Source organism: Erpetoichthys calabaricus, chromosome 13, assembly GCF_900747795.2.
Source record: "Erpetoichthys calabaricus chromosome 13, fErpCal1.3, whole genome shotgun sequence".
Lineage (NCBI taxonomy): Eukaryota > Metazoa > Chordata > Cladistia > Polypteriformes > Polypteridae > Erpetoichthys > Erpetoichthys calabaricus.
Genome location: NC_041406.2, coordinates 16,374,753 through 16,446,841, shown reverse-complemented (window position 1 = coordinate 16,446,841; position 72,089 = coordinate 16,374,753).

Genomic DNA, 72,089 nt, shown 5'->3' with positions numbered 1-72,089 from the left:
ACAGAGAAAAACAAAGTCAAAAATCAATACGTGCCCTTTGAGCTTTTAAGTATGCGAAGCACCGTGCAGCATGTCGCTTCAGGAAGCAGCTGCACACAGAAGGTAGCAACGTGAAGATAATCTTTCAGCATTTTTAGACGAGCGTCCCTATCGTCTAGGTGTGCGAACAGCCCCCCTGCTCACACCCCCCTATGTCAGCGCAAGAGAGAGAGAGAGAAAGTAAGTTGGGTAGCTTCTCAGCCATTTGCTAATAGCTTTCCTTGTATGAAATCAACTGGGCAAACCAACTGAGGAAGCATGTACCAGAAATTAAAAGACCAATTGTCCTCAGAAATCCGCGAACCAGCAAAAAATCCGCGATATATATTTAAATATGCTTACATATAAAATCCGCGATGGAGTGAAGCCGCGAAAGGCGAAGCGCGATATAGCGAGGGATCACTGTATATACAGTATTAGCTTCATCATTATTATGTTTAATATTCATTTTATATTATTATTCCTTATTATTATGTGTATCATTATTTTACTTTTTACACTTCTTTGTGTGTTGCACGTTTTATAGTAGAAAGATGACATTTAGTAAAAATGTAATTTTTCAAGCCAAAAAATGAAATGCTTTTTACGTATATTTTGAGAAAAAACGCAATGCTAAGGATGTTAACTAACAATGTACACATTAATGTATTATTATTGTACATACCGAATACATCATTCAAACACTCACAATATTGGTTGGAAAAAGAATGTGAATCTCTAGGCTGATGACTTCAATAAAAGCTAAATGGAGTCAGGGGTTTGCAAACCTGGAGTCCAATCAATGAAACAAGATTAGAGATATGTTTTAGAGCTTCTTTAACGTATGATAAAAGTTCAAACATTTTGATTTTGCTGCCTACAGGAAGCATCTGCTGAAGTGAAGCCGGCCTTGAAGAAAATATATCTCAAAAAAGCTCTGATCAAGAAGTGTATATTTGAATAAAACTGGAAAGGGTTACAAAGTAATTTCAAAGAATTTAGATATTCACTAGTCCACAGTCAGAATGGAGGTGATTTAGTAAGGTGGCTACTCAACTTAGAAGTGGGCACCCAGCCAAGATGACTCAAAACACACAACTCAGAATTCTCAGTGAAGTAGAAAAGAACACACAAGCAACACCTAAAGGCCTTAAGGAATCATTGAAACAGGTGGACATCTACCGTATGTAAAACACTGAACAGGCATGGTGTCCATGGCAGGCCACCAAGGAGGAAGCTCTCCAAAAAAACATTGCTCCACACTTGAAGTTGGGCAAAGACACATCACAACCCAATTGGGAACATGTTTTGTGGACCCTTAAAGCTAAGGTCGAATTGTTCCATGAAGAATATGCAGAGGTGCATATGGTGTGAAAAGGACATTACATACCAACATGAAAAACCATCCCAATGAAAAAGTACAGTTGGACAACATGATTTGGGTCTGCTTTACTCACCAAGGAGCCTGTATAGTTGACAATCATCACGGGGCAAATGTGTTTTCAGGTTTTTCTAGGTATCCTACAGGATAAGGTCATGGTGGCTGTTCACAAACTGAAGCTCAGTAGAAGTATGGTGATGCAGAACGAAAATAACCCTAAACATTGAATTAATTTAATACAGGATGGCTTCTTAAAAAAAAATCCACCTTTTGGGATGAACTGCTCAGAGCCCAGACGTTAACCCAATAGACATGTTGTGGAATGGCCTTAAGGAACATCCTAAGAATATGGCTGAGTTCAAACAGTCCTGAAACAAAGAATGATCCAAAAGTCCTCCTGAATATAGCGCAGGTCTGATTCGCAGTTATTGAAAGCACTTGTCAGAGATTATTGTAGCCAAAGATGGTTCAACAATTTAGTAAATTCATGGTCTTACTTACTTTAACCGCACCACACTATGAATGTTTGATGGGTACGTTCAATAAAGACATTATAGTTTGGAATTGTTTGTGTGTTACTAGCTTAAGCATATTGTGTTTTCTGCACTTCTGATCATATTTTATGACCAGATAATACAAAAAACTATGTCATTTAAAGGGTTCACATACTTTTACCTGCCACAGTGGCATAGTATCTACCACCATTGATGCCCCGTTTTGTGCTGCTGCCCATCAAATTAGAATCGTTTGGTTCTTACAATCTATCACTATCTACGTATAGTTTGCATATTCTCCCAATGACTCTTTGCTCCTCGATTTAATTAAGTAGGCTCAGGAATGCTACAGACAATATGCTTAACTTACAATGCAGTGGAAGAAGAAAAAGAAAAAAAATGAAATCTCTCGGCCTGTACAGGGAGTCCTAGTGAATTGCTAGGTGCACACCACTAAACTAACTGCTGCTCTATCAGGGACAGGCGGCACATCTCCATGACAACCTTTGCTTGACAATGCTTTCATTTTTGATTTTGAAAGAAAGACCTTTTTTTTGCTACTTTCAACAACAGAAATAGAAGAGAATGCAAATAGTAAAGGTTAACCCACTGACTCCAAAATACTAATGATAGCCCAAAAATAACCTACAAATTAACATCCATTTTTTCTGTTAGTTACTTATTTGACATGCATTTTAAATTTATTTAGAATCTTACAAAATAAGGTGGCATGTCATAGTAAAACAAAAATCATTCATTTATTTGTTGGAATTTCTGATGTGTGCATCATTTCTTGCTGACACAACCCTGTCAATTTAAATAAAGAGATCACGCCTGTTGCATGAATATTTTTATTATGATACTTGAACAGCGGCCCACACATTCAAAATCATAAAAGATCCTAGCTTGCTTTTCATTGCTAAAGCAGATGAGATTTATTTATAACCAACATTTAACCTATGTATAGGCCTAGATATGGATAAATTTAAATATCCAGGATCAGAGGTAGCCCAAGATGGAAAATTCGGTTCAGAAATAATCCTGCACTCTGACCCCGAAAGATCATACAACAAGGCAATTTTCTCTTTGGGATTAATAAAGTATATCAAATCAAACAAAACAATGAAAAAGTATTGTGACCTGCATTTGCTTCCCAGATCCTACCTATATAGAGTTTGTATGTTCTCCTCGTGTCTGCATGGGTTTCCTCCCACAGTCCAAAGACATGCAGGTTAGATAAATTGGCAATGCTAAATTGACTCGTGTGTGTGTGTATGTGTGTATAGTATGTGTGCATGTGTGTGATGGACTGGTACCCTGTCCAGGGTTTGTTCAAGCTTTGTTCCCTATGATAGCTAGAAAATGACATGACTTTCCAGTAAGGTAATTTACTTACACTCAAGTAAATTGATGTCTCACACAATGAAAATTTTGAAAGAGTTACAGAGAAAAGGCTTAGAGAAGTGACCACTAGAAGGGAGGACCAGTTTGGTTTCATGTCTGAGAGATGAACGGCAGAGGCAGTCTTTGCATTGAGACAGCTCTTATAGAAGCATCGAGAAAGACATATGGTGTTTATTGATTTAGAAAAGGCTTAGGATAGAGTGCCATGTCAAGGGGTCTGGAGGTGCATGAGAAAGAAAGGAGAGGAAGTATGTGAAGATTGTCCAGGATATGTATGAGAGAGTGAGAGAGGTTAGGAGCACGTGCTGATACAGTGCATTGCCGCACCAACCACATGACAAACCAACTCAGGATCCCAGATTAGGACCTGAGTGCAGCCATGCAATGGGTGACACCTCAGCACCACACTAGTTCAGATGGAATGGAACCAATGTGAGTTTTTTTATGGTGGCTAGAGTACCAAATCTGCCACCAATCCCAAGGTTTTTCCCTGCAGGTTGGATGCAGATAAACGTTATACCCAGAATGGAGCAATTGCAGGTTAAGGGCCTTGCCCAGCGGCCCAATGAAGTAGAGTCACTTTTGGCGATTATGGGATTAGAACCGGCAACCTTCTGATTGCCAGTGCAGATCCCTAGCCTCAGAGCTACCACTCCGCCATATGTACGAGAGAGTGAGGTGTCAGGATAAAAGAGCAGTGATGGGATAACAGACAAGATCCCAGTTCAAGTAGGTCGGCACCAGGGGTCTTCTTGAAGTCCTTACCTCACTGATCTGGTTGTGGATGGGTTGGGTGATGGGCTAAAAGACCAATCCCCAGTGCAGACTTTTTGATGATGACATTGTGTTGTGTAACACCAGAAAGAAGGAACTGGAGAGGAAGTTGGAAGAATGGAGAAGGCCTTTGAAAGACAGAGGGTTGAAGAAAAAAAGGAAGAAGAAGACAGAATATATGAGGTTTAATGATGATCAGGATGCAGAAGTTAGCCTACAGGGAGAGCTATTGAAAAGAGTGGATAAATTCAAATATATGTGATTAGTGGTAGCCTGAGATGGAGAATTGGATGCAGAGAGTGCATTGTGGATGGAACAATTGGAAGAAGGTATTGGGAGAATTAAGGCAAAGGTTAAATGTAAGGTCTTTATATTAGTGATAAGAGCAACAATGAGGTATGACGCTGAGACATGGAGAATAAAGGGGACACAGGAGAAGACTTTAGATGTGGCCAAAATGAGAATGTTGAGATGAATGTGTAGGGTTACACAAAAGGAAAGAATAAGAAATGAGACAACCAAAAGTACAACAAAAGTGGGAGTGATATCGAAGAAAGTACAGGAATGTCGGTTGAAGTGGTAGGGTCACGTGATGAGGTGAGACAATGAATATGTGGGCAAAAGAGTGATAGGAATGGAAGTACAGGGGAACAGATAGTAAGGGAGGCCAAAGTGGATGTGGATGGATAAAGTAAAAGAAGATCTGAAGGAAAAGTGTCTGACTGAGGAGGAGGTAGAGGACCAATCTGTATGGGAGGAGGGTCAAGCACACCGACCCCATATAGAAGTGGAAAAAGGCGAAGAAAAAAGAAGACAGGCCCAGGATTCATCTCCTAGTATGTATTTTATATTGGCTGGGCAGTTTTTAACCATGTCTGTAAAAGCAGAGGCACCGATTAACCTCAGAACCTGGTTACTCGTTTCGTCATTTCCTCTTGTCCCTGTTTACTGCTCCCCTATGTAAATTTAAACTAATGTAATGTAACGGATGAAAAGTATCTAATGTGTTAGGCAAGAATTTCCTATAGAAAAAAAAATGTATGGATTAAATAATTGCATTATTTGTGCAGTTTAGATGGGTTGATGTGGCTAAACTAGCCCTGGTGTATATGTACTGTATGTGTCTGTGTGTTTATCGTGCAATGAACAGGCCCCCATTCAGGGAGTGCTCCTGCCTTGCACCCTATGCTTGCTGGGATAGACCTGAGCTTCCACCCAACCCTGCTTAGGATAATGCAGGTTTAGAAAATGAATGGATATATGGATGGATGGGACGTATAATTCTATTGCCTAGATAACTATTACTGGGACTACCCATACTTTAAGGCAATGTTTCAAAAATCTTTAAACCCTTCTGTTGTGTAGAGTATAAAAATAGTAACAAAGGATAATAAGAATCAGGAACAAAGATGTAGTCGAGAGGCAAGTAAGGATTATAATTGGAATGCTATAGAGTGAACCTTCGTTTATCACAGTTAACCCGTTCCAGACTCTACCGTGATAAATGAATTTTCGCGCAGTAGGATTCTTTATTTATAAATCGAATATTTTCACAGTTAGAGTATAGAAAACCTGTTTACGACCTTCTAAATACGTTTTTAACATTATTAGAGCCCTCTAGACATGAAATAACACCTTTTAGTCACCATTACACTCGTATTACCCAATATATTAGACAAAATAAGACATATTAGACATTACAAATATCATATTATTACTAGGCTCGCACGCCTTTTAAGGCAACCGACTTTTATCTTCAATTTGTGTGAACTCCATGTGTACATCAGGCATGTAAATGTAGGGAATGAGAACATCAAAGTGCCCATCTCCCGAACACCTAAGTTATTTTATCCCCTCAAGTGCCTGTCCAAAGTCGTACAATGTCAGCCCGAATCTGTACCGCTAAAGACGGAGTTTCATGCACTAAATAAGCTATAGATGAGAATAAGCAAGCACCATCTCCCCTGATATTTACTACGCGGTGAGGCAATTGTACTCCATCAACATTAATTATTTCCAGAGACATAATTTTGTCTATTTTTCCAGCGCATCACGCACAAAAGCAAGGGAACGATGGGAGCACCAGAACTCTGCTCACATCGCGTCGCTTTGTACCGCAAGCTGCAAGTAGTAAGTCTGTGATAAGCGGAATACCGCTACGCTTTGCACTCACGGGACAGAAGGACAATCCCGACCGCTTTTATATAGTAAATTATTGTACTGTACATTTAATTACACACACACACAGTTCTTACACACAACCACTAACCTATGAAGGCACGACCTCAGTAGGAGAGTCTTCAGGTGGTGCAGTATCTTCAGCAGGTGCGTCGTTGTCTTCTTCCGCTGAAGGAGTACTAGGAGTAGGCAGTGGCTGTCTGGGTGTGCGGCTGAAGAACATCTTGATAGGCAGTTGCTGGCGCTGTCTTTTCATATGCGTGAGGAGGCTTTTGTAGGGTATTGCCATCTTTGATCATATCCAAGAGTTTCACCTTCTCCTGGATGGTAAGCATCTTCCTCCGGCGCTTAGTTTTATTGTCAGAAGGCTTAGAAAAAGCAGCACGTTTAGGAGCCATTGTGGGGCTTAGATAAAAGTTCTCAGAAAGCACATGTGTAGTGACGTAAGCGTGCATGAAAAAAAATCGCGATAGAGTGAAGCCGCGAAAGTCGAAGCGTGATATAGCGAGGGATCACTGTAATACAAGCATGAAAACTCTTAAATGAGAACCAATAATCAGAGTCAGAAGGACATGCCAAAAATGAATTAACAAGAAGACCAAGAACAATACTAAAAAGAATCACCTGAGAAATGTTTTCATCCACAATATTAGATAAACGCGACACCAAAGCAGAGCCAGTAGTATGTCGTCAGTTTCTTTCATGTGAATCCTGAAAGCCATAACGACTGATTGAGATCATTTATGTCAGGTTCAATGCCCACTGTGGGCTGGGTGGTCTCTTGGCTTTGGAACCCCTGGAGATTTTTTTTTTTTTATTTGTTTCTTTCTGTCCTCCTGGCCATCTGACCTTCCTTTGTTCTTTGCTACTTCATATTGCCTAATCTTATTTTTGTTTCATATAAACGTTTCTTTCTCCATCTTCTAAAGCACTTTAAGCTACACCATTTGTAAGAACATGTGCTATAAAAATAAATGTTATTTTTGTTGTTGTAGTTGATGGGGACATGAGCTCTGCACACCGATGGGGAGGTTGTACAAGTATAATAATAATGTTCATGTTATGTACACAAATGGCCACGGCTTGCTTTTGTGGAGGTGTGTGCACTCCAGGCACGGATCCCCACCTGAGTTTTAGAATATGATAATAATAAGTGGGAGCCATTAATAAAAGTTAATCCCCAGTCATTGAACTTTGAAAATACTGAGTGAGTGCCATTTTTGAAAGTAAAAGTAAAAGGGGCACACACTCCTTAAAGTCTGTGATATATGCACAAAGGGGTGCCATTTGTGCGATTGTAGAGGTGCATGCTCTGGACACCGAGGGGGAACACCCCCCCCCCCCCCAAGTCTAATAATACCAACTACTCACTATGGACAACAAGGAATGACATACGTCAACCCCACCCAGGGTTTCAAATGGGCTTCTTGCTGGCACTGGAACAAAGTAACAACCTTCTTCCTCATTGCTCTAATGACATTGGGAACCACTCATATCTGGATCCTTATTAAGGTAACAGGAGGCTGCCAAAAAACAAGATGGAAAAATAAAGATATAAAATTGGTAAAGATAAGTGCAAATAACCAATAGTTGTAATTTTCAGAATTTGAAGAATCAAAAACGCTACAAGGGTGAGAAATCAGTAAGAAAACTGCACAGAGAAGGCTACTGTAAATTACATTTTGAACAATATCATTACAGCTTCTTGTGGAGTTTCGTCAGCAGCTACCTGAAGTGGTGCTACACCAGCGTGAAAAGCTGCATGTAAAGATTTATGCACTCGCAGGGCAAGATGAACGCAATTCACTCAATCGTCTTCACTGATGTTGTTTAATTTATTGTAATTTCAACATGCAAAGGACGACGTGGTCATCGGAGGTCCTGCTAATTCTCCTTTGTTGGCTAAATACTGAAATCTTACTCTGGTAGTACAGAATGCACAACTTAAATATAGTGAATGCCATTACTGTGCCTGAAGGCAACAAATCGGCACTCATCGCTAAAAGGACAAGTACGAATGGATTGGGAGATCAAAGGGAAAGACAAGATGGAGAATCAGACAACAAAGCTAATGTCAAAAAAAATAACAGATCAAATGTCTTGCCTAAATGAAAACAAAAATCAAGGTAAAAGCACAAATCAAAAGGTTCTAAAAGCCAAAAAAAATCAAAGTGTCAAAATAACCGTGACGAGTAAAAGTTGTTTTATTTTAACTCAATGCTAGGATACACCACCAATGTTTATAGCTGTGGGCCTCTCAGTGAAACACCAGAAAATGTCAATCATGTTATAGGAGTTATAGCACCAGCGATAAACAAAAACAGCAAGCAAACAAAATGGTGAAGGAGCAGGAGAGGAGAGGTTGGGAGTATGTACTTATAGCGCATTGTCACACCCACCACACCAACAAACTCCTGGACAGGGGCCCGAGTGCAGCTGGTGACACCTCAGTACCACACTGGAACAGTGTGAGATGTTTTATAATGGAGAGGTCGGGTCAGGTCAGGTTAGGGAGCATGCACTGGTACAGCGTGTTGCCGCACCCACCACATGACAAAACAGCTTGGGATCCCGGTTGGCAAACCCCCTGCTGTGATGTGAGATTTTGCATATAAGTTGATAAATATTTTCCATCCATCCATCCATTTTCCAACCCGCTGAATCCGAACACAGGGTCATGGGGGTCTGCTGGAGCCAATCCCAGGGCACAAGGCAGGAACCAATCCTGGGCAGGGTGCCAACCCACCGCAGGACACACACACAAACACACCCACACACCAAGCACACACTAGGGCCAATTTAGAATCGCCAATCCACCTAACCTGCATGTCTTTGGACTGTGGGAGGAAACCGGAGCGCCCGGAGGACACCCACGCAGACACGGGGAGAACATGCAAACTCCACGCAGGGAGGACCCGGGAATCGAACCCAGGTCCCCAGGTGTCCCAACTGCGAGGCAGCAGCGCTACCCACTGCGCCACCGTGCCGCCCCTGATAAATATTTTGTATATCTTTATTTGTAATTTAGGCAAAACTTAGTCAGGAAAGTGAATTTTACGACAGAGTTGCTGGGAAGTCCTTGAAACAAATGTTTCTCTGCTAAAGACTCTCAACTCCCTGTGACGATGCAGGTTCGACTCCATGCTCCCACCTTCTGTCCGGGAGCCCTTGAACCCAACACCGTCGGTAATGTCACCGATGAGCTCGCAGTGAGGCACAACAATGGATCAAGGGGATGGTGTACAAAAGTGCCAAGTGCTTTTATTTAAACAACAATCAAAAAGAAACAATGTCCAAATAAATAGTGCAGTGATTCAAAATGTCATTAAATAAATAATCCATAAAAACAGAAGTGAAAAGTGGAGGTTAAAATCAATAAATAGAAAAACAACCAATCCTTTAAAACGAGGTTAAAACACAATGCAGGAAGCAATCTTTTAAAACCAAAACACAAAGCCCGGTGTCTTCTTTTTACCTGGCGGCTCCCCTGCTTCTCCCGTCTGGGCTTCTCAACAGGGGAGTCGCCCTACATGCAGCTGACCTTCTCTCTACCTGCTTCAGCTGATCGGATCGCCTCACCGACCCCTGGTTCCGGTAGGCTCCTCCAGACAGCGACTTGGGTTCCACAGTGACCAGGGCGCCCACAGTGGGGAATACACACCCCAAGTCCCGACTCCCGTTGCCTTGCGCGGAGAGTCATTCGCCTTCCGGTCACTCCTGCTCTTCAAAATACGACCACTACGACTACTCCCCTGGTGTCGGCCCAACACCCAGGCTCCCTGTTCAGCTGCACGCGAGTCTACACTCGCTCCCTCGCTCTCCCACACCGGCTTTCTCTCTCTCTCCACTGCTTCCTGTTTTCTACCTTCTGCAGCCTCCATTTCTTTCTTTCCTTTTTTCTCCCCCTTTAGCCGACTTGCGTTTCTATTTATGAACCGAACGTGGTAGTCACGGCAATCAGCAGCTCCTGCGAACAATTACGGATGTGGACCGCTTCTCACCTGTGCACTTAGGTGAGAAACGCCCACACCACGAACTCCTCAGGAACCGCTTCGGCCACACACCACCACGCTCTCTCGCTAAGCCGCGAGTACGGTGCTTATTTATTAAAACTGGCCTTATTAATGGGAGCTGTGGACCCACTATACCACGCTTCCACACAAAGCCAGGCTGCCGAACTGCCAAGCTTTACCTTAACATATGGTTTTGGGGGAAGGAAGGTGTTAAGATGTTCTTTGCCCCATTGGTCTGAAATATGGCTGTTTGGGACTGGCTTGTATCAGAAGCCTTTAAGTACTATGATGCCCTATTGGCTCTAGGGGTTGGACAGAGAATCTATAAATTTGCTCACTCCCTCACTCTCTCTCTCTTACCAACTGATGAAGGAGCAGCTCACACACACCATGAACTGAAAAGGGCAACACAATGAAGAGCACAGCTCGGCAGCCATATTGAGACAGGCACGCGGCCTGTTCTGAAGAAAGCTGACCACCAATGATGCCTTAACTAGAGACATTTTAAGTAACTAACAAGTCTGTGTGCCGCCTGAAACTACACATCAGCATTTTATCAGGTTGTAGGGTTGCCAATATTCAAACGTACTTTGCTTATTGTTATTATTTAGAAATATTACCAATAATACATTGTTTAAATTGTAACTTAACTCCTGCTTGTCTTTTACTACACCTAATTGCCTGATGTTATAGATATAGAAGGGAAGGTGAGGAGAAGTTATAAAGTACAATACCTTATAAACAGTGGTAAGTCTGTGAGATTTGAAGCATTCTGACAAAGGCTATATATTAATAATAAAATAGGGGAAAGGAGAGCAATATATTACTCTACCAAAACAAAACACCCCCCCAGGCAGACACTTGGTCCAGTCCCACCATTCGGAAATGACCCTCTATTAATCTATTAAGATCTCAAGATGCCGGTCTGCTTATGATTCCAAGGATTAATAAAATAACAGTGGGAGGTCGAGCTTCTAGTTACAAGGCCCCTAAACTGTGGAGTGGTCTGCCTGCTACTATAAGAGATGCCCCCTCGGTCTCAGCTTTCATATCAGTTTAGCACTTCAGTTTAGCACACCCTGACTAGAGCTGCTGATTAACTGTACAGACTGCATCTCTTTTGCTAGTCATTAGCACTAAAACATAAGTAACATGAATGTTATAATTTGTTACTAACCCTCACCTATTCTGTTTCTCTTCTCGGTACTCAAATGTGGCACTTGGTGCCACGGCCCACCTGCCAAGTTGTTTTGCCTGACTAAGGTAAAGTCATCCCTGATGGAGGATCACAGAAATTGTGGGGTAGAGTGCTACTTTCATCAGATTGGCTGGCCCAGTGCTGTCTCAGCTGTGGAATGGCCAAATGGGGGAGGCAGCTTGATGGCCGAGGTCTTCAGGATTCTAAACAAATACGAATTGTATTCTGTGATATCATCTACTGTTAAATTATGCTCCATATGTCTAAAATTTTTATTTTTATGCTGTATTGAGGATTTGTTCTCTTCTGTGTATTGTGTTGTATTGACCCCCTTCTTTTGACACCCACTGCATGCCCAACCTACCTGGAAAGGGGTCTCTATTTGAACTGCCTTTCCTAAGGTTTCTTCCATTTTTTTCCCTACAAGGATTTTTTTGGGAGTTTTTCCTCGTCTTCTTAGAGAGTCAAAGTTGGGGGGCTGTCAAGAGGCAATGCCTGTTAAAGCCCATTGCGGCACTTCATATGTGATTTTGGGCTATACAAAAATAAATTGCATTGTATTGTATTGTATCTGCCTGAGCCAGGTGTTACGTGGGCAATCTCCTTGGCCTCGTCCAGCCACACGGGTCCCCAATAATGAGGATCTTACGAGCTGGAGAATCGCGTCACATGTCCGTAGTGCTGTAATTGACGCTTCCTCACAATGCAGGTAATGTGCCTCATATGGGACCAGCGGTACCCAAGGATTCTCCGGAGAGACACAATACTGAAGGAGTCCAGTCTTCATCTCAGGTGACTTGATAGCCTCCATGTCTCGCAACCATATTGCAAAACAGGAAGCACCAGGACTCTAAAGACTTGGACCCCCGTCCTTTTGCAGAGATATCGGGGGCGCCACACACCCCTTTTCCAGCAACCTCAAAACCTCACCATGCTCTCCCAATCCATCTACTGACTTCATAGGAAGACAGTGGAGAAATCATAATAAGTTCAAAATGGCATTGTGGTAATTTGAAAAAAACTGCAAACAAATACTACAGACATAGATCATGACAGCCATCACGTAGGAAATCCATCCATCCATTTTCCAACCCGCTGAATCCGAACACAGTTTCACGGGGGTTACCTTCTTCTGAATGTTTATTTCAGCATTTCTTGCAAACCAATTAATGCATACTGAGTGATTTATAAGAACATAACATGTTTTTCAAATTTATTTAAAGGAATCCCCTACAATTTTGATTTTGAGGTTTTCAAAGAGAATGAAGAGTTAGTAGGGCAGCATGGAGGCACAGTGGGTAGCACTGCTGCCTCGCAGTAAGGAGACCTGAGTTCGCTTCCCGGGTCCTCCATGCGTGGAGTTTGCGTGTTCTCCCTGTGTCTGCGTGGGTTTCCTCTGGGTGCTCGGGTTTCCACCCACAGTCCGATGACATGCAGCTTAGGTGCATTGGCGATTCTAAATTGTCCCCAGTAGGTGTGTGTGTGTGTGCGCGCCCTGCGGTGGGCTGGTACCCTGTCCGGGGTTTGTTTCCTGTCTTGCGCCCTGTGTTGGCTGGGATTGGCTCCAGCAGACCCCCGTGACCCTGTAGTTAGGATATAGTGGGATGGATAATGAATGGATGAAGAGTTAGTAGGAGGTCCTGAACACCCTCCAGGAACCCTTGTACTTTGTGTATAGCACCATATTAGAACATTAAAACAATCTAGAGGAGAACAGACCATTCAGCCCAACAAAGCTCACCAGTCCTATCCACTTAATTCTTCTAAAAAAACATCAAGTTCAGTTTTGAAAGTCCACAAAGTCCTCCTGTCTACCACACTACTTGGTCACTTATTGTATTCCATGTGTCTGTGGTTCTCTGTATGAAGAAAAACCTCCTAATTTTTATGAATTAAAATTTACCCTTCACAAGTTTTCAACTGTGTCCCTGTGTTCTTGATGAACTCATTTTAAAGTCACCATCTCAATCCACTGGACTAATTCCCTTCATAATTTTAAACACTTCAGTCAGGTCTCCTCTTGATCTCCTTTAAAGGCTCAGCTCTTTTAATCTTTCCTCATAACTCATCCCTTGTAGCCCTGGAATCAGCCTAGTTGCTCCTCTCCGGACTTTTTCTAGTGCTGTTATGTCCTTTTTGTTGCCAGGAGACCAAAACTGCACACAGGACTCCAGATGAGGCCTCACCAGTGTGTTAAAAAGCTTCAGCAGAACCTCCTGTGACTTGTACTCCACACATCAAGGCGCTATATAACCTGACATTCTGTTGGCCTTCTTAATGTCTTCTGAACACTGTCAGGAAGTTGATAGTGACAAGTCCACTACGACTCCTAAATCCTTCTCATAAGGCGTACTTTCGATTTTCAGACCCCCTATTATGTATTCAAACATAATATTTTTACTTCCTACATGTAATACTTTACATTTACAGACATTAATTTTAATCATTCACAAATCTGCCTGAGCCGGTCTGCTGTCCAAGTCCCTCTGTGATGATTCAACAGGTTCTCAATTATCTGCCAATCCACCTATCTTGGTATCATTGGCAAACTTAACCAGCTCTGAACGAACCCCTTCACATGTTTATTTTAACGCTAATGTTCTTCCTGGCGGCACGGTGGCGCAGTGGGTAGCGCTGCTGCCTCGCAGTTGGGTGATCTGGGGACCTGGGTTCGCTTCCCGGGTCCTCCCTGTGTGGAGTTTGCATGTTCTCCCATTGTCTGCATGGGTTTCCTCCGGGCGCTCCGGTTTCCTCCCACAGTCCAAAGACATACCGGTTAGGTGGATTGGCGATTTTAAATTGGCCCTAGTGTGTGCTTGGTGTGTGGGTGTGTTTGTGTGTGTCCTGCGGTGGGTTGGCACCCTGCCCAGGATTGTTTCCTGCCTTGTGCCCTGTGTTGGCTGGGATTGGCTCCAGCAGACCCCCGTGACCCTGTGTTCGGATTCAGCGGGTTAGAAAATGGATGGATGGATGTTCTTCCTCATATACACAATACATTTTTAGCTTGTATTTACAAAAAAAAAATATATATATATATATATATATATATATTGTGGTACCCGGATGGGGGTGGTACCCAGCCGGGACGCCCGAGAAGATTGGAGGAGGGCTTGTGCCTCCTCCAGACCTCGAGGGGGCGACCCTGTAGGGGCCTGTGGTCACCGCCAGGGGGACGCCAATACCTGGAGGAACCTGGACCGCAGCACTTCCGCCACACCAGGAAGTGCTGGGGGGAAGAGGAACAGGGACACCCGGGTGCTTCCGGGGAGAAAGCCGGCACTTCCGCCACACTGGGGCGTGTCGGTGAGAGATTGCCGGGAACACACCTGGAGCACATCAGGGTGCTTATTTAAAGGGGCCGCCTCCCTTCAGAGATGGACTTGAGTCGGGTGGAAGAGTGGACAAGGTTTCTGGAGGAGAGAAGGAGGTGGTCTGAAGGGAGAGAGAGAGAGAGAGAAGGCATTGTGTTGGCCTGGACTGAGGGGTATTGGGGCTTGTGTGAGTAGTGATGGATTGTATCATGGAAACCCTAAATAAACGTGTGTGGGGTAATATAAACGTGTCTGCCTGTCTGTGTCCGGGTCATATTCCACAATATATATATATATATATATATATATATATATATATATATATATATATATGTTCTTAAATGTATTTTATTGCAGGATTTTTCTTGCAGGGCGGTACGGTGGTGCAGTGGGTAGCGCTTCTGCCTCGCAGTTGGGAGACCTGGGGACCTGGGTTCGCTTCCCGGGTCCTCCCTGCATGGAGTTTGCATGTTCTCCCCGTGTCTGCGTGGGTTTCCTCCGGGCGCTCCAGTTTCCTCCCACAGTCCAAAAACATGCAGGTTAGGTGGATTGGCGATTCTAAATTGGCCCTAGTGTGTGCTTGGTGTGTTTGTGTGTGTCCTGCGGTGGGTTGGCACCCTGCCCAGGATTTTTTCCTGCCTTGTGCCCTGTGTTGGCTGGGATTGGCTCCAGCAGACCCCGTGACCCTGTGTTCGGATTCAGCGGGTTGGAAAATGGATGGATGGATTTTTCTTGCAAGGTTGGAGTTAACATCTGATAAAATAAAGATCAGAAGGAGAAAGGCAGCAGGATATAACGAAATGATGTATAAAACACAAAAAAAGATCATATTAGTGTTAAATTTTAGCAAAAGGCAGAAAAGTTAAATAAAAAGAGAGAAGCATCAGAATTAGAGATAACTCTTCTCATGCCTCATTCAAACACATAATACAGACATAGTATATACAACATACAAGATATTACAAAACAAAACCAGGAAATAGCATACAATAAGAAGCCACATTTACATGACTGAGTTGATTCAGCATTATGAGCCCAAATCCCCAGAGGTCTGCAGTCAGAAGTATCCAAAGCAGTCAGGCATGTCCATCACACAATGGCACACGGTGAAGCATCCTGCTTTCTTTTTTATGCTCTGTTGGCATGCCGGCCCCATGGTATCATTGTGATGCACTGGATTCAGACAGAATCTTTCACTAATTTCCTCTACAGGTGGGCTGAAGCTGTGTGATCAGATCCCACTGAGGAGAAAGTCAGAGCTGTTGCTGGGATTCAAATCAGAAGCTCCCACAATAAATGAAAACAGAAAGTGCTTACCCAGTCGAGCTAAATAGATATTAGTATGCATAGTGTGAAAAGATGAGCCTAAGGTTCTTATATTATCACAATGGATTGTGAATAACAGTCAGTCATTCTCCAACCCGCTATATCCTAACACAGGGTCACAGGGGTCTGCTGGAGCCAATCCCAGGCAACACAGGATGCAAGGCAGGAACAAACCCCAGGCAGGGCGCCAACCCACCGCAGGACACACACACACTCACACACTAGGGACAATTTAGGTTCTCCAATGCACCTAACCTGTATGTCTTTGGACTGTGGGAGGAAACCCACGCAGACACGGGGAGAACATGCAAACTCCACGCAAGGAGAACCCAGGAAGCGAACCTAGGTCTCCTAACTGCGAGGCAGCAGCAATACCACTGCACTACTGTGCCACCCATTCTGAATAACAGGTTTATTCAATTTAATATTACCTACTGCATATTGTTTTGGTACCCAGCATTGTTAAAACTGACAATCTTAAATTTTTTTTTATTTCCACTTAATAAGCCATCACTGTGAATTTGTGGAAAGTGCGGTTTCAAATTTCAGGTTTTGCAGTACAGTGTTTGTGACTTTTAATCCAAACGTGTATTAAATCTTAGAATTTTTTTCTCTGTAAACAGTTATTTCCTCTTAGTGAGAGATCACAGTGAAGTGGTGTAAACTGTGATTTAAAATTTCAATAACGTGAAAAGCAAAAAATAAAAATCATTACTCTACATTACAGATGCAGCTTCCGAGTGAGTCCTAAGCCAAACATATTTGTCATTTTTTCTGTGTCATTTCATTTATTATATGCACTGGGACATTTTGAAACAAGTCTTAAACCATACGTTTAAAAAAAAAAAAAAAAAAGCTAAAAGTTCGATTTATCTCCGGTGGCACTTGATTTATTTTGTCTTTCCTCTGCTACAGAATAAATAACTCTTCCACTCATAAACATGCCGAGATACAATTGGACAGAAGGGTATGCTGGGGTTCCATATTTTTGTATCATTTCAGTCATGGTCTGGGCCTAATTAGTTTAAAAGGCACATCCCCGAGGAATAAAGCTGAAAAGCCTAAGTAAATACACAAGCTTTTACAACCAGCACTTTGATTTAAAGTCGCATCTAACCTCTTTACTTTGTGTCAAAAAAAGGGAAACTCTACAGATTTATTTTTACTCAAATCCCTAGGGTCTGTCTAATCTATTCCTTTTAGTCATATATTTGTGAAACACTACAATAAGTAAGAGGATTGCATAGTCTGTTGACAGGTACAGTACAGTCTCGTGTCAATAAGTGAAAGGACAGACGCTAAGTTAATAAAACAAAAGAAAAGAAGAACCAATTAACAAATGCCTTGGTCCTTAGCCATGGTGCGAACACCATGTCTGATACATTTAAGGGTAAAATACACTCCAAACGAGAAAAATACATAATGTATTGTAGAAGAAGCCTGGAAACATCAAACATGCTTACTGTTTAACTAACAAGGGCTTTTGTGGTGCTATTTAAAAAAAAAATCCGTAGCATACAACCTCAAACCTCTAATCTGAATCTTTCTATTTTGTGAACCCACTATTTCTTTTACAGGGCCAGGAGAAAGCTGGAGGTTATCTTATAATTCAATGGAGGTCCCTGAAACCTGACAGAATGACAGTCCATTGCAGAGCACACGCTCAGTCTGACTGGTACTGGCACTGAATGTGGGATAAAACAGGAGTACCTGGAGAAAACCCCCACTGGTACTGGGAGAACATTGCAGCATCACACCAATGGAGACTAGAATGGGCCATGATGGCTATGTTAATCTACAGGCGGAGTGGTGGCTCTGAGGCTAGGGATCTGCACTGGCAATCGGAAGGTTGCTGGTTCGAATCCCATAAATGCCAATAGGGACTCTGCTCTGTTGGGCCCTTGAGCAAGACCCTTAACCTGCAATTGCTGAACGCTTTGAGTAGTGAGAAAAGCGCTATATAAATGCAAAGTATTATTATTAAATACTCTCTTTTTAATAACTCTAGGAATGTTACTATATAAATAGAGGCTGTACACATTTTTCCAAAATTGCTAATTAACTAATTTTGATCAGCTCCATGCATAGGACTAAAAACATTTTGTAATTGTCTGAATTGTTATAGACTTGGGGTTCCCACAGAAAATCTTTAACGATCCTAGGGAAGCACCGAAATGCCACACAATACAATGTAATACAATTTATTTTTGTATAGCCCAAAATTACACAAGAAGTGCCACTATGGGCTTTAACAGGCCCTGCCTTTTGACAGCCCCCCAGCCTTGACTCTCTAAGAAGATGAGGAATATTTCCCCTTTTAGGGAAAAATTAGTAAGAAACCTTGGGAAAGGCAGTTCAAAGAGAGACCCCTTTCCTGGTAGGTTGGGTATGCAGTGGGTGTCAAAAAAGGGGGTAAATACAATACAATACACAGAATAGAACACAAGTAATCCTCAATACAGTACAATAGTGCAATAGAAATATTACAAGTACAGAGCAAAATTCAACAGTAGATGATATCACATAATATAATTTAGATTTGTTCAGAGTCCTAGAGACCTTGGCCATCAGTCTGCCTCCCCCTATTGGCCACTCCACAGCTGAGTCAGTGCTGGGCCAGCCAATCTGATGAAATGTCCCCTCTACCTAATAATTCCTGTGATCCTCCATCGGAGATGACTTCACCTTCGACAGGCAAAACAACTTGGCAGATGGGCAGTGGCACCAAGTGCCACATCTGAGTACCGAGAAGAGAAACAGAATAGGTGAGGGTTAGTAATAAATTATAACTATCATGTTACTTATGTTTTAGTGCTAATGACTAACAACAGAGATGCAGTCTGTACAGTTAATCAGCAGCTCTAGTCAGGGTGTGCTAAACTGAAGTTGGGAGTCTTCAGCTGGGATTTAAAAGCTGAGACCGAAGGGGCATCTCTTATAGTAGCTGGCAGACCATTCCACAGTTTAGGGGCCCTGTAACTAAAAGCTCGACCTCCCACTGTTATTTAATTAATCCTTGGGATCATAAGCAGACCGGCATTTTAAGATCTTAATGTGCATTCTACTTTGTAAGTCATGATAAGTTCAGACATGTAATCCAGGCCTTGGCCATTTAAGGCTTTATATGTTAAAAGAAGAATTTTGAAATCTGCCCTAAACTTAACTGGAAGCCAGTGTAGGGATTTAAGAACTGGAGTTATGTGTTGATACCAGTTCCCTTGTGGGTCAGCAGTACGTAGCACAACACCATCATGGCACATGTGTTAGAAAAACAACTGTTTAAGTAACTCTAAGAGAATGTATGACTATTCATTATTTAGAGTAATAATTCACTAATATCCGTTAGCTCCATTCATGACACTGTCTCTGTGCATTCCTTTCTTGAATTTGTTCTTTCCAAAATGGGTAGAAGGAGAGAATCAATATGTTGTATCAATATGTTGAATAATAGTCTGCATGTTCAGACTATTCCTTTATTTTGCTCCAGAAGATGGAGGGGTAAGGATGATTTGCTTTAAATTTTGAAATCTACTTAGTTACATACAGACAATGTTGTGTTTGCAGTTAAAGTTCATCACTAAATGTTCTATTATAGCATCTGTCTTGATAGATAGATAGATAGATAGATAGATAGATAGATAGATAGATAGATAGATAGATAGATAGATAGATAGATAGATAGATAGATAGATAGATAGATAGATAGATAGATAGATAGATAGATAGATAGATAGATAGATAGATAGATAGATAGATAGATAGATAGATAGATAGGACTTTATTTGTCCACAGGGGAAATTTGCTTTTTAAGGGAGCTCTTTAAATACATAAATACATAAATATAATACATCTGCTGTACACATCAGAATGATTAAAAAGAAAGAAAAAATAAATAAATACAGATAAATTTCTGAATGGGCATCCCCATCCCAGTGAGTTATTGTACAGGCGTATTGATGTTGGTATAAAGGAGCCCCTTTCTTGTTTCTTGGCCCACTTCTGTTGAATGATTTGTTGGCTGAAAGTCCTCAGTGTTGTTGTGTCATATAGAGGACGTGCAGCATTTATAATTCTTTACATTTATATAGCGCTTTTCTCACTACTCAAAGCACTCTCCACACAGGGAGGACCCGGGAAGCGACCCCACAATCTCCTTACTGCAAAGCAGCAGCACTACCACTGCGCCACCTGTGAGCATTATTCATAACTCAGTTTTGATTTAATTCCCTGCTTTGCTACGACATCCAGGGGTTCCAGAGTGTGTCCTATAACTGAGCCTGCCCTTTTAATCAGCTGGTTCTTTTGGTGGTCCTCTCTTGAAATGATGTTACTGGTCCAGTACACCATAGAATAGAAAATCCCACTAACCATCACAGAATTGTATAAGATGTGAAGGATGTTACTTCTATAGTTTCTCTGTGTTCCTGAGACCAATCATTAATGTGGACTCCCAAGTACCTTTACATCCACTCCTTGACAAGTGGCCGGACATGGAGACTTTTTGGTGCGGTGAAACTCAATAAGCAGTTCTTTTGTGTTGCTGATGTTTAGTTGCTGACCATTCTCTTTGCACCAAGAAATAAAGTTCTCCACCTTGTTCCTCTCCTCTGTCTCATACCTCTTATCAGTACACCCCATAAGTGAAGAATCGTCTGACAGTTTCTGCAAGTGACATGACCTGGTGTTATCTGTACGGTCTATTTATAAAATACACAGGAAGGCACTGTATGACGGTAATACTAGTCAAATGTGTCTCTAAAAGAGTGAACCCTGCCTAGAGTTCAATACATCTATGAGACGAGACTCAGGTTCGCATCACCTATTTGAGAAGCTGGCTGGTGTAATACCTGGGGAACAACATTACTTTAGTGCAAGAGACAAGTGGGTGGGTTCTCACGTTGTAATGGACTCTCTTGATTTTTTCCTTACTATAGGAGAGACAATACCATCCATCAGATGTGAGACATTGCTACATTGCTACTGCATACTTAATTAATTATTGGGCCACTTAGGAGTTACACTGGCTGCCATTTTTCAACATAATCCTCAAAGATGACTTCATGTCAAGTAAAGTGGTTGCAGTACATAGTCAAGTTGACAACACTACAACCTTATAGTGTACATTGTCACACACGTGTGAATAGGAGGCAGCTGAAGGGCTTGGAGAAGAATGGCAATACATCTGCCCAGGGGGTGGCGGGGTGCACTGACGCTCTTTCTGAGTTCCCTGCAGACCTTTCCCACCAGGAGCCACTGCCTCAACACAAGACACGCCACTTCTGGCCCCGAGGACGACATCACTTCCCCCAGGACTTCCTATAAAGCCTCACTCCTTTCCCCTTGAATTCAGTTCTGTTTTGGACTCTGTCTTGTAAACTTGACTCAACCTCAACATTTACTTTTTGCAGCCAGGATACAGAATTATATGGGTGGCTGCCCCAAACCTTTGCCATGTCTCGTGACTTTTCTTATCACAACATGTTCTAAAAAGTGCTGGTGAACACTAATTTGATAAATAAATTAGGAATAAACTGCAGTATTGATTAGTCCAAATGGTCACACCAATCAGTTACATCACCTGGGTACAAAAATAATTCCTTGAGAACGTACGCACATTATTATTATTTTAAGCCATGACTTTTATTAGGTTTCTAGAGTACGTCTGTAAGTGATAATTAAATCAAACAGTCTGCCATTTGCAAAAATATGAACTTTTGATTTTAGAATACATCACTTCATTACATGATGAGAGACAGAACAAATACATATTTTCACTTTTACACTCAGAGTCTCATTAAACTGGATGTGAACCCTCTCTAATCAGCTAATGTACACCATTACTTTGTTATTAGCGATATCTTGGTTTATTTGTCTGCTGTTATTAAAAGACTTACACCACTGTTTTCCTAAGTGTTGTAAGGCTAGAAAGCCAAACATGGAGTATATTACTGACAGCTGTTTCACCAAGCTTTGCTGTGAAATATCTATAATATAAGCTGTATATTACAATTTAGCCGGCCTGTATTATCCAACCATATGACCTTTAGCCTAAGCAAACATTTTTCAAGAAATTAGTTACTCATATGACTAAGAGTCCAACAATGAGCCCCCCAATCCCACTGTTATTTCACCAACTGCCCCGTATACAGAGACAAATGACCTTTTGTTGAGTGAAGGAGGAGGAACGGATTGTGGTCTTGTATCACATACCATCATTTCTCACCTTCTTGAAGGCACTCTTTCCAACTTTTTGTGTCTGAGTCTTAGAAGTTAAGTCTTTGTTAAATTATGTACGATCCCTCTGGCTGCCATGCAGGACAGGATTAAAGTCTGCCAATGCATCACTTTTCACACAAAAAAGACACTACCCCTCAAAGAGGCACAAACACAGATAAGAAAGGAGAAACAAAATCAAACCTCATAGTAAACATCAATATAGTCTAGCAAACAAGATGACTCGAAAGTCACCTGGCCACTTCACTCAGAGAGAAAAGCAAAGCAAAAGCAGTCAAGCTGAGGATGTGCTGCCATTGCTTTCTTCCTTTGTGGATTTTGTATAAACAAGGGTGAGAATGAGCTGAAGGAGCTATGGAGTGAGAAATGTAAGAAATGTGAAGGAAGGAGCTGGCTAACGGATTGTTTCATTGTATAAAAACTGCAGTAAATCATTTCGGAAAAACTCCTTGTATTGCTTTTGTAAGATAAGAAAATGGGTTCTTGCAATATATTTTGTTTTTCTGTTATATTTAATAAATAAAATAAATATACAGTATATACAACATTTTCTATACCCCCCCCCCCCCAAGATGAAATAAACTGATTTGATAAAAATATCTGCGAGTTCACGGCTGTGAGGGAATGATGACATATGTATGTTATACAGTATGTTGGTAACAATATTTTATTGTGTTAGTTTAACCAAATCCAATTCCATGCACTTGACATTGCTTTGTAAATAATTTATATTGTCTTCCTCTTTTTTTCACAGTGGATCGTCTTCTTCCATATCCTCCTGTCCTCATCATCTTGCTCTGTTACACCCATCACCTTCATGTTCTCTTTCACCACATCCATAAACCTTCTCTTAGGCCTTCCTCTTCTCTTCTTGCCTGGCAGCTCTATCCTTAGCATCCTCCTCCCAATATACCTGAGCATCTCTCCTCTGCACATGTCCAAACCAGTGCAATCTCACCTCTCTGACTTTGTCGTGCAACCGTCCAACCTGAGCTGACCCTCTAATGTCCTCATTTCTAATCCTGTCCATCCTCGTCACACCCAATGCAAATCTTAGCATCTTTAACTCTGCCACCTCCAGATCTGTCTCCTGCTTTCTGGTCAGTGCCACTGTCTCCAGCCCATATAACATAGCTGGTCTCACTACTGTCCTGTAGACCTTCCCTTTCACTCTTGATACCCACCTGTCACAAATCACTTCTGTCATTCTTCTCCACCCACTCCACCCTGCCTGCACTCTCTTTTTCACTTCTCTTCCACAATCCCCATTACTCTGTACTGTTGATCCCAAGTATTTAAACTCATCCACCTTCGCCAACTCTACTCCCTGACTCCCCTCATTCCACTGACCTCCGTCTCATTTACACACATGTATTCTGTCTTGGTGTTCCTACTGACCTTCATTCCTCTCCTCTCTAGAGCAGATCTCCACCTCTCCAGGGTCTCCTCAACCTGCTCCCTACTATCGCTACAGATCACAATGTCATCAGCAAACAAAAAATAATTTATATTGTGATAACTGAATTTACCCCTCCTCGAACCGCCACCTTATCGTGGTGGAGGGGTTTGCGTGTCCAAATGATCCTAGGAGCTCTGTTGTCCGGGGCTTTATGCCCCTGATAGGGCCACCTAAGGCAAACTGGTCCTAGGTGAGGGATGAGACAAAGTGCAGTTCAATATAACCTCCTATGACGAATAAAAAATTTGGATGGCGTTTTCCCTCGCCAGGACGCGGGTCACCGGGGCCCCCCTCTGGAGCCAGGCCTGGAGGTGGGGCTCAATGGCGAGCGCCTGGTTGCCGGGCTTGCACCCATGGGGCTCGGCTGGGCACAGCCCGAAGAGGCAACGTGGGTCCCCCTTCCCATGGGCTCACCACCTATGGGAGGGGCCAAGGAGGTCGAGTGCAGTGTGAGTTGGGTGGTGGCCGAAGGCGGGGACCTTGGCGGTCCGATCCTCAGCTACAGAAGCTGGCTCTTGGGACGTGGAATGTCACCTCTCTGAAGGGGAAGGAGCCTGAGCTTGTGCGTGAGGTTGAGAGGTTCCGGCTAGATATAGTCGGGCTCACCTCGATGCACAGCTTGGACTCTGGAACCAATCTCCTTGAGAGGGGCTGGACTCTGTACCAGTCTGAAGTTGCCCCCAGTGAGAGGCGCCAAGCGGGTGTGGGTATACTCATTGCCCCCCGACTTGGAGTCTGTACATTGGGGTTTACCCCGGTAGACGAGAGGGTAGCCTCCCTTCGCCTACGGGTGGGGGGACAGGTCCTAACTGTTGTTTGTGCGTATGCCCCGAACAGCAGTTCGGAGTACCCACCCTTTTTGGAGTCTCTGGAGGGGGTGCTAGAGGGCATACCTTCTAGGGACTCCCTCGTACTGCTGGGAGACTTCAATGCTCACGTGGGCAATGACAGTGAGACCTGGAAGGGCATGATTGGGAGGAATGGCCCCCCCTATCTGAACCCGAGTGGTGTTTTGTTATTGGACTTCTGTGCTTGTCACGGATTGTCCATAACAAACACCATGTTCAAGCATAGAGGTGTTCATATGTGCACTTGGCACCAGGACACCCTAGGCCTCAATTCGATGATCGACTTTGTCCAAGACATGTGGCCACAAGTCCGATGACACGACCACATGTCTTGGACACTCGGGTGAAGAGAAGGGCGGAGCTGTCAACTGATCACCACCTGGTGGTGAGTTGGCTTCGATGGTGGGGAGGATGCCAGTCAGGCCTGGTAGGCCCAAACGTGTTGTGAGGGTCTGCTGGGAACGTCTGGCAGAGCCCCCTGTCAGAAGTAGCTTCAACTCCCACCTCCGGCAGAACTTCGACCACGCCCCAAGGTAGGTGGGGGACATTGAGTCCAAATGGGCCATGTTCCGTGCCTCTATTGTTGAGGCGGCTGACCTGAGCTGTGGCCGTAAGGTGGTCGATGCCTGTCGTGGCGGCAATCCCCAAACCCGTTGGTGGACACCGGCGGTCAGGGATGCTGTCAAGCTGAAGGAGTCCTACCGGTCCCTTTTGTCCTGTGGGACTCTGGAGGCAGCTAATAGGTACCAGCAGGCCAAGCGGAATGCAGCTTCGGTGGTTGCTGAGGCAAAAACTCGGGCATGGGAGGAGTTTGGGGAGGCCATGGAGAACGACTTTCGGACGGCTTCGAGGGGATTCTGGTCTACTGTCCGGCGTCTCAGGAGGGGGAAACAATGCAGTGTCAACACTGTATATGGAGGGGATGGTGCGCTGCTGACCTCGACTCGGGATGTTGTGGGTCGGTGGGGGGAATACTTCGAAGACCTTCTCAATCCCACTAACATGCCTTCCAATGAGGAAGCAGAGCCTGAGGACTCGGAGGTGGGCTCCCCCATCTCTGGGACTGAGGTCACCGAGGTGGTCAAAAAACTCCTTGGTGGCAGGGCCCCGGGGGTGGATGAGATACGCCCGGAGTTCCTCAAGGCTCTGGATGTTGTAGGGCTGTCTTGGTTGACACGTCTCTGCAACATCACATGGACATCAGGGACAGTGCTTCTGGATTGGCAGACCAGGGTGGTGGTCCCCCTCTTTAACAAGGGGGACCGGAGGGTGTGTTCCAACTACAGAGGGATCATACTCCTCAGCCTCCCTGGAAAAGTCTATTCGGGGGTTCTGGAGAGGAGGGTCTGTCGGATAGTCGAGCCTCGGATTCAGGAGGAACAATGTGGTTTTCATCCTGGTCGCGGAACAGTGGACCAGCTCTATACCCTTAGCAGGGTCCTGGAGGGTGCATGGGAGTTCGCCCAACCAGTCTACATGTGTTTTGTGGACTTGGAAAAGGCGTTCGACCGTGTCCCTCGGGGAATCCTGTGGGGGGTGCTCTGGGAGTATGGGGTACCAGACCCCCTGATAAGGGCTGTTCGGTCCCTGTACAACCGGTGTCAGAGCTTGGTCCGCATTGCCGGCAGTAAGTCAAACCCGTTTCCATTGAGAGTTGGACTCCGCCAGGGCTGCCCTTTGTCACCAATTCTGTTCATAACTTTTATGGACAGAATTTCTAGGCGCAGCCAGGGTGTTGAGGGGGTCCGATTTGGTGGACTCAGGATTGGGTCACTGCTTTTTGCAGATGATGTTGTCCTGTTTGCTTCATCAAGCTGTGATCTTCAGCTCTCTCTGGATTGGATTGGATTGGAGTGTGAAGCGGCTGGGATGGAATTCAGCACCTCCAAATCCGAGACCATGGTCCTCAGCCGGAAAAGGGTGTAGTGCCCTCTCAGGGTTGGGAGCGAGATCCTGCCTCAAGTGGAGGAGTTCAGGTATCTCAGGGTCTTGTTCACGAGTGAGGGAAGAATGGAGCGTGAGATCGACAGGCGGATCGGTGCGGCGTCCACAGTGATGCGGGCTCTGCATCGGTCTGTCGTGGTGAAAAAGAAGCTGAGCCGTAAGGCAAAGCTCTCAGTTTACCAGTCGATCTATGTTCCTGCCCTCACCTATGGTCATGAGCTATGGGTAGTGACCGAAAGAATGAGATCGCGAATACAAGCGGCTCAAATGAGTTTCCTCCGCAGGGTGTCTGGGCTCTCCCTTAAAGATAGGGTGAGAAGCTCAGTCATCGGGGAGGGGCTCAGAGTAGAGCCGCTGCTCCTCCGCATAGAGAGGAGTCAGATGAGGCGGCTCGGGTATCTGATCAGGATACCTCCTGGACGCCTCCCTGGTGAGGTGTTCCGGGCATGTCCAACTGGGAGGAGGCCCCGGGGAAGACCCAGGACACGATGGAGGGACTATGTCTCCCGGCTGGCCTGGGAACGCCTTGGGATTCTCCCGGAAGAGCTAGAAGAAGTGGCCGGGGAGAGGGAAGTCTGGGCATCTCTGCTCAAGCTGCTGCCCCCGCGACCCGACTTCGGATAAGTGGAAGAGGATGGATGGATGGATGGATGGATAACTGAATTTATATTGTGATGACTGGAGTCCCAAAGAAAAGGTGCCAACTGGGCCACCCTGTTTAATGCAATTGTCCAAAAAAACAGAAACAAGTGCTCGGTGGTGGCAGCAGAGAACAGGCTTCTAATATGCCATCCTAGCCAACTAGACTCTGTAGAAAAAGGGGCTCCTCAGAGGGGGGTCTGTCACAGGGAGTGAATTCAGACATGATGATGCTTCTCACTGAAGTGAAACATCCTCCACTGGGCTGCATGTTGGTTTTTTAGTGTTTCCCAGTCCATAGGGGCGGGACTTTTGAGATGCTGTGGGCGGAGTTCAGTTGCCCTCACGGGGTGGGTTCTCGGTGCTGCAGAAACAAAAAAGAGACAACACAGTTAGCAACCGCGCCCCCTCTTGTCCCATTGTGGTATTACAAATCTTAGTAGAGTCCGGAAGGTGATTCACAGATGCCAAATGCGTGACAAGATATAAAATTATAAAACCAATTAAAAAAAAATTTCTAAAATCCTAATGAAAACAAAAAGGAGCGATTTGTAAATTCTATTCACCTTGTACTATAATAAAAACTATACTCCTTTACAGATGCAACGATATTTGAATAAATGTGGCCTGAATATTTCCAATTACACCTTATTGTGTGAGGCAAAATATGTTCCAAACCTCAGCCGCATAAGACAAAGACTAATTGTGGGTCATGGCGTGTTGGCTGACGCGATTCTCTTTAAAGTGGGGATTTTAAAGTGTTGTAATTAAAGGAAAATCAAAATTATGGGTTAGGTGTATTTAGCTTTGAAGTGGTAAGCTATTTATCAGCCTCTCCTTCCCACTCGTTCATTAGACAAGTGATTGCACTCTCCACCCTACTATCAGTTTAGCTTGATTTTTTTCACCTTGTTTTTTCTCTTCTTTATTTCTTTGTCTTAAGGTATTATTCTTTTAATTCTGTTTAGATTCTTTGTTTAATTCTCATTTTCTGATCATTTGTCTCCTGGTTTGCTTTAGTGACTGTATTGTTTTGCTTCAGCAATTGGAATGGCGTTGACGTTATTAGTGTTTGATATTTCTGGGATGGGGTTGGGGCTTCATCCAGGAACAGTCATATTTTTTTGTTTCTTTATACACTTTTATAACTTTTGGTTTTAATATATTAGTCTTTGCAATATTTTTTCTGGAAAGTATTTTTAATGCTGCATCTTTCTGTATAACTTTTATTGTCATAACTTGTTGCATTCTTTATATGAAACTAGACATTAAACATTCTGTTTCTTTTCTTAATTTTTATTTTTTGTCAAAAATATTTTTGCAAGAAGTCTAAAGTAAAATAATAATAAAAATAAAATAGAAATGTATATGACAATACAGTAAGTATAATACATTTATCTTGTCCTGTGTGGCTGTTGATTGATGTATTGTTTCCGTTTGAAGATCTCCTATCCTGCCTCTCTTTATTTTAGCTTGCTGTGGCGTCTCTCCGGCAAGTACTGTGCAGTTCCCCAGCAAGTATTTTAATCTGTGCTGGCGTGCAGCTGATTATTGTATGTGTGGCGTCTCCCCAGCAAAGGATTTTATGTGGGCGAAAATAAATCTACTTTTAAAAGTCGTCCTATTGTAACATAATGAAAATTTGTATATTTAGGAAAACCCCTTCAATGACTGACACTTTACACTTTACCGGGCCAAGCTTCTTAATCGCAAATCTGACATACCTCAGAGTGAACACTTGCACAACAACACACACTAATCCCACCTCTTTGGGGAAGCTGGTCTCCGCGTCTCACTACCCGATTGGATTTTTCGTGTCTTATGTTTTAGGTGTTACCTCATTTAGCGAAATACGATTGGATCGGCTGCACGATATTTTATAGGTCCCGCTCTCTCTGTCTTGTGTGATGCGTCAGGCGGCCTTTGAGGGATCTGCTAGAGGCCGGTGACTCTGCCACTCATTCCGCCCTTCCCTGTACTTCCGCCTTGTCCGTAATATGCGTTTAATTTTCTGTCACAACAGTGGGCAATCAGCAGAGTTTCCCCAGGAACTGATGTAAAGTGTGGCTGTGGCATCTCTCCAGCAAGTACTGTGCAGTTCCCCAGCAAGTATTTTAATCTGTGCTGGCATGCAGCTGATTATTGTATGTGTGGCGTCTCCCCAGCAATGGATTTTATGTGCGTGGCCGCAAGTACTCAATCAGCACTCTCCCCAGCAATGATGTCCTTTATTAAAGAGTGCCCCGCGCATGCGCACTTCACCAGAAGACACGGACACATGGACACACAGGGATTTTATTAAAGAGGATGGGAAATTTTGGAACTAGGTGTTGGCGACTCTGGGGTATTGGCAGTTGTTTGGGACCAATGCAACCTTGTTTAGAACCCCTTGCCATTAGTTATAATGGAGCAGTGGAGTGGTGTGCAACGAAAGCCTTTTATAGGAATGACTGCTGCGCAAAGGGAATTTCGGCGTCATTACGATGTCATGATCGTGTCCCGTCTGCTCATGCGATTACAACATGGGTGCATAATTTCGAAGAAATGGGTTCAGCCTTAAAAAAGAAATCCCTAGGTGGAGCCACTTCACATACTGCCCAACAATCTCGATGGCAGCTATTCGACGATTGTTTGGAAGGCGCGTCATTTCACGCAATGGTGATTTCAGACCTCACTATGATTTTTTTCCATCTTAAAAGCCAAGTGTACTGCACACGTCCTGCAACCATTGCCAAACTAAAAAGGAGGATTGAAGAGGAAATCGCTGGCATTCCTCTTGACATGTTATGTCGCTCAATGCAGAATTTCCATAACAGGCTGTCAGAATGTGTACGGAGAAATGGACAACACCGTCACGATGTTTTCTTCAAAACATAAAATGAATATTGATTACCATCACTAATTGCATATCCTGTACAATACATTTCATAATTAAATGTATTTTGTAATGTGATTATTTGTGCATTGAACGTCAATTGAAAATTTCCCGTTTCCCTACACCACCTTGTATATCGAATTGTTTTTAGTGTTTGTAGATCCTCGTTGATTCCCTTTTGTTTGTTAATTTATCTCTATGTTTATACACTTTATTTTAATTACATTTTGTTGTGACTCAATAATCTGTGTGTTATTCCCAGTTTTGTATTTTACTCTTGTTTAAAATTATAGGTTAGGGGTAGGGTTTGAGTTAACTCTAATGGGAAGGTCTTAGCATTTAACAACAGTTAGGGATCTCAGGTTTAAGAGTAACTGGGACAGAATCTGATGCACATTTAGATCACTGGTAGAAAAATTACTCCGAGTAGACTTGTGGATCAAGGTGCAGAGCAATGGGATAGAAAAAAAAAACACGTTTTAAAGGGGTCTCGCTGTAAGTTTTACTAATAAAGGTAACAAGCTAACCATTCAAATTTACGAAAAGACTGATAGTGGAAGTAATGTGAAAAAACAGATCTGTAAAATACTGTCGCTAGGCACGTGGAGTAACTCAACGTCAAAATTAGCACAGGAACAACAAAGAGCGGTTCTTTTACAGTAGAATGTCAGCTTCTACCTTCGAATAGGACCTTTTTTAAATAAAAATAGTTTATTTTAATAGTTGTAATAGTTTTTTAAATAAATCTGAGTTATTTTCAAATAGCACCGTTTGATTTAACCACTCCAGAACACATTTGGAAACACAAGGGCATATGGCTCATCTCAAATTAAATTTACAACACACTAAAGTGTACAGAAAGTGAAGGGGTCTGAATGCTTTCCGAGTCCAGTGTATGCTAAATAGAACGGCCTGCTCTCGTCATTTCTGAAGTTCTAATGATACCAAATATAACTTTCTACTTCCTCCTTTCTTCTTTCCATGGCAGACAGTAAAAGACCATACGCCCGTTGCTTTAAAGAATCTCAGCCGCTTTATTTGCTCCGAAAACCCAAATCCACGCTGAGAGAGCAAAAAAAAGAAAGAAATTGTAACCTAAAGTGAGGCTCTTTCACAATTTCCTGGGGTGCTTCTATTCAAACGTTTCTCTAAAAGAGGCAGAGAACCGCACCTGGTCCCACAACACCAGCTCTTTAGCCAAGAATGCCCAGCAGCGGCTCTACTTCCAGCGTAGGCTGAGGAAAGCCCATCTTCCACCAGCTACTCTAACAACATTCTACAGAGGAACCATAGAGAGCATCCTGAGCAACTGCATCACTGCCTGGTTTGGAAATTGCACAGTCAGGGATCGTAAAGCCCTACAACAGATAGTGAAGACAGCTGAGAAGATCATCGGTGTCTCTCTTCCCTCCATCATGGACATTTACACCACACGCTGCATCCGCAAAGCCAACAGCATTGTGAATGATCCAACACACCCTTCACATTCACTGTTTATACTCCTACCATTGGGAAAAAGGTAACAAAGTGTTACCAGAATGTGTACCAATTTCTTCCCCCAAGCAGTCAGACACCTGAACACTCATGGACCGGTCTGATATCTAATATATGTGTTCTGTTCTACAGTGTTGAACATGGTTGCACATTTGACTCACATGCACCTTGTCATATACTATGTGTCTTTATATTATGTGTCGTGGATTCTTTGTTGTCCTGTGTTTTATGTAGTACCATGGTACTGGAGGAACGTTGTTTCGTTTCACTGTATGCTGTACTACTATATAAGGATGAAATGACAATAAATACTCTTGACTTGACAACACAAACAAAGGATCACTTCAAAGCTAAATAAAAAATAGTAATTTTTAATGGAGTTCCACAAAGCCCATCCTACCTCTAGGAAGGCGAATACACACCTGCTGAATTAAAAGGACTTGAGTACCCATAAATGCGCCCCAACTGAGAGCCTGCAACACAAGCCTTCCCAATGACTGGTTCCTACCTAACATTATGTACATAATATATAAAAGTGATGTAACAATTTTGGGGAGATACAAAAACAAAAATACAAATATAACACTGAAAACAGGGATTGCACAGTGGCGCAGTGGTAGCGCTGCTGTCTCGCAGTAAGGAGACCTGGGTTCGCTTCCCGGGTCCTCCCAGCGTGGAGTTTGCATGTTCTCCCCGTGTCTGTGTGGGTTTCCTCCCACAGTCCAAAGACATGCAGGTTAGGTGCATTGGCGATCCTACATTATCCCTAGTGTGTGCTTGGTGTGTGTTTGCCCTGCGGTGGGCTGGTGCCCTGCCTGGGATTTGCACCCTGTGCTGGCTGGGATTAGCTCTAGCAGACCCCCCGTGACCCTGTGTTAGGATAAAGCCGGTTGGAAAATGACTGACTGACACTGAAAACAGATTAACCCTGTTACACATACACTTCATCCATCCATCCTTTTTCCAACCCACTGAATCCGAACACAGGGTCACGGAGGTTTGCTGGAGCCAATCCCAGCCAACACAGGGCACAAGGCAAGAACCAATCCCGGGCAGGGTGCCAACCCACCGCAGGACACACACAAACACACCCACACACCAAGCACACACTAGGGCCAATTTAGAATTGCCAATCCACCTAACCGGCATGTCTTTGGACTGTGGGAGGAAACTGGAGTGCCCGGAGGAAACCCACGCAGACACGGGGAGAACATGCAAACTCCACACAGGGAGGACCCGGGAAGCAAACCCGGGTCCCCAGGTCTCCCAACTGCGAGGCAGCAGCGCTACCCACTGCGCCACCGTGCCGCCGACATACACTTCACTGTTATCAAAATAAGAGGATATTAATTGTCATTGTTTTCCTGTATGGTAGTTGCATAAACCCATTAGCCAGAGAGTTTACCAAAACAGTATACAAAGTGTTTGTATTTAAAGACTATTGTCATGCATGAACATCTGTGGACCACCTTCCAGACTCTGATAAGGTATACAATACCACCCTGGGGTGAAATGGGATGCAGTCGCTAACTTTATCATCTCTTTCTCTCCCTACAGCACCAAGAAGATGCCCCATGAGGGCATTTGAACTCCGCCCACAGCCCCCCAAAAGCCCCGCCCCTTCCACCTATAAAACATTATAAAACTGAGATGTCTCCCGAAGTGGATGTCTTATTTCACAGAGAAGCCTCCACATGTGGGAACCCACTGAGACTGACCCGCTCAAATCAGCTCCTTATAAAGGGGAGCTGAGAAGACGATTAAGAAGCTTCATTTCTGTTGTGCCACCAAGCGAGTATTTTTGTTCAGTTTTTTTGGGCTATTGTATTAAACAGGGTGGCCCAGTTGGCACCTCCAGTACTCTTTGGGAATATTCTATTCTTTCCTGGCTTACAATAGTAGCAGTTAAAATATTTTCAGTAAAATTTTCTAGATTCACTTATATACATTTCTAGTCTACTTTTCACAATCACACACTTTTACTTATTTAGTATTGCACACTATCTCATTAAGACAAAGTGCATGACAAGACAAAAGGACAACTGTGCTAGTGACAAGTTTAAAAAGCCTACAGGTTTAATTTAAATGTTTTAAAGACTTTACGAAGAATCTTTTCATGAAAATGTTTAAATCCCTTTTTGGCACATGAAGGACTCAACTTTAAAACGTATGCTCTTTTAAATGACAACCATGCAAATTGCTCGGAGGTAGAATGCCATCCCATTGACACAGTTTAAAAGAATAACACTCGAAAGGGGAAAGGTCTCGTCTGAAGCATTCCAGAGCAGGCCTTTCTTGTGTGAAATTAGTTAATGGTGTATTGCCTTTTTATACATTTAATTACTTTTATTATAAATTGCATTTCTAGCCATTTACAGGTATTTGTGTTTAGCCTTTATAGAGTTTCTATAAACACAATAGTTACATTTTACCTTTAGGACATACAAGAAACTTTACTTTATGGTTATTATTTCAAATAAGAGCAAAAAAGATTCTTTTCATATTTGCAGGAAAGATTAGTTTTATATAATTAAAACAATAATCTGTTTTTTACTATTGAAAAAACGGGTATTATACTTTTAATATTCAGATCTTCCACTTGTATCTAAAACAGTTGCAAAGCATTACATGCAACAAGTTATTTCAAATATAATGTAAAATTTCATTTCATGTTTGAAAGACAACTCAGATATTTTTATTTCATTACAGAAGTGTCTTTCTGAGGTATTGTGTGCTACTAAACTTAAGTTGCATTAGTTCTTAACCATAAATCAAATCAAAAGCTCTGTGTAGCTCCAACCCAGGGTATGATGTATGAAAAATGTAACACATTTCAAAAGGATTTAGATTACTTGCTACCCATCAAAGATGCGTTGAAATCTAAGTAATAAATGTAGACACCAGTGCTTTGTCTATCAGAATGCATTTTGTAATACATGTATTTTCATTTCAACAGGTGGTACATCACAAACATTTGTAGCAATAAAATGCATTACTACAAATGTTTGTGATGTGCCAACTATTGGAATGACAAATGCAATACATATGTCTCCATTACACAACATTTGGTATGGGATTCGTAAAAGCAGTTTTAATGTTTGTGATGCGTCATCTGTTGGAAAGTCAAATGCAATGCCTATGTCTCCATTATATGCCATGCAATGCATTTTATTACTGCAAATGTTGTTATGTACCACCTGTTGGAATGAAAGCTACATAGCAACCAGAAGGACCCATGGATAAACAGAAATACGGACATTATCCTTTAATTAAGGTGAATGATATATAATTGATCCCGAGTTGTTTCATTGTGTAGTGGGTGCAGCTAAGCACTGTACCAGTGCATGCTCCCCAACTTGACTTGATTTGATATATAATTAATCTTAAATAAACATTTTCAACTGTATGAAAGTAAACTGGATGAATGAGTGCATCAAGTACAAAAAATGCACTGCACTTAGTACAGTAAGTGATGGAAATGTTGCAAGTGGCCAAAAATTAAATATCTGACAAACTGCAAAAAGAGTTGAGTCCATGGGTTCCAGTGATAAATTAGACTTGAAGGAAAGAACAACAGGAGTAGTTGGTTACGGCTCTTGAATTTCAGCTCCACTGCATTTCACAGAACGATTAACTTGAATCAACAGAAAATTTTAAGTCGAAAGTCACACACAGATATATGAAGTGAAAGTGAAATGTGACAAAAAATGCAAAAGAAAAGCAAAAATAATATTTTGTTAATATATGATGTGAAAGAATGAGTCTCAACACACTGGACGGGTTTGGAGTAGCCACCTGTATATTGTCCCTGGCTGTAAAAGGTGTAAAGAAAACAAGAAGTTGTTGTTGTTGTTGTTGTTAGGATGAGTTTCAGGATTGAACTGACCTGGTTTGGAAAGATGGAGGTTTTATATGCCGTGACCCGGAAGTGATGTCATTTGACTGGAACAGGAAGTGATGTCAGTCTGGGTACCAGAACCAGAGGTGACGTTAAATTAGGCAGGATTTGGTCTGCAGAGATAACAGAAATAGGTTTAGAGCACCCCGCCACCCCCTGGCCTGGCATGCAATTACCTCCCCTTGGTCCACTCAGCTCACTCCTAGTCGCACGTGTGTGACAATGATTAGTGATGCGCAAAATGATTTGCACAAAAATCTAGAAGACAGAAGGATAGAAAGGAGTGAAAGGCACTACATACGACAGTGGTTCTCAATCTGTGGGGCGGGCCCCCCTAGGGGGGCACGAAGTAACAAAATGGGGGGCTCGAAGATGTGAAAAAAAGAAAACAAGAATCAAAAATATAAAAAATACATCTATTGAAACCAAAACAAATATAACTTAAACTACATTCTGATACTAGAAAAATAAATACAGAGTTAGATAAATGTCGATAAAAGTTAAGTAGGTATAATAAAATATGCATCTATGATATATCATTAATTAAAAAAGAACAAATTGGTCTTAGTGGGCTCCTTTCAAAAAATGTTAGGGGGGGGGCGCGATTAAAACTGTTATGAAAACTCAGGTCGCAAATACTTAAAGGTTGAGAAACGCTGAGATACGACAGATAGATAGATAGATAGATAGATAGATAGATAGATAGATAGATAGATAGATAGATAGATAGATAGATAGATAGATAGATAGATAGATAGATAGATAGATAGATAGATAGGAAAAACACTATATAATATATAGATTAGTTTTATATTATATTTATCTTAGTTTTATTATATGGATTAGACTCAGTTTTACCTTCATTCTCTCCTCCACTACTACCTCTAAGTGGTGCAGTGTGTGTCCCATAACTGAGCCTGCCATTATAAGTGGGCCACTCTTGAAATGATGTTACCAGCCCGGTAAACTGCAAAAATTCCAGTTAAATGACATTATCTCTACAGAAGTTATCGGTGGACGCAGGTCATGCTGTTTTTGAAGGATATGGAGACAAATATGGGTGAAGCTATATTCCAATTACTACCCATCTCTCAAAGTTTAGACTCCCAGTAATGCAATCTTGGCATGACACTCCAATTTTCAATTGTATGTACAGCGATAACTGTCCATCACACAAGATCACACACAAAGCAGCACACGGGAGCCTTTGTTATGCTGATATGCTCTGTTTTTCATAATACACGTGATTCAAATTCACATTGCTAAATCTTATTCAAATGCATATAACAGTCCCCCGTTTACCATATTAGATTTCTTTTTCTCATTTTTTAATCTTTTGTCTTTTTTTCTCATGTACCCTTGTTTGCCTATCTTAGTTCCCTTTTGTGTGTTGTCTTGTTTTGTTTTTTTTACTTCAACTTGGACTACCCCAGTCCTACACAGATCTTGGATATTTAGTTCATTAAATTTCAAATTACTAGAAACCCTGATTTCTGACAGCTGCTGCCACAGATAACTTGCAGTGGCATTTGTTTGCGTAGTCAGATTTTGTAGTTTGATTCCGCTTCTGTTTTTTACTATGTTACATGTTAGCTATAAAGCATGTATTGTTGCACACAAGTGCCTGAGGAACATCTAACCGACTATATTAATGTAGGATAGTCGATTGCAGGGCAGGGGCAAAAACAATCACTAATCACCTCTGCTCTTTTCCATACAGTTTTTGATAATTAAAGTTTTGGGTCTTTATGGTTTGTTGACTAGTTTTCAAAATTTTACATTTCAAGTTTGGCTCTGCAGTTTATTTTGGTTTCAGCATTTCGGTTGTTTTGTTTTGTTTGATTGTTCTGTCAAAGTCAGGGTTCCTCCCTGTCTTATATTTCAATTCCTTTCTTATGCTTTTTTTATAAAATTATGATTCTTTAATTACGATCATGTACGTAAACATTGTTATGTATTTGATGTCAGTTTTATTTATCTATTTTTGAGAGAATACGGTCTACGATATTCCTTGTATTTTGTGAGTGGATCTCCACGAGGCAGGACCAAGTGGTACTTTATCTTTTATTCATGCAGCTACAGAGTTGGATTTATTCAACATTACTTTTATAATAATTGTTCAATGTATTATTAATCTGAAGTGATTTATTGTTGATGGTTCTTTAGTGTACATGATATAAAAATATAATCATCGTCTTACAGTTTACTCCTCAAATATCCATCCCCATATCGGAGTATACGAGAAAGTTGAGGGGAGACCATTCCCAATTTTTTTTTCTAAAATGACAAGTGGGTTTAGCTTCTCTTAGAAATTTGGACCATTAAATATTACAGTTACAGTTGCTAAACCTTAGATAATTTAATCATGTTTTTGGCTTGATATTAGTTCGGCGCTGCTAGAACACAATTAATGATGACATTTGGACTTTGGTGATGTCACAATGTCACTGTTTTGTCGGTTTGTTTTCCTGTGGGTGCTGCCCATTTGTTGAGTCTATTAACGACAGGGGGTACTGATGCCCCATGATGCATGACATCTTTGGGTCACTGCTACACATGATGGTGACTTACATACCTGAAGCTCCTTAACTTTTCAACAAAAACGGAAGACTCAAATAATCCAAACAAACAAAATGTATAAATAGTTAATTACAGTTTTGATGTTTTCTTAATTGTAATTTCTGATTTTAGAATGCAGTCTGGCATCGTTTGGTTGATTCTCTGTGTTTTGATCCAGACTATGAATTCCCATTCTTTTGTCACGTCCTTTATATTTTTTTGTATTTCCATGATTTCTTTTTTGATTAATGAACATAATAATCAAAGATTGCTTTGTTTTTTTCTTAGCCAGCAGGGAATTGATAATTAAGTTCAAATAGCATGGTAGCTAAAAGTGAACCAGTCCCTTTTCAGGTGCAAAAATCTCCTCTTGAGGTTGCCATGTCTGTTTGTCTGCCTGTCCACGTGAAAGAACTCAGCTCCTAATGGACAGATTTGGTTGAAATTTGGCACACTTATTTCAAGGAAATTAATTGTGACAGTTCAGTTGCGATATGCGGTATAGATTCGTTGTGATTTGGAATGCAAAATAATAAAAAACGTAGTAAATGAGTGATTGATGAAGTACAAAATGCTGCAACTTTCAAATCTGTTAAATAAGTCCATGAATTTATAGGAATATGTGTTAAACCATACAAACTTTTTCAAGCTTTTTTACCACTTATACCTGGACATGTTAGCTATAAAGCATGTATTGTTGCACACAAGTGCCTGGGGAACATCTAACCCAGTGGTCCCCAACCTTTTTGACAGCAAGGACCACTTTACTAGAAGCAAATTTTTCCAGGGACCGGAGTTCTGGGGGTTGAGGATTCGGGGCGTTTGCACTGATTTGTGTTTTCTGTGTCTCACACCCTCATACACCTTTATCATAAGAGCATCCCTTATCTACGATGGAGCATTCGATCAGAAGAAGATATGAAGCTGGTTTTAATTTAAAAGTCGTTGAAGTGGCGAAAGAAATTGGTAACTGTGCTGCTGCAACAAAATTCGATGTGTCTGAGAAACTGGTTTGAGATTGGAGGAGGCAAAAAGATGTAAAAAAATATAAATAAGTGTCGTATTTTTGAACGGGCGTAAAAGTCAGGGTCTGATTTTATGATCTATTTTTCGGGTTTTGAGACCCAACTTATACGTGAGTATATACAGCAATTATTAAGGTTAAAATGAAGTAAATGAGTAATAAACACCCCTTAAAAAGTGAGGACAAACTAGTGAGAAAGCTTAAACACCCCTGTTATGAAGTGGTGATAAGATCAATGGGAAAACCCCTGGGACACCCCTATTAACAAAGTGATGTTTACAATAATAGAAGAATTGACATGTTTATGAAGTTACTGGTAGCTATAGTTGGTTAGCTAAGATGATAGAATTCTGCATATTAAGAATCAGATGATGTGATGTGTTAGATGAGGTAATGGTAACAGAAAAGTATAAAAGGGAATGAATTGTATTATTGATTGCTTACTCCATGGACCGAGTCATTTGTGCATATCTATGTGGAAATAAAGAATCGTTCTGTATTTTCATTTAGTCTCTGTGAACGACTTCTTTGAAAACAGAGGAACATTTTTGCCATAGCAAACCTTCTAAATAAAATCTGACAAAAGAAGATACAGTAATCCCTCACTTATCGCGGGAGATAGGTTCCAAGGCCGACCGCGATAACTGAATTTCCGCGAAGTAGGGACACCATATTTATTTAATTATTTAACGTGTATTTGCACGTTTTTAAACCCTCCCTGTATTGTTTACAACCCACCATTTACTCTATTAAAAACAGGGACAACTGCTAAGCAAAATTAATAAGTTTACACTTACTGTATAGCGAAGTACACGTAGCAGCTTGTAGCTGTTCCCTTCCTTCAGCATATCTAAAACTTTTACCTTTTCTGCAATCATTTGCATCTTCTGTTGGTGCTTGGACACGGCCCCTGAAGCATTAGCACGTTAATGATGAATGAGTGAGATGAGACTTCCTGGTTAATGCAACACTCCGTCGCTGAGCCAATCAGCAGCACACAGGAACTTAACTGCGTGCTCTGATTGGGTAGCTTCTCAGCCATCCGCCAATAGCATCTCTTGTATGAAATCAACTGGGCAAACCAACTGAGGAAGCAAGTAAAAAGACCCATTGTCCGCAGAAACCCGCGAAGCATCAAAAAATCCACGTTATGTATTTAGATATGCTTACGTATAAAATCCGTGAAGTCGTGAATCCGCCATAAGTGAACCGCAAAGTAGCGAGGGATTACTGTATTATGTTAAGACTAGACAAAGAGCCTGTTTCGACAACGTAAGATGAAACGGGCACGAGTGGAATAGTAATAAGTATAAGCACCACAAACCTGATATAGGTGTATTGAATGAATGCGTAATTAGGCCTCAAGCTGTAGTCGAAATCGCCTTTCAGGCCTCTAGAGCCTTAATCGAAGTCACCTTTCTCTTTGAATTTTTGCGGCCGTAAATCCGCCGCCTGCCGTAATGTTGGGGTTGGATGTCGGTCGAAGTCGCCTTTCTCTTTGAATTTTCACGGCCGTAAATCCGCCGCCTGCCGCGATGTCGGCCTCGTAAGGTTTTTCGGGCAGCTGTGCAGAAGGCGACTGCACATTCGGCTTCGGACGGACGTGAGTGAGTGAGTGAGTGAGTGAGTGAGTGAGTGAGTGAGTGAGTGAGTGAGTGAGTGAGTGAGTGAGTGAGTGAGTAGGCTGGCAAATTATATATAAGATGAATCCGTCTTGCCTATGAGAACTCAGCTGTTTGCATGGCAAGGTTCCTCCAGCCTGGTGTACATAAAGGATATCCATCTTTGGATGCATTTATAGATAGATAGATAGATAGATAGATAGATAGATAGATAGATAGATAGATAGATAGATAGATAGATAGATAGATAGATAGATAGATAGATAGATAGATAGATAGATAGATAGATAGATAGATAGATAGATACTTTATTAATCCCAATGGGAAATTCATGACTATTCTTTACTTACAGAGTATTTTCCCTAACATCTTACAATATGAACTAACACACCGGGAAACATGAATTCTAGTGCAGCAAGTTCAGTTACAGCCTCTTGAGTTTTAGGACAAAGCCAAGTAGCCACACTAGAGATAATTATGAACAAATCTAACAAGCATAAGCTTCGCTTTGTCTCTTCTGACTCAAGAGTGGCAGGCCCTATATTTTGTAAATCCCCAAATGGATTAAAAAAATAATATTTTCACTTACATTATCTTATTCTAACCATTAGTCGGTTTTCCAAATCCACTTATTCCAATTCAGGCTTGTGGGAAGCCAGAACCTCTCCAGGCAACCAAACAGGATAGGAACCAACCCGTCCATGCCAGAAGACTATATAAAGATTTCAGTGAATCAGCAATTTATAACAAGGCTTCTTCTTTTATGTTCAAGCTATTCAACTACTCTGTGTCTCAAGTCAGCAATTGCAGGAGCCAAAACTTCATTGGTACTGTATGTGCAGTTGATGCTTTTTATCTCGACTTTTCCGGTGAATTTTTTCTGAAATACATATGGGAAAGATATGAAGAACTAATGTATAGCTTTTTTTAAAGACAAATTTGACAAAGCCACTTTTATCCTAATAGAAAACAATCGTTTTTTTTTTTGTTTTTTTTTTTTTAACAAGCGACAAGCTTAAATAAGTACTTGGGTGGGGGACTATTAACATGCAAATCACTTTTAATTAACGTAAAGGACAGCTAAATGAAGAACAATCCACTTCAAAGCTCATTTCCTCTGTGCGCACAGTGGAATCTGCACATGGTTCTGGTTGCGATTCCTCTCCAAATACACTGACATGCCTTCTGAATTTGGTTAACTATGAGCTGACACAAAGGGAACAGCAGTGCTTGTGTGTATGCGACTGGATATTTGGGACTTAAGAGACTGTACATTGTGGGCAGGTTTTATTTATGATGATAATGTTTAGACATGTTTTCTATAGTTCACCCACAGGCCATGTCAGGATGTGGGTGTACTTCCCAGCTGCGTGGAGCCCATGATAGCATTAAGTCTCAGAGATAACTGCAAACATCAGTTGCCTTTACAGAATATAAAAACTGTGGTTTACTGAAAAGTGGAAACAGAATGTAAAGTTTTTTTTTATTTCCCATCAGCCGTTTCAACCATTTCTTTTTTTTTTCTTTATGTTAACTTATGCTAAAATGTATATTATTCTGGCAAGCTAGCTCTGTTTCCAGAGCACATATTTCCTATTTTATGTGCAGTCGGGTTCACAAAACTTTTGCTCTGCTGTATCTGTGGTTTCTTTGGTTAAATTCAGTATGTGCTATTTGGGAAGGGATCTCAGTTGTGTTATTCTGTAAAACGTTATAAAATACTTACACAGGGCTCTATTAAAGAAAAATGAAAACCAAAAGTCGGCAAGGACTTGGAACAAAAAAAAAAAAAAATCATGCTTTCAAACTTGTGGTTTGTTGCAAATAAGTGAGTCTGAAGTAAATTAAGAAAGTCTGCCGTATTTAATCTGCAGCGAGTGATTTCCATTACTTTTATATTTGCTGATAAGGTTTGAAAGGACCTATGAAAACGTTTAGAATTATTATTATGTCTTTTACTGTAAAATATATAGTGTGATGGGATAAACTTCTGCAAATGCTTAGAGTCCCAATGTGCATTCCCTTAGCGGTACCCTCTGCACTAAATCTTTACTTTAAATCTGTAACGTGGAGGAGAAGAAGAAGAAGAAGAGAGTCACCAGCAGAAAAAAATAAACTCATTAAGTCCCACTCGCGCACATAGGAGGAAGCTCTGGTGATGGTAATTATCCATCCCACCAGGAGATGGTGCTGTGTTCTAACCCCTTCTCTCTTCCTTCCTCTGCAGAACAAAAGACTGATAGCCAATCCACTGCTGATGTCACTTCCTTTTTCTGCCCTCCTGGACCCGCCCTTCGTGCTGAGTCATCATAGAAACACAGAACCGGCCCTCTTTCTCCAGTTGAATTCTGAGCTCCCGTATGAAAAGATGTACTCTGCAACTTGATTTGCGTGCCTTATTATTTTCAACTTTTACATTATATGGGGTCACCAAGGTGTTGCCTGGTGTGAAAATATGTGTGGCTTTATGGCAAGTTTAGTTTTTATACATCGCGATGTGGGCGTGAAAACGGGCGTACGCAACATTTTTGGGCATACGCATTGTTTATACATGAGGCCCCAGGTCGTGTTTTATAGGACCTCTTATTAATAGCACATTAAACTTATAAAAATTGTTTTAATTGTGAAAAGTTATTTGCATTCAGGAACACAATAAATATACTTAAAATGTTTCCATCACATTACATTTAAGTACAAAATTGAAAACAAATTTGTGAAAATTACATAATTGATTCATGTATACAACGTTGGTCTAAATCAGATAAACATGAAAATATTTAGTCAACCGAATATCATACATGTAAAGACTACATAGAACTGCTGTAGTTTTTGTCACTTACCGTATTTTTCGCACCATAAGACGCACTTTTTTTTCCCCAAAAGAAGGTTGGAAATGTCTGTTCGTCTTATGGAGCGAATATTGCGTCACAGACCATGATGTGTATTACCTGACAAAAGTCGACATCCAGGGGTAGAGGGCGACAAAACTCACTGTTACGTTACAGGCATTCCCTCTGTGCTTGGAGGAATGTTAGACTCATTGACTTGGCATCTAATCCTTGCGTGTGCGTGAGTTGCGAAATGTAAACAAATATAAACAAAGGCAAGATAGCATCGACATCTCATGAGGGAGCGAAGTGAGTGCAGAAAACAAAATACTCAGCAGACAATGTTTTGCGCATTATCACTGAGTCGGACTCTGGACTCGACAGATTACCAGCCGGTGGACTACTTCAGGCTGTTCTTTTCTGAAGCTGCCTTTCAGCTACTGTCAGACGAGACAAACAGGTATGCAGAGCAATTTTTTGAATCGTGGGCTGTGCTTGCACCGCATTCTCGTTTTTCAAACTGGAAACCCACAACAAAACACGAGATGAAGGGCTTTGTGGCATTACAAATATAGATGGGACTAGACTGGCGATATAACTTCAGGGAGCATTGGTCCAAACGTGCTTTGTCCCCTGGTGGCTTTGGACAGGTTACGCTGCGTGATGATAGGTACGTGCTCCTGCAAAGTGATCGTGAGCAACTGAGCTTAATAAATTCTGACACTAGCGATGAGGAGTTCTTGGGGTTTCCATAAAACTAGAAGAGTGCTTGAACCTTAAAGTCTCTCCTTATTTGTCAATGACAGTGATGATGTTTCTTAATACCGCTGTTGAATTTACATGGTTGAAATATTATTCTGCTATATTTTATTAAACATATTAGTACACCATTTGGTTCAGAATATTTTTCTTCTTGTTTTCCTCCTCTAAACCTAGGTGCGTCTAATGGTCAGGTGCGTCTTATGGTGCAAAAAATACGGTAGTTTTCTTATTTGGTGGTCTATCATTTGTCGTGTTTTTCTGGTTCGTCCTATGAATCATCCAGCAGTAGTCTGCCATAATTCTAGCATCCTGTCCCCAGCAAGGGGCACTTGCTTCCTTGGGATTGTGTTCTTTTATAGCAATGCAGGACATAGCTGAACACTGTATATTTATTCCCTTTCAGTAATCATGGTGGAAATACCGTATATGTTCAAATCTAATTTGCATCCAAATCTAATCTGCATTCAATTTTTGGCGATCTTAAATGAAAAAAAGTTAGCTTTGCAGTTCTAATCCGCACTTTTCCTTCAACCACCCCTTGTCAGCTTGTTCCAAAAATGCGCTCCTGTTGATTGCGTGTGGTCTTCTGTTGTGCACCTGTTCACTTGCTCGACTCCACCAATCTTCCATCTCCTATCCTCTCCATCACATGGTTTCTGACTTTTATTTTTAATTCCTTTCCTTGCAACCAAAAGGCCTACCCCAAGATATGTAATAGCTAATGGCGCAAACATATTGTTCTTATGGGACGTGCAGCTCTCGACCGCAAATTTAATTTGCACGCGATTCTTATCCACATCTGATTATTTTAGGGTGTGGATTAGATTAAAAAATATATGGTAATAAGACAAGAGAAATATGGCACAAAAGAAGAGATACTTCATATATTGTAAAATGATACAAAGAACACAGATAAAGAGTTGGGGTACCACCTTGTTCACCCCATAAAATTTGACAGTTTTACAGACACGAGTCCAAAACAGAATTGAAGAAGGTGACTGTTTTTTCTGTGTCATGCATGTGCGTCAAAAGATTTCCTCACGGGCTGGATCAAGGTACAGTATGTAATAACCCAGTGGGATGAGAGGGGGCAGTGTTGCTAACATTGTCCCCCCACAACACTGAGAAACCGTCCAGTGAGGGCACTTAGGTCCTCCTCTTCCAGTTCCCCAGCTATAAGAACCCAGGTTGCCCAGAAAAGGAGATGTCTTTTTGGAAAGAGTGACCCGCTGGATGGAGCAAACAGACCCTGAGCATATGGCTAAAGCTGAGGCTTTTTTGTTTATGTGGAAACCCAAGGGCAAGACGCCTAATGCCACGAAATGTTTATTTTTGGTTTAACTTGTTGTTGAATTAAATAGGATGACCCGTTTGGTGCCCCAACTTTTATTTCCAGTCATTCCTGCACCCAGGCAGACAGGGTTATGAAGAAAGCCGGTAAGAAGGTGCAGGTCCAGGAGGGCGAACACCAGAGATGACATCAGTGATGGAAGGGCCATCATGCCATTATTTTATTGCCTAACTGATTGATCATCTCTCTCATTCACACTCACTGACTTACTCAGTCACACACACATCACAGACACACTCACGCATATCATCTACACAGCTTCTGACTTGATATCTGGTCGGCGTTTCCCCATCGGAATTTTCATGCCAAAAATGTTACAGCAGTTTACTTACTGTGTGATTCTTAGTAAGTCATTTAAAGAGCCTCTGCTTCATAAAGGCCATGACACACTATGTGACTTCTATAACGATATTTCCATTTTAGCCTTCATTTACATAATCTTAGTGAGTCAGAATGCAGTTGGCGGCATGCTTCCATGTAGCCTATCATGTAATGTGACAGGCCCAGTGATTCACTTCAACTGGTCATCAACTCACCTTGATAACATCAATTTTGCCTTAAATCATCGGCTCTGTGTGAATGAGAACTGACAATTCATGTAATTCAGTGACGAGGAATAAAAAATTTTGGATCTCACAAAGAGAAGCTCGTCTGTCTGATGTCTCGTGTTTTACATTCCACAACAGAGCAGAAAAGGAAAAAAGGGCAGAGACTGCGAAAGAACTCGTTATATCTTTCAACCCTTTGCATGGCACTGACTCCATCAGGCAGCATGCTTTTGGCTGACACAAAAGGTGTCACTCCCTCACACAAGGTTTACTGGAGTTCATTTCCTTCCTTGGTCATCCTCCAATGGTACTGCCGTAACTTCTGATCTCACGTGGCGCTCAATGATTTTTTTTTTTCTGGCTCATCACACGCCTGCACGTTCATGTCACTATCACCACCTCACATCGCTCACTTGATGGCAGAGGCAACACCACATCAGGATGGGCATCACTTTTGCCAATTCTGTGAGCCAATCCAAGCCAGGATCATTTCAAAGATTCTCAGAGGCTATGTAGCCAAGCCAAAGGATTTGAGTAGGAGTGCGGATGTTGTTATTTTGCTGCCTAAGTGATTTATCATCTCTCTCCTTCACACTCAGTCCTTCTCATTTGCACACACCTTCTGCAAAACTTCTGACTTGATACCAGGTTGGCGGGACCCCATCTGAACTTTCATGCCAAAATGTCGCAGAACTTTGCTTATTATGCAAATCTTGGTAAGTCATTTAAACGGCCTCTTCTCCGTAAATGTTATATTACATGATGCGATTTTCCAGCAATTTCCCCTCATACCCTTCATTTACATGATCACAGTGAGTTGGGGAGCATTTGGCAGCATGCTCCCGTGAAGTCCGTCACATAATGTGACATGTCCAGTGACTCGCTTCAACTAGTATGCAACTGGTCTAGCCTTCAGTCATAGGCTCTGTGTGAATGAGAGCTGACAATCATTCTTCTTCTTTCCGCTGCTCCCGTTACAGGTTGCCACAGCGGGTCATCTTCTTCCATATCTTTCTGTCCTCTGCATCTTGTTCTGTTATCACCTGCATGTCCTCTCTCACCATATCCATAAACCTTCTCTTAGGCCTTCCTCTTTTTCTCTTTCCTGGCAACTCTATCCTTAGCACCCTTCTCCCAATATACCCAGCATCTCTCCTCTGCACATGTCCAAACCAACGCAATCTTGCCTTTCTGACTTTGTCTTCCAACTGTCACACCCAGTGCAAATCTTAGCATCTTTAACTCTGTCACCTCCAGCTCTGTCTCCTGCTTTCTGGTCAGTGCCACCGTCTCTAACCCATATAACATAGCTGGTCTCACTACCATCCTGTAGGCCTTCCCTTTCACTCTTGCTGATACTCGTCTGTCACAAATCACTCCTATCACTCTTCTTCACCCATTCCACCCTGCCTGCACTCTCTTCTTCACCTCTCTTCCACAATCCCCATTACTCTGAACTGTTGATCCCAAGTACTTAAACTCATCCACCTTCGCCAACTCTACTCCTTGCATCCTCACCATTCCACTGACCTCCGTCTCATTCACACACATGTATTCTGTCTTGTTCCTACTGATCTTCATTCCTCTCCTTTCTAGAGGAGATCTCCCACCTCTCCAGGGTCTCCTCACCCTGCTCCCTATCCGAACTACAATTCATATAATGCAGTGATAAGGAATTAGAAATGCAAATGTTTTGGATGTCACAAACTGAAGAGAAGCTCGTCTGTCTGACATCTCATGTTTTACATTCCGCAACAGAAAAAAAAACGGGCTGAGACTGCTGCTGAACTTGGCCATGCCTGTTAACCCTTTGTATGAAGCCGTCTCCATCAGGCAGCACATGATTGGCTGTCACAAAAAGGGGTGAACACGACTGTCTGTAAATTAGACATGCCCAGCGATTTTCAGTCATTTAATCTGACAATGAGATCAGTGACTCCAGTCAACAAATCTGACATTCTTTGCGAGCAGAAGTCACGTAATATGACATGGACTTAAGAAAATGCACCTTTGTGCTGTAATGCATTAATCTGACTGCCTAATTAATCTCAGAAAAATAAGGCAATATTTTTACATAATACAGGATTTCCTTGTTGTTAGATTTCATTTATTGAAAAGTGAACTCGAAACAAGTTGTGTCATCTGGTGGGCATGCAAGTTCTTCTATTATTAGCTTTTATTTTTATTTTCTGTGTGTAACAATGCTTTACAAAACTCTTACCATTAATAAAGCAGACTGCTGCTTATAAAAAGGAAGACTGTTGTACCTCAGGCAAACTGAAACTGATAGACATTCAAAGTCATTTTTTCAATATTGGTTAGGCTGTAATGTTCCTACTTTTGGAGCTCTTTTATTCCTTAATATCTCTTCTGGTTGACAGTGAATTCTAGCCTTTGACACTAGGAAGTCAGCCAATAATCTGAAAAATACTTTGCGGTAAAGGATTCAAAAAGAAAACTAATTTAAATGAAAGCACAAGTATTTGGTGACAAGTGTTAAATCCAAATGTAAAAATCATAATAAAACTCTCACGTTTTCTCATCTACGACTTTTGTATAGGGCGGCACAGTGGCGCAGTGGTAGCGCTGCTGCCTCACAGTTAGGAGACCCGGGTTTACATGTTCTCCCCGTGTCTGCGTGGGTTTGCTCCGGTTTCCTCCCACAGTCCAAAGACATGCAGGTTAGGTGCATTGGCGATTCTAAATTGGCCCTAGTGTGTGCTTGGTGTGTGTTTGTGTGTGTCCTTCGGTGGGTTGGCACCCTGCCCGAGATTGGTTCCTGCCTTGTGCCCTGTGTTGGCTGGAATTGGCTCCAGCAGACCCCCGTGACCCTGTGTTCAGATTCAGCGTGTTGGAAAATGGATGGATGGATGGACTTTTGTATAGCAGTCTTCCCTGATGCCAGTCTCAGAACACTTGCATGTACTTACGATGTACTCAAAGAACATTACAAAGCCACAAAATATTTATATACATAAACACACCAACGACATACATTGAAAAAACAGTAAATTGGAGCAATTTCATAAGCAGTGCACACAAATCACAGATTGATGAATCTGTAATGAACGATGATGAATGGATGAATAGTAATTTTCTAAAGCTAAATAAAGAGAAAACTGAAATTTTAGTGATTGGCAATAATGGATACAATGAGGCTATTAGAGACAAACTGGATGCATTAGGATTAAAAGTCAAGACGGAGGTAAAAAGCTTAGGGGTAACTGTTGACTGTAATCTGAATTTTAAATCGCATATTCATCAGATCACTAGGACAGCATTTTTTCACTTAAGAAACATAGCAAAAGTTAGACCTCTTATATTATTGAAAGATGCTGAGAAATTAGTTCATGCGTTTGTTTTCAGTCGACTAAATTACTGTAACGCACTCCTCTCAGGACCACCCAAAAAAGACATAAATCGACTCCAACTAGTGCAAAATACAGCTGCTAGAATCCTAACTAGGAAAAGAAAATCCAAGCACATCTCTCCAGTTTTGATGTCACTAAACTGGTTAACTGTGTCATTCAGGATTGACTTTAAAATTCTGCTTATGGTTTATAAAGACTTAAATAATCTGTTCCATCGTATATATCGGAATGTCTGACACCTTATATTCCAAATCGTAACCTTACATCCTCAAATGAGTGTCTCCTTAGAATTCCAAGAGCAAAACTATAAAAGAAGTGGTGAGGCGGGCGGCCTTCTGCTGTTATGCACCTAAAATCTGGAATAGCCTGCCAGTAGGAATTCACCAAGCTAATACAGTGGAGCACTTTAAAAAACTACTGAAAACACATTACTTTAACATGGCCTTCTCATAACTTCACTGTAATTTAATCCTGATACTCTGTATATCCAATTCATTATAATAAATATTCATAGTGGCTCTAAAATCCATACTAACCCCTACTCTCTCTTCCGTTTCTTTTTCCAGGTTCTTTGTGGTGGAGGCTTGCACCATCACCATCTACTCAAATCACCGTGATGTTCCTACATTGATGGATTAAAAGCCAGAAGTCTGCATGACCATCATCATCAAGTCCTTCCGTGAGAACCCTAAATACACAGAGGACTATTTCATTTATGTTAGGTAGAATGCCCAGAGGGGACTGGGTGGTCTCGTGGCCTGGAACCCCTACAGATTTTATTTTTTTCTCCAGCTGTCTGGAGTTTTTTTTTGTTTTTTCTGTCCTCCCTGGCCATAGGACCTTACTCTTATTCTATGTTAACTAATGTTGTCTTATTTTAATTTCATACTTTGTCTTTTATTTTTCTTTTCTTCATTATGTAAAGCACTTTGAGATACTTTTTTGTATGAAAATGTGCTATATAAATAAATGTTGTTGTTGTTGTTATTTAAAGTCTATTTGCAGTGAGTAGTCAAGCAAAATGACACTATCTAAAAACATATTGCATAATGTAGTCGGTTCAGTTAGCCAATAAAAGGTGTCATTTTGCTTGACTTCTCATTGCTTCCATAATGGCTAACACGGTACAACACCCTACTACTACGTCCATTCACAGTATAACTGAGATATCAATGAAGAAAAGGGCATACAGCTGTATTTTTTTAAACTTTGGATCCCTCAAGCTATTTGTAATTGGGTCGTTCCGAGTCATGAATTACAACTGAAATGAATGAGAACTGGCCATGAGCGATTGGCATAAAGCATTTCGATGCGTCACTGGATTTCATTCACCGATGATTCTGCAAGGGGGAAACAGCACACCAGACCAATGATATTTTCATAACGAAAATGAGAACTAGAACTAAAAATATTGCTTTTCGTTTTATAGGCACGAGAATTGAAATTAAGGCAGAGAAACTAAAACTACATAAAAATTAGTGATATGTGAATGAACTAAAATGAGAACAAAAATTGAGTAAAAACGAAACAACAGCAATAGTATTTTCGTTCAATCCAGTTCAGTCGTGCAGAGAGGGTTGTTCATAGGTCACCCTGAGCGTTCAGTTAGGTTGCGCTGTTTACTATGCGGTGATCTTGTACCTTGGGCTCATGTGGCACAGCTTCCGTAAAGGCCTGTTGTTTGTTTGTTGAGCACATTTGGTTCGTCGGGTTGAAGCAGTAAGCATGTGTGGTTGACGATGGCGAGTTTTGCACAGATGTTTGCAGGTAGAAAGCGAGAAAGTAATGTGTGGAAATACTTTAATTACAGAGTAGATGATAATAAAAGCAAATGAAGCGTGCGAGAAGAAGAAAAAGAGTCTCGGAGTTTCAGTGCAGGACCAGCTGGATCAGTACTTAGTGGAAGTACAGCACTTCTCTGGCACCATGACTGCACTTCAGTACTGGCAGCAGAAATTGCCAGATTTCTGGCGCCAATGGCTGAGGACCTCGTCTGTGCACCTGTATCACAGGCGTTTGTTGAGCGAATATTTCCACTGTGTGGCCATCTGTCTAATGGACATTGTTGCAACATGAACAAATCTCTCGAAATGCGTGCTTGTTTAAAGCTTAACAGCAATGTGCTTGCAGAGACTGGTTTATTGGGTTGAAACATTTGATCCTGCCGACTACACTCATTAGGCCACTTCATCTGTTTGATCATTGATAGTCAAGCTGTGCTTAATGGCATTATGAGCTGTGAGTGTATTTTGTTGACAGAAACATAACTTGTGTTGAAACATGTGTAGGCCGGTGTTTGTGGTCTTGCAACAGAAAAAAACAAACAAAAATTGTACTAATATTATGTAAAAAGGCCAGAGCTAAATAAAATAAAAACTAAAAATTTAAACACAAAACTACATAAAAATCGTTGACTCCACTGAAAACTAGAACGAAATAAAAATTAATTTTATAAAAATATCACTGTGTGACCAGACAATGACTGGTGGTGATTCTCCAAGGGGGCATTTTCTTTAAAGGGCAAGGATAATTTTCTGGAGAACGGCACGATGATCGGCCACTGATACATGAAGATTAAGGGTTGTGAAGACACGGAATAGGCAAAACTGGGCTGCGACTGTAAAAACATAAAAAGATGTAATTGAACAAAATGTATGTGTGTACAGAAAATAGGACAAAATGATGAAACTTGTTTGTGTTTTGCGTACGTGACAAAAAGCATGTATACTTTCTGGAAGTTTTCTTTTGATGATGTGTGTGACAAGAAAATATACCTTTAGGGTAATGACTTTACAAAATTGGAAAAGTACAATGAGTCAGGACGCTATTTTTATTGCTTACGTGGTCAACGATCAGGAGATTAGAAAGGTATAAAAGAACAAGGACATCTGCGCTCGAGGCAGATGAAGTGCGGTGTCCTAGGACTGTGTTTCTCTGACATATTACCTTTGCCTGGTATGTATCAATAAAAGGTTTTGACTAATTTTAATTTTCTTCTCTGTCTTCAGTCACAAAAAGTGTCCACAGTTTTTGGCGCCCGGACGTGGGGCAAGAGACGGCCGGTCGACTCCTCCAGCGAGACCATTTCAGTGATCCGTCTTATCAGCGGACTGCCGTCAACTTGAGATCTCCGGCAGCAGAGCATGCAGCTCCGGCAAAAGTTAGGACTGCCCTGTCCTGAAACAGTTCTTGCGTGAGGAGTCCCTGGTCTCCTCTTTGCTACATCCACGGTGACTGAACGGATTTCCAGACAGAGCTTGCACACTTCCAGGCTGGGGTAAGCACCGGGGGATTTCCGAACATTTTTTATTTTCTAAATAACGGGAGGGCGAGTTTCCTGTTGACCGTCTAGTCATACTCATATCTCAACGGGTTGCTTAAGGTGATGGAGACTTGAATCGAATCGGACACGAAGTCACCTGAGCTGGAATCAGGGGATGTGAGCGGACAGGCTAACGGGACGAGTAACGGGGTGGTATGGAAATATAAACCGAAAAGAGCACAGATTGCAGGATTGCTGTTAGGAAGGAATAAATAAATCTACATACGGAATAAGCAACAATACCGTGTTCTCCTGGGAACTGGAACAGGACCGATAGTTAGGTGTCTCCCCTTGGAACTAAAGAAGGGAACAGTAAGGGAATAGTGAGTGGCACACTTAATACCTCGCTGATTCATACGTACACAAGGGATTAGGCGAATCAGTATATAGTTGGAAAATTAAATACAGGACCCGGGAGGGCAAGGGAACATAATGGGAACTTATAACAGTAAGCCTGTTAATCGCCGCACAGGGGGATCAAAATCATTAATGCTGGAAGAATTATTTTCGGAGGATCAACAGACGCCCCGTAAAAATGGGTCTCCTAGGAAATTTATAGAAAAGAAGACAGGTTTAGATTTCAAGAAGGCATGTAAGAAATGGAATAGACAGAGTGGTGGGCGTTGTTCGATAGATGGGAATTAGTAATAAAAGACAGAAATTTAGAAGCAGTACAGAAACAGAATGAATTGTTGCGGGCAAATGAGGGAAAGGCTAAAAAGGAGAAAGAGGAATTACTAATTACATTACAAAAAGTTCAGATAGGCACTGAACCACAGGCAGATGGGAGGAAAAGGAAGAATAATCCAAATAAAGACCCCCTTTATCCTATTATTTTTTCCCCTCCTCAGTACCAACCTCAGGCACCTCCATTATCCCCTCCTCTATCCCCCATTCCGACTGCCCCCCCTGCACTACAACTAGCAGCCCCTGATGACCCACCCTGTACTAGACAAACCCCCGTCTCCAAATGCACTCGAAGTCACAAACCAGCTCCAACTTTTTTCTCTTCTGATCCTTCACCTTTACTTACTTGCCCTTTAATAGAAGTTCCCAATCCCCATTATAACCCTGCCCATCCAGCCGGACCCCAAAATCCCACAACAGTTATGATAAATCGGAATTGGGACATCCAAGAACTAAAAGATGTCGTGAATGCACTTCCAGATCCAAAGGAAGTAGGAGGACTAAAATTTGTTGAACAACTTGATCAGTTAGATAGCATGTATAAGCCTAATGCTGCTGAATGGACCCAGGTACTTCGTCGAAAGCTTGGGACCACATGGGCCACTGTTAGCAGGGGTGTCCGCAATGACGTTCCATGGGTATGGAACCCAGCTTTAACTCGAGGACAGGGGATAGGTGGAGAAGGCGAATTTAACCCACAATGGGAGACGTTGAGACAAAATATTGCAGAAAAATATAAAAAAGGAACGGACTGGTCCCTTATTTCTGCTGCAAAACAAAAGAGAGACGAGACGGTTGATGAATGGGCACATAGGATTCAAGACCTTATGGCTAATCACTCGGGCTTGGGAAATGCTGATGACCGCACCCGAGCTGCAGTTCCACCTTTTGTTTCCGGTTTGCGCCTTGATATACAAAACAAGGTCCGCACTTCCTGTATTGAGTGGGAAAGTGCCACGTTTGATGAAGTCAAACGACATGCTGAACATGCCGAAAAACAAACTAAGCAGAAGGAATCGGACTCTCATGCCAAATTATTGGCAGCACAGATGAACTATTATACCAGGAATGCTCCTGACCAAGGTCGAGGATATGGCTTTAGAGGAAGGGGACGAGGACGAGGAAGAGGACGAGGTGGTTTTAGAGCTCCTCCTGTTGACCACACTAAGAATCCTTTTATTCCCTCTCCCTTAAATTCCAATGCTAATTCCTACTCTTGCCACGTTTGTGGTGAAACTGGACATTTTCGTCGGGAGTGCCCTTACAGACAGCAACAGCCCCCACCTCCCCTTATTCCACCTGTTTCCTCTGACACCCCTGACCAACAATACTGGCCATAGGAAAACGCTGGGACCTCCAGCCACTCTTTTCAACTACCTTTGCTCACCCATAATTCTGAGACTGATCCTTTACTGACATTATGGCACTGAGACTGTTTTCTTAATCGATACTGGTGCCACTCGATCTACCCTCTCGCTGGCAAAGGTCCCTGCTTCGAACGAAACTGTTACTGTGCTTACTGCTTCTGGACAACCTCACCTTCTTCAAGTATCAAAACCTCTTCAAGTCCAGTCACGTCCTGGCGGACATACCTTGTTCAACCCCAAAAGTTGTTGTGTCAAATTACCCCTTACCCCAAACCCTCTTTTGCAGCATGAGATATTTCCCTACACACCATTCTCCTCAAAGCCCTACACTTTTTCTCCCCTTGTCTTTTTCCCAATTTACAGGCCCCTGACATTTTGCCCAATACTTCCCTATAGAAGCAGACACCCCCTGGCTAGAATCTTTCCTTACTTCTGGTACTTGCCCCGAAACCCTTCACATCTACTGTGTTTTTATTTCATCCACAAAGGTAGCTGCTTCTGTTCATCTTACATGCTCACAGCACATATATTATCTTGGCGGCACAGTGCCTCATGTTTTCCTTAGCTAAATCACGCACTGTTAAATGGGGGGAAATAGGACCATGGGTGGAAAAATGCCTTGAAAGAACAGACTGGTTACTCCAGGTATTTTTGATACTCCTGACCATTTAATAACTAAAGTAGTGTTTCAAAGGATAGCCCATTGTGAGCCTCTGGTGATCCACCCGAAATCCTCCTTCCGCCTGCACCGTGCCCAATATCCTTTGTCTCCCGAAGCAGAGGCTGGCATCTCCGCCGTACATCCCGATCTCGTCAAACGCGGTACCGCCGTTAGACATAGACCGTCATGCCTCAGGGATACAGAGAAGCCCCTTGTGTATATGGACAAGCTCTTGCCCAAAATTTAGACGGCGTTTGGCCGGAAGTAGTAAATTTAGACGGCGTTTGGCCGGAAACAGTATGTAGATGGAAATGATATGTAGCGCTACGGAAGAAAATTGTACAATTGATACTCAGAAATTGTTGCTGTTTCTGGAGGAAAAATGGCCATAAAGTTTCTAAAGTTAAGCTGCAGCTAATTAATTAAAAAAAAAAAAAAAAAAAAAAAAAAAAAAAAAAAAAACTGTAAAATATCTAGGTCATGACATTACGTATGGAACAAGAGCTCTCTCTAGCGATCGCATTACAGCCACTACAGACAGTGGGTTCTAAATTTTACTGAAAGAGCACAGCCGTTGCAACAATTGGCTGAGAAGGCTCTCTGTAACCTCAAAACTACTCTTCTATCTGCGCCCGCGCTAGGTTTGCCTGATCATTCTCGTCCATTCACTTTGTTCGTGGACGAAAAGCAGGGATTTATGAATGCAGTACTGACGCAACAACATGGAGATAAACAAAGACCGGTGACTTATTTTTCTAAAAAAAACTGGATCCAGTGGCCGCAGCACTTCCTCCGTGTCTTCGTGCTGTGGCTGCAACAACAGAAGCTGTATTAGCAAGCACGGATGTAGTTCTCATGAGCCCCCTAACAGTTAAAGTGCCTCACGCTGTACATTCTATCCTAGTACAAGCCAAAACTTCACCCTCAACCAGTTACGCAGTGGTCCAAGGGGACCGCCTGCTGGAAGCAAATCGAATTTCATCAAGCTTAAGTGCACAAGCAGCTGAACTCATAGCACTCACTCGAGCATGTCAGCTGTCCGAAGGGAAGATTGTAACAATTTATACAGATTCCAGGTATGCTTTTGGAGTCTGCCATGATCATGGAGCATTATGGAAACTAAGGGGATTTAAGACCAGTACTGGCAAACCTATCCAACATCAGAAATTGATCGAATCCCTTTTAGAAGCTATAACCAAACCATCGAAGCTAGCGATTGTTAAATGATAGCTCACACACCACTTTGCTAAAGAGGCTGCATATAATAACACACCAATTTCTTTTTTCCAACAGAGAAATGACCAGGACCCTGATAATCAAATTATTTCTTTACAGAGTGCAGCCACGGATATCGAAAGGAGAAAATGGTCCAAAGAAGGGTCCCTCTCTGATGGAGTCTGGACTCATAAACACACTAACAAACCTTTTCTCCCAAAAGCCTTTTTCCCAGGAATGGCAAAAATCGCCCATGGCCTCGATCACGCAGGAAGAGATGCCATGGTTCGAGATGTTGAAAAACATTGGGAAGCTGTAGGTTTCTCTACATATGCAGAGCAATTTTGCAGATGCTGTGCAATATGTCAAAAGTTTAATGTGGGAAAAGGTACCCAGGTAAGTCCCGCCGTTACCCCTAATCCAATGGGTCCGTTTGAACACCTCCAAATGGATTTCATTGAACTAACCCCGTCTAAAGGGTACCGATATTGTCTTGTGATTGTCGATGTGTTCTCCCGATGAATAGAGGCTTTCCCTTCAAAACACAACGATGCCAAAACAGTAGCTAAAGCACTAATTAAAGAGATTATTCCAAGATGGGGTATCCCTCAAAAGTTACAAACAGATAATGGCACTCATTTTGTGAACTCCGTTATAAATGAATTAACCACCTGGCTCCAAATTAATGTGCACCATTATTGTAAATACCATCCCCAAAGCGGAGGCATCGTAGAACGATGCAATGGCACTTTAAAAGCTAAACTCGCAAAAATTTGTGAACAAACTAATTTATCATGGCCGGATGCACTACCCTTAGCTTTAATGGGACTAAGGGGACGGACACACCGACAACTGGGACTATCGCCGTTTGAGATTCTGACCGGACGTCCCATGCCCGTTGGCATGGTTGTAGGAAATGTGAATTTGCATACTGTGGACAATGATCTTCTCTCTAGTCTTGCAGGTTTACGAACCTCGTTGAAGGAAATCCACCAGCAGGTTAATCAAGCCTGGAGGACCAGCCCCCTTTCCAAGGATTTACCAATTCCTTTGGGCACCTGGATCCTGGTTCGAGATACTCGGAGGAAACACTGGCATCAGCCTAGGTGGAGAGGACCATTCCAAATTCTTCTATCCACACCACATGCCGTGAAAGTTGAAGGACATGCCTCTCATGAATGTGCTGACAACCATTGTAACCCCTTGATCATTACTTTGAAGAACCCCTCTTTACATGACTCAGGTATATATGTATTAGGGGCATATGTATCTGGAACAGACCCTTTAGGGAGATTTCTAATTAAGATTGACAATCCTGTTACTAACACCCCTCATTCTCTGGCACACATACCCATCTCCCCAACTTTTGGTTCAGATTTTTCTCCTGTTAAGATTATGAATATTTCCACCCTTTCATCCACTTTTTCAGTAGAAACTGGTTATGGGGATCAGAATAGATGGTTACAGTGGGTTCTCTATTCAGCTAAGCAAGTTAATCGTTCTCATTGTTATGCGTGCGCTGCAGCCCGTCCCCATTTAGCTACAGTCCCTTTCCCATTATCTAACATTTCTGACCCCGTGGGGTTGCCCTGCCTTCTGTACTTATTCACTACTTCCAAGAAACCCCTCTCTGGTTCAAAGTGTTCTAATCTATCTATTCTTTTTCCCCCCACCCGTCACATGGATACCCCTATGTTTCAAACTCACGAAGGAAATTATACATGTTTCAAATCTTATGGAACGACATGGGTAGGAGAATTACCATTTTCTTTCTGTTCTCAAACTTTTCAGGTTAACTTTTCTCTGAACACCGTTCTGTCTTCCTTTCTTCTCTCCCAAACCACTCCTAGATCAGATATTTGGTGGATGTGCAGTAGGTCCAAATTATTTGCCACCCTTCCCCCTAACTGGTCTGGTACCTGTGCTCCAATCCAATTAGTTATGCCTTTTAGACTTCTATCCTTACCTCCCTCTCACTCCCCATATTATTCCACACTTCCTTATTTCCGACATACCCGCTCCCTTTTCCATACGCCTACTAATATCTCCTTACATGGCCCTGGAGTATACATAGATGCTATTGGAGTCCCTAGGGGTGTCCCAGACAGATTTAAAGCTAGGGATCAAGTTGCTGCCGGTTTTGAATCTATCATACCCCAAATTACTATTAATAAGAATGTAGACTGGATTAATTACCTTTATTATAACCAACAACGTTTCCTTAACTTCACCAAAGACGCTATTGAAGGCATACATGAACAGCTTGATCGTACTTCTCTGATGACTTGGCAAAATTGTCTAGCCCTGGACATGTTACTTGCGGAAAAGGGAGGTGTCTGTGCTATGTTTGGTGATGCTTGTTGTACATATATTCCAAATAATACCGCGCCAGATGGATCAATAACTCGTGCATTGGCAGGCCTTACTGCTCTCTCTAAAGAACTTTCCACTAATTCTGGCATTACAAATCCCTGGGATCAGTGGTTTGCATCCTCCTTCGGATCCTGGGGACAATGGATAAGATCTGTTTTCATTTCTTTGGTTGTGACATTTTGCCTCCTCCTCCTGGTTGGTTGTTGTATTATCCCTTTGTTTCGCTATATAATATCTAAGTACTTTACCGCCTCTATGGAAAGGGCATATATGCTACATGAGGAGCGCATGTCTCGTGTAGCTTCTTCCATTTTCTCTCCTCCTTCCCCTTCATCAACCATTTCAAGATAGAATTGTATTGCCCACATCATTTTGTTCAAAAAGGGAGGAGTGTAAAAACATAAAAAGATGTAATTGAACAAAATGTATGTGTGTATAGAAAATAGGACAGAATGATGAAACTTGTTTGTGTTTTGCGTACGTGACAGAAAGCATGTATACTTTCTGGAAGTTTCTTTTGATGATGTGTGTGACAAGAAAATATACCTTTAGGGTAATGACTTTACAAAATTGGAAAAGTACAATGAGTCAGGACGCTATTTTTATTGCTTACGTGGTCAACGATCAGGAGATTAGAAAGGTATAAAAGAACAAGGACATCTGCGCTCGAGGCAGATGAAGTGCGGTGTCCTAGGACTGTGTTTCTCTGACATATTACCTTTGCCTGGTATGTATCAATAAAAGGTTTTGACTAATTTTAATTTTCTTCTCTGTCTTCAGTCACAAAAAGTGTCCACAGTTTTTAATAAAAAAAAAAAAAAAAAAAAGTTGCATTTGTTAGTATTAAAAAAAATAAAGCGATCCATCATTGAGCCCACTCAATCTGATTCAGGATCACAGAGCTGCAGTCTCTCCTATCAATATTAGGCTCACGGCAGCAGGCAAACGTGGATGGAAACTAGTGACGGGCGAGTCGTGAACAATTCTTTCTTGTTGAACAACTCTTTTCAATGACTCGTGGGAATCAATTCACGAACACAAACAAATGAATGAGTAGAGTTGAACGGGAATGCTGAAGTACACGAGTGACGTCGTCGACTTCTTGCATTTAACTGTTTAAAGTGCAAATGCAAACAAAGCCCATCTGATTCATGATTCCTTCTAGTTAGAAGTAAATTTATTATCAGCGACCGAGAACTCTGTCATTGATCATTCTGTCATTCTTCATACAAGTACAATATGGCGACAACACATTTATACTAGAATGTATTGTTTTGTACAATTTGTTGTTGGAATTGTTTTAAACAGAATATATAAGCACAATATTAAATTAATTTGTTTGTACATTTAGCAAAATAGTCACACAAAACTGAACCTCATAAAAACATTATTCTAATTTCCAACAATTATTTGCTTTCAATTTCACTTTAGCATGCACTTTTTATGGCTCATTGAATGCACATTGCATATAACACTCACTGATTCTTTCATGTTCGAAATGAATCACTACCCGAGAACGAGTCACAATATACTCGTTCATTTGGCATGCAGACGAGTCACATGATTCTTGTTTATTTGATTTGTGAATGAGTCATTACCCAAAAACGAGTCACATCATTCACATTCATTTAATTCATGAACTGGCTCATTACCCGAGAATGACTTGCACATTTTTTCATTCACCTGTGATTCAGTAACAAAACATCTTATTTTAGGTATGTTTCTTAAATGTGTTATGCTTCATGTACTGAAACAGGAAAAATGTCATATGAAATATCATCACGTTAAAGATATGAGGATAAATCAAAAAGTAAAGGCAATTTGAAAATTATGCGGTAAGTGCGACGGATCGAAGCTAATGCAATATGAGACGTGGCTTACGAATAGTTTAAACATGCAGAAAAAAATGTTAAGCTAGAGAAAAAAAAACTGAATTTGCATGGGTTCCAGGCATTCTACCCTAACATAAATGTTCATAAGTCCTTCTTTATTTATTGTAGGCTTTGTCTAAAAGGATTTGAAGCAGTGGGTCTTATGGCTAGTTGGGGTATTCACTTTCACCCAAACATCACAGGAGGCTGCACAGGACTTTGATCAGGTGGTGGTGGTGCAGAAGAACTGGAAAAAAAATAGAGAAAAGTAAAGATTTTTGAAAAAAAATATCTTTTTTTTTATAAGGATTACTGTCCGCGATAATTTACTGTACACCAGACTGCCAGTATCTGGGCCTCATCCCTGTGGGATGTTCTTCTGAAATCAGCCTTATTGCAGTGGTGTTGTTGGCAAATTTAATTATGGTGTGTGTGGACTGGGCAGAGACACAGCCATAAGTATAAACTGAAGGGGTGAAGAAACGTGAGAGCCGAGTTTAGCAGTTTGAGGTTGGATATGAAGAAAGTCCTTTGTCCAGTAACATAAAGATAGAGAAAAGCCTACATTAGACAGCCTTATCAACAACCTGTCTCATTAAATTGTATTAAATGCAATTACAGTCTATAAAAAGCATCCTCGTTATACGCTGGTTTAGAGCGATGCCTTATATATGGTATTTAAAAAGCAGACTCTCATTGTGTTATGTTCAATATGTTTTGATTTATTTTTACAGAGTACATGTCCACATATAAACCATCATTTTCCCAACCCGCTTATCCAATTTAATATTGTGGGGAACCAGCAAGTGCAAGTGTGGTTGTGTGTAAGTGAGCCGTGCGATGGACTAGTAATCCATCCTGTCTTGTGCCCACTAGCTAATTAAAAGGGCAAGCTCAGTTATAGGACACATGCTGGACCCCCTAGAAAAGAAGAGAAATAAACCAAAACTGAGTGCCATTATGAACAGTGCTGCACATCCTCTGACACACCAACACTGGGCACTACCAGGACTTTCAGACACCGAATTATCAGTGCATCAGGAAATGCAATGGGGGTTCCTTCATACCAACTGCAATACAAATGTCTAGTGCCTTACTGGGCCTGGGACTGCCAAATCAGAAGATGTCTTTCTTTTTAATGTTCTTGGTTTTTAGTCAGACTAAAGTGTGTGTGTGTATATATATATATATTGTAATGAAAAACACAGACCAGCATAAAGAGTTGGGGGCATCAGTAGACAAACCCTGTATAAATGAAAATAAATGTGCTGTATAAAAAAAAAGGAAAAAAAGATATCTTCACAGATCAGATCCCAAAGTGACTGCTCCAAGGTGGCGACACTCCAGTTAAATACAAGCCAGGTAGGAATAGGCGGGTCCAGGGAGACAAGTGATGTCAGAGGCGTTAGGGCTGTTAATCATCCGGTTAATATAGGGGGGAGAGAAAAGGTGTTAGAAATCAGTGCTACTTTACGGATCATTGAGGAATTACCACAACTAGAGCTTTTGAGTTGTCCCCAAGGTGCATGTGTTTGACAATTTATTTATTTATTTAAAGAGCTTCTATAAAAAGCCAAATATCCTCCTTTGGGCAAAAAAAGTTTTATCTATCTATCTGATAGGTTCATTATAGGTTATTACATTTATTATTATTATTTTATATAGTTCATTTCCTATCTATCTATCTATCTATCTATCTATCTATCTATCTATCTATCTATCTATCTATCTATCTATCTATCTATCTGTCTGTCTGTCTGTCTGTCTGTCTGTCTGTCTGTCTGTCTGTCTGTCTGTCTGTCTGTCTAATCCTGCCTACCATACTGAAGTCTATGTATCTTATCCTGCCTACCATACTGAAGTCTATGTATCTTATCCTGCCTACTATACTAAAGTCTATCTATCTATCTGTCTATCTATCTATCTATCTATCTAATCCTGCCTACCATACTAAAGTCTATGTATCTTATCCTGCCTACTATACTAAAATCTATCTGTTTATCTATGCTCCAGCCCTCTGTGACTCTAAACTGGATTAATTAGATTTGGGAAAGTTATGTAATGCTTTTGGGCGGCAGCACGGTGGTGCAGTGGGTAGCGCTGCTGCCTCGCAGTTAGGAGACCCGGGTTCACTTCCCGGGTCCTCCCTGCGTGGAGTTTGCATGTTCTCCCCGTGTCTGCGTGGGTTTCCTCCCACAGTCCAAAGACATGCAGGTTAGGTGCATTGGCAATTCTAAATTGCCCCTAGTGTGTGCTTGGTGTGAGTGTGTGTCCTGCGGTGGGCTGGCGCCCTGCCTTGCACCCTGTGTTGGCTGGGATTGGCTCCAGCAGACCCCCGTGATCCTGTAGTTAGGATATAGCGGGTTGGAAAATGGATGGATGGGTGTAATGCTAGCCATTGAAAAGTTACAAATGACAGAGAAAAAGCAAATTTACACTTCTAGATTCTAAATCCTCGTGTTCAGTTGGCCTCTCAGTCCCAATCTTTATAATCGTATAATTTTATGTACCACATTTACAGGGAAACTGTTTAGCTGTAAATGCTTCACTGAAACAGATTTTGACCACTCATTTTTCTCTGTGCTGTATGCTACATTTGGATAAAAATAAACAAATAAGTTTCCCTTTAGACCTTTTGAGTCAGTCATGTTTATATTTTAAAGTTTTGAATCAATTTTAAATGTTCAAATGCCGATGCAGTCATTGTTCAGATGATATCTGGGAGCCAGATGACTGTCAGCTGAAGTGAAGTTCTCGGTCTTCTTTCTGGCTCTGTGTGGTTCTGTTATTTCAGTGAATGGGCACACTAAGGGTGGTGTGATGGTTATGAGCTTTGGAGTAAATAGGAAAGGCTCTTAATAGGAGTGTTAGGGTTAGGGATGGGGTTAGGGCAAATGACTGATTCGCTAAATTGTATTATTCATGATTAGCTGTAAGCACTGAATATATGTCATAGAATATCCTAATAATACAAACCTTTGAAACAAGTTATTCTCAGTAATTTCTTTTGTTCTCTTTAGAATTGTTACAGAAATAGATAACACTGACTGTTTAAGCAAGTCTTTTAATAATCCATTTCATAATTAGACTGATTATGTCACCTTTAAGAGTTTCTGTCACAATACTATGTTCAAAGACTGGCTTCCATATCAAAAAAGAAGGCACCTGAGATTCTCACAGTAGGAAATTACTGGCTATAATAATGTGCAGCTAAAACATTTATAGCCCAGCACTAAGCTTTTGTGATAAAGTCATGAAGTGTAATTGCTTCATCTCTGATGTCTGTATTTGAAACATTTTGTTTAACGGCTTTTGGTTTGAAAAAAAAAGAAAAAGTGTTTTTTTTCCTCAAATGTTAGTTGAAGGGTGGTAATCAATCTGTGGCTTAGTCTATCCATCTGTTCCCCACGGAGCTACAGAACACACCAGCCCTCACACATTTGAAGGCTGAAGATGGCTTTGTTCTGTGTCAGAGCTACTTTCTCTTATACCTCAGATTCGCCATGCCATGCGGTCAAGATTACAATGTTTTCAACGTTTTGACCACATGAAATGCTTGCATGTGCAGGTTGTGGTCATCTCACATTTCCAGACTGAAGTCAGTAGAAGGTGCTCTTGCAGACCCCAAATCTAAAAAACAAAGCCAGTGAGACAAAGAGCATTAAAAAACAGAAAGGAATTTATTTTAACATAAAATATATTAATACAAGTAATGGTGCACTGCCCGATAACACGCAGTGGGTACACTTGACTTGAGCATTCTTAGTTTTCATCCTCTTTCCCTGTACGTTTATCATTCGTTTGCTCAGAGGTTGATGCGCTTGCTGCTTCCGGAGCAGCTCTTCTTTTCTCCACCCTAGCGGCCTGCTTCTTCTCTTCTTGCGTCGGCATCTTTTTGCGTTAAAACTGATTAAGTCAGTGTTTGTCTTGCAATTACTTAGTATGCTTTCTTTAATTTTTCACTTAAGCTGGCACTTAAGTCTTCAATCTGCATCAAGAATGATTTAAGATCTGAAGAGGTAGGGGAAATGATGGCGAAGGTGGTAGAGATGAGAACGGCACTCGTACATATGTGCCGCACGGCCGCCCTGCTGATCGCTGCTGGGAGTTGATTCTACGATAAATTACAATAAAATAAAAAGAGGAATAACCTTGGAGTTCAATTATCACTCCAAAAGCGGATAGTAGACGTCACATAGTGGATGTGTACCAAATTTCAGGTCAATAGTTCAAACGGTTTGAGAGTTACAAGTGATTTAAAATCCTGGACAGACAAACGAACAACCACAGTAGCGTATTATATATAAAGACGGGATGGCATAGAGTCTTGGGGGTTAAAGTACAAATATAAGGGGAGAATAAATTGACAATACTGCGGTGGGTTGGCACCCTGCCTGGGATTGGTTCCTGCCTTGTGCCCTGTGTTGGCTTGGATTGGCTCCAGCAGACCCCCGTGACCCTGTGTTCAGATTCAGCGGGTTGGAAAATGGATGGATGGATGGATAAATTGACAATATACCTTTTACATCTCAATGTCTACTGTTATGGTTTGAGTTTCTGTTTGAAACTAGAAAAATCATTATGTTGTATTTGGGGTGGGCACATGGGGGGGGGGCAGTATCATACACCCAGAAAACCTCATTTTGTTTTCTGAAGTAGAGAGTCCATTTAGAAGTTTAATTTTATCCATTATCCATTATCAATGCTTTTTTAATGCCATTTTGTTTTATGCATTGGTGCCACTATGCTGTGGACTTTGCATTGGTGATTTTAATGACATTGTATCTTGGGAATGACATGACATGACAATGTCATCACAGACAGACAGATAGATAGATAGATAGATAGATAGATAGATAGATAGATAGATAGATAGATAGATAGATAGATAGATAGATAGATAGATAGATAGATAGATAGATAGATAGATAGATAGATAGATAGATAGAGAAAGACTGGCTAGACAGAAAATAAATTTTGGGGCACCAACCCGGCCGTCGAAGTTTACTTAAAATAACAAACAAAAACAAACGCTCAAAGGCGAGAAAATGTAACAAAACCAGTTGCCAACAAAATAACTTGGCTTGATAGTTCTAGATGGTTCTTCATCTATATGATCGAGGAACTCCTTCACTCTGGTCGTTTGCATGAGAAGTGACGCCCCCTTCCAGGTGGTAGTACTTTTATGAAAGGGGCGGAGTCATTTGGCTTCATTGGACGGTTTCTCCAAACTGTGGAGAGAAACAGAAGACAAGAGAGTTAGCGGCAGTGCCCCCATCTAGGTCCGGAACTACATACCTAGGGTGAACTAGGTGGGCAACCCACTGATGAGCATGGGTGGCAACAGGTATATAGATAGAAAGTTTACTAATTTCAAAAAATCAAACGTTTACAGCAGCAGACAAAAAAAGTCCCAAATATACATATAACAAGAATTATAATATTCTTTGGTATGCTAAGAAGGTACAAATGCACATATAACAAGAATTACTGAATAGTAAATTAACTAAGTTAATTAACTAAATAAATTAACTAAATAAACTAATGCAAGTGGAGTGGTGGCTCTGAGGCTAGAGATCTGCACTGGCAATTGAAAGGTTGCCGGTTTGAATCCTGTAAATGCCAATAGGGACTCTGCTCTGTTGGGCCCTTGAGGCCCTTAACCTGTAATTGCTGACCACTTTGAGTAGTGAGAAAAGCGCTATATAAATGCAAAGAATTATTATTATTTTAAGTGTAGGTATTTATTAAGTGTAAAGTGATTAGAATTGAATATTTGTATATGTTACAATTTTGCAGTAGAGGATGTCAGTCATTGGCACAGTATATTGCACATGGTGTTATGGTCTGTCTGCTGGACCAGCTCAGTACTATTCAACACATAGGAAACAATACTTCCTTGGCACAGAGGTGACTGTCAGATAGCGGGTCCATGACATGTGCATTTGAAATAAATATTGTGGTGCAGTGTTTCCAGAGGAAGATGTGGGGGTGGGAGATCCCATATTCACGAGAACATATGTGAGACTGACCCGATCCTTCATTAGCACTGGAGCCAAAACTGCCGCAGATGCATCCCACATCATTATTAAAAAGAGAACTGAGGCACAAGAAGGATGAACGAAAAGAACAAAGAAATGAAAGAACCGAGAGTGAGTGCAGTATCGGGTGCCTTAAACAGTCAGAGAGAAAGCAGAGCGGTTGGTAGTCCTGTGGTGGAGCGAACAATAAGGCGGATCATTACCCGCTGCTGTATTAGAGGTGGAGTCCTCCTTAAGGATCCGAGGGATGCCAGGAAGGTGAGAAAGAAGATCGGAAGGACAGCCGAATCTGAGAGGTCGGAAAGTGGACCGCAACTGCTGGCCATGGGGTTAGCTGGGGAGACAGGAAAGAGGAAGTTGCACTGGGCTCACCTGAAAGGAGAAAGATCACCGACCTGATGACTGTGTTGCTTTATTCTGGTTTTATCCTTTGACTGTTTATGGAATTTCAACTCACGGACTGTTCACTGAGTTTGTTGGATTATTCATTTATGGAAGATCTTGCACTGCACTTCTTAGAACACTGTTTGATTTTAATAAAAGTACTTTGCAGTTTGCACCAACCCTTTGCTGAATGTGTGTGTGTCGTCATTTGCCAGGTTCATATTTTTGGAGGTTCGGGGTTCAAACGCTTCCTGGATACAACTATGGAGTGTGGAACTGAACATCACCTAAGTAACAAACAATGCAAAATCCACGAAATAGCAGTGCCTATTGTCCAAACACAAATGGCATATGATAATAGCATAAAAATAACTGTTTAAAAAGCCTACAAGTGAAACTTCACAAATGAATTTCTTGTGTCTGAAAGCTCTAGAAAAGCTGCACTGAAGACCATGAACACTTCAGAAAAATGCAGAAAAAAAAAAAATCCAGTCAACACCCAGACCCCAACCTTCTGTTAAAGGTAACACGTATAGCAAGTAGGCATTCCCTGTACCGGTATGGGGACTTAAAACAGATTTCCCCTTGTGCCCTAGTGTAATTATTTTCAGTTGAAAATTGAAAGTATGCATCATGAGAAGAATTTAGGAGTCGTAGTGGACTCAACACTATCAACTTCCAGACAGTGTTCAGAAGCCATTAAGAAAGCTAACAGAATGTCAGGTTATATAGCATCTTGATGTGTGGAGTACAAGTCACAGGAGGTTCTGCTCAAGCTTTATAACACACTGGTGAGGCCTCATCTGGAGTACTGTGAGCAGTTTTGGTCTCCAGGCTAGAAAAACGACATAGCAGCACTAGAAAAGGTCCAGAGAAGAGTGACTAGGCTGATTCCAGGGCTACAGGGGTTGAATTATGAGGAAAGATGAAAAGAGCTGAGCCTTTAAAGAAGATTAAGAGGAGACATAACTAAAGTGTTTAAAATAATGAGGGGAATTAGACCAGTGGATTGAGACGGTGACTTTAAAATGAGTTCAACAAGAACACAAGGACACAGTTGGATACTCATTAAGGATAAATCAGCACAAATTTTCTTCACACAGAGAAACATAAACACATGGAATAAGTGACCAAGAAGTGTGGTAGACAGTAGAACTTTAAGGCCTTTTAAAACTAGAGTTAATATTATTTTGGAGGAATTAAGTGGATAGGACTGGCAAGCTTTGTTGAGCTGAATGGCCTAACTGTTTGCAATATTCTATTGTTCTAATGCAGGGGTGCCCACACTTTTTCGGCTTGCAAGCTACTTTTAAAATGACGATGTCGAAATGATCTACCTACATTAAAAATGCTATATATATATATATATATATATATATATATATATATATACAGTGGTGTGAAAAACTATTTGCCCCCTTCCTGATTTCTTATTCTTTTGCATGTTTGTCACACAAAATGTTTCTGATCATCAAACACATTTAACCATTAGTCAAATATAACACAAGTAAACACAAAATGCAGTTTGTAAATGGTGGTTTTTATTATTTAGGGAGAAAAAAAAATCCAAACCTACATGGCCCTGTGTGAAAAAGTAATTGCCCCCTGAACCTAATAACTGGTTGGGCCACCCTTAGCAGCAATAACTGCAATCAAGCGTTTGCGATAACTTGCAATGAGTCTTTTACAGCGCTCTGGAGGAATTTTGGCCCACTCATCTTTGCAAAATTGTTGTAATTCAGCTTTATTTGAGGGTTTTCTAGCATGAACCGCCTTTTTAAGGTCATGCCATAGCATCTCAATTGGATTCAGGTCAGGACTTTGACTAGGCCACTCCAAAGTCTTCATTTTGTTTTTCTTCAGCCATTCAGAGGTGGATTTGCTGGTGTGTTTTGGGTCATTGTCCTGTTGCAGCACCCAAGATCGCTTCAGCTTGAGTTGACGAACAGATGGCCGGACATTCTCCTTCAGGATTTTTTGGTAGACAGTAGAATTCATGGTTCCATCTATCACAGCAAGCCTTCCAGGTCCTGAAGCAGCAAAACAACCCCAGACCATCACACTACCACCACCATATTTTACTGTTGGTATGATGTTCTTTTTCTGAAATGCTGTGTTCCTTTTACGCCAGATGTAACGGGACATTTGCCTTTCAAAAAGTTCAACTTTTGTCTCATCAGTCCACAAGGTACTTTCCCAAAAGTCTTGGCAATCATTGAGATGTTTCTTAGCAAAATTGAGACGAGCCCTAATGTTCTTTTTGCTTAACAGTGGTTTGCGTCTTGGAAATCTGCCATGCAGGCCATTTTTGCCCAGTCTCTTTCTTATGGTGGAGTCGTGAACACTGACCTTAATTGAGGCAAGTGAGGCCTGCAGTTCTTTAGACATTGTCCTGGGGTCTTTTATGACCTCTTGGATGAGTCGTCTCTGCGCTCTTGGGGTAATTTTGGTCGGCCGGCCACTCCTGGGAAGGTTCACCACTGTTCCATGTTTTTGCCATTTGTGGATAATGGCTCTCACTGTGGTTCGCTGGAGTCCCAAAGCTTTAGAAATGGCTTTATAACCTTTACCAGACTGATAGATCTCAATTACTTCTGTTCTCATTTGTTCCTGAATTTCTTTGGATCTTGGCATGATGTCTAGCTTTTGAGGTGCTTTTGGTCTACTTCTCTGTGTCAGGCAGCTCCTATTTAAGTGATTTCTTGATTGAAACAGGTGTGGCAGTAATCAGGCCTGGGGGGTGGCTACGGAAATTGAACTCAGGTGTGATACACCACAGTTAGGTTATTTTTTAACAAGGGGGCAATTACTTTTTCACACAGGGCCATGTAGGTTTGGATTTTTTTTTCTCCCTAAATAATAAAAACCATCATTTAAAAACTGCATTTTGTGTTTACTTGTGTTATATTTGACTAATGGTTAAATGTGTTTGATGATCAGAAACATTTTGTGTGACAAACATGCAAAAGAATAAGAAATCAGGAAGGGGGCAAATAGTTTTTCACACCACTGTATATATTATATATATATACTGAGTATACTTTACACATAAAATATATGTTGTCGTACCTTGCATAACTGAATAACCTTTATGGCACAATAACAATTCAATACATTTATGGTCACTACAGTATTTGGATTTAATAATCTTCATGTGGGAAAAGGCTGACTCGCATAAATAAGTAGAGCCGAATAATGCAGTCAAGGAGGCCGCATATTTCCTCACGTTTGGGTACTTTTCCTCTGCGTGTAAGTTCCAAAACTGTCCAAGAGCCCCAGACTTCAGCTGAATGTCATCCTGTAGTGTCAAAATCTCACCCTCCACTGTAGAGGAGTTTTAGGTGAAACAGTGCTGCAATTTTTGATGCGGGTGAATCCCCCCCAACATCTTCCCTAAATGGATAGCGCTTAAATGTAGCGATTGGCTCAAGTAAAGCTGAGTCTTGAAAGCGTCTGTTAAAGTCTGACAGGCAATTTTTTCAATCTGCCCTGTGTAGCGTATGCTGTCAAGTTGTCCATTGAGTCTCCATGTCTGACGCGAGGTTTTGGATGTTCCCCAAATCAAGGCGCTGCAGCTTTGAGGACAGATGTTGCATTTTTCATTTGAAAGCATTAACTGAGCTAATCATATTGACCATGGAGTTCTCTTTTCCTTGCAGCTGTAAATTAAGCTCATTTAACATGTTGGTCGGATCGGAAAAAAAAATTCCAAGTCTAGCGGCCATTGATCGTTATTAAGTTGTTTGTATTCTGCATGTTTAATGACAAGGAGAAACTCCTTTTTCTCCGGCCAGGGGCCTTGAAATCTCAGGAGTAATTTCTCACTAGCCATCTGTCTCAACGAAGGCCTCTTTTTATCATCTCTCCATCTTGGAAGGACTTCTTATGCTTAATGATCGAGTGACCCGGAACGATGCTTCGGTGTCTGCCTTTGCTTTGGAATTCAGCCGAGTGAAAAATGATGGCTGTCCGATTAACTGCGATTTTAGTTCCCTCTCCTTTCTCTTTCTCAGATTGCTTTTCGGAAGGAAGTCAGTTTCATAGTTTTTATGAACAGTTCGAAAGTGCCTTTCCACATTTTCCTTCTTTGGAATAGCAATGATAGATTGACAGATCAGACAAATGCACTTCGATTGTGACATTGTGAGAAAACAAATCCTCTTCCAATTCCACATCCAGCCTATACCCTCCCCAAACAATTTTTTCTTTTTAAATCCCTTCTTTAGTCGATATAAATTGGAAGGCTAACTAGATCACAGCCGGAGTTTTGCAGTAGCTCGCGCGTTTGATCGTGCATGCGGGATGACCAATGTGTTAGAAGAAAAGAGATTTCAGACTGGCCGCCCTGTATGTCAATCAAGTGGCAAATGCCATAGGAAGGATATATGATAGACTAATGTTTAAAAAAAATTTTTTTTGAACGCAACACGATCTACCTGCACGACCTTTCTGATCTACCGGTTGATTGCGATCGACACATTGGGCACCCCTGTTCTAATGGAAAAGGCCAAGAGCACATTTACAAATGTTAAAAAGTTACAATTCCACCCCATGTTTATTATCATGTGTGGACAGTATACGAGGGGGGACCCAAAAATAACCGGAAATATTTTTA